Source organism: Papio anubis, chromosome 13 (genome assembly GCF_008728515.1).
Source record: "Papio anubis isolate 15944 chromosome 13, Panubis1.0, whole genome shotgun sequence".
Classification (NCBI taxonomy): Eukaryota; Metazoa; Chordata; class Mammalia; order Primates; family Cercopithecidae; genus Papio; species Papio anubis.
In genome coordinates this window covers 7,742,348-7,814,436 of record NC_044988.1, presented here as the reverse complement: position 1 = coordinate 7,814,436, position 72,089 = coordinate 7,742,348, and the positions used below count along the sequence as shown (strand labels likewise).

The 72,089-nt window shown below is 43.2% G+C and overlaps 1 pseudogene; it reads right to left on the bottom strand.

Moving 5' to 3' along the window:
• Window positions 1-20,590: 20,590 nt before the first annotated feature.
• Window positions 20,591-39,904, bottom strand: LOC100999043 (annotated as a pseudogene).
• Window positions 39,905-72,089: the final 32,185 nt, after the last annotated feature.

Sequence of the window (72,089 nt, the reverse complement as noted above, 5' to 3'; positions counted from 1 at the left end):
TATCTGAGACTGGGTAATGTATAAGAAAAGAGGTTTAATTGGCTCATGGTTCTGCAGGCTGTACAGGAAGCATAGCACAGGTATCGCTTCTGGGGAGACCTCAGGGAGCTTTTACCCCTGGCAGAAGGCAAAGCGAGAGCTTGCACATCACATCAGGAAGGCAGGAACAAGAGGGAGTGGGGAGATGCCACACACTTTTAAATGATCAGATCTTTCGAGAACTCACTATCGGGAACTCAGTATCGAGCCATAAGAGATCCAACCCCATGACTCACCCACCTCCCACCAGGCCCCACTTCCAGCACTGGGGATTACAATTCAACATCAGATTTGGGTGGGACATCCAAACTGTATCAGATGGTGTGAGGCTCCTCTAAGAGTGGCTTCCAACGTCATGGATGTGGAGGATCACGAGAAGAAATGCCAACATAAACAGCACCCGGCTCCTTCTGGGAGGTTATGCGTCATGACATCCTGTTCTGTTTGTTTGCTTGTTTGTTTCTTTGAGTCCCACAGTGAATTTTTATTATCTGAAAGTTTGGGAGAAACCGCTCCAGGGCTGAGGGTCTAGACAGACCATGATGGTGGTCATGATGAGGGCCGGCTCCCATCCTGGAATCTGCACTTTGTCCCTAGAGTGAAGGTGGCAGACAGCGGCTGCGGGGACCACGGCTGTGATCTACCCAGGGGTGGGGTTCAGGCCCATGACCAGCCTGGATTTCCAGTCGCAGCTATCTGGGGTTCCACATTGGGTTCTGGGAGCCGAGTGACATGAGGGCAGGCCGGGTTAGCCCAGAGAGGTCATCCCGCCCTCCATCTCCTCCCATTCCTCCCTCTAAAATAATAAAAACAGTGAGTGGAATGAAATCAACAACAACAACAAAGAGCAGTGACAAAATCTGTCCCATCCACATGGCTCCTCCTGATTCGTTGGCGGAGAGGGCTGCATGGATCTCTGATGCTCTAGCAGATGGCTTTATGTAGCAAACAGTGGTTCCAGCTCCCTAGGCCGTGCCAGCGGCACGTAGCCTGCAGTGGGCTGAGCTGAGTTCCTCAAAAAGGCGAGTTCAAGTCCTAACTCCTAGTACCTGTGAATGTGACTTGACTTAGAAACGAGATTTTCACGGATGTGACCAAGTTAAGATGAAGTCATACTGGATTACAGCAGGCTCTGCCCCCAATGATGCGTGTCTTTACCAGGAGAGACTTGAAGACTCAGACGCACAAGAGAAGATGGCCATGTGAAGATAGGAAGAGAGGGGAGTGATGCTGACACAGCGAGCATGGAGGGGCTTGGAGAGGCAGGGAAGGGTCCTCCCCAGAGCCTTCAGGGGAGCATGGTCCTGCTGACACCTTGACTGCAGACGTCTGGCCTCCAGAGTATGACAGAGTGCATTTCGGTGAAGTCACCCAGTTTGTGGTAAGGTGCTACAGCAGTCACAGGAAACAAATACATGGCCCGTTGAAGCCAAGCAGTAATAACCAACTGGTAAATGAGGTCCGTCATCCGGCTGACCCAGAAAACGTAGGGCTAAAATGGGCAAATCTGATAGCGGGCACCTGGGAACTAAGCTTTGATTTAGACACATTATATCAGGCAGGATCTGACCCACTAGCCAGGCAGGAGGCTGCAACGACCAGCTGGGTCTTCCGGCAGAACACTCCTCTGGGTTCAGGAAAACAGAGTGCTCTATGGTACTGGTCCCGTGTGGCTTTGCCGGAGCCAGGTATCGGGCAACGTCCTGGGTTGCTTAAGGCTGGAGCCACTGGTGGATCATTGGAGCCCACTAGGAGAGGGTCTTGAGTGGGGAGGGGGATTTTTTTCCGTCAAGTGCTATGGAAGCCTTCAAGCAATGCGCCGGAGTGGGGAGGAGCAGAGGTTCCCTGGGGCAGCTCTGGGAATGAGGACATTGCACAATTAGAAACAAGGCAGAATGAGGCTAGCCACCTTGAAAAGCTGCTTGGAGGGTGATATTTTAAAAATCAATATTCAGAGCCATCTGTTTTATATTCTGAAGGACACGCACTGATTTAACATGGTTCATCTAGAAAAGGGCCTTTGAATCATCTTTTCTTATAAAAAGGTGTTCTGTCTTTTGTTCACTCAGGGTTTCGTGCCCTGTATTTCAGTGGGTAGATATTGGTGGTCAGTGGCCCATGCTTGAAGAATGTGGATCACGGGACTCCATTGGATGCCTTCTCCTTGGTGTTTTACCAGGACCCATACCTGAGCAAGGATCATATATGATGCACAGTGAAGACAGAGTCCTTTCCTGCCCAGGCAGGAGATCCCTCACACCACCAGAAAGGAGCAAAGAGGATGAGCTGGTCTTGCCCAGCATGACACGATGCTTACCTTGAACAGAGCTTCAGGAGGTGGCCAATCTAGATGAAGTGAGTGACAGTCCCTGGTCCCATCCAGGCATGGATCCACGTGGAGAAAACCCTCAGTGCTGTGTGCCAGGGGTGGGGTCAGGGCTGTTTGTCAGTGTCACTAACCTGACCCCTGTGTGAGTTGGGTTCACATTCCACTCTGGGAGTCTTAAGGCGAGCAACAGCCAATAAATCCACATCCCATACCTCCCTGTCGACAACCATATCGCCACCATTTTTGCAAACTGCCCTTTTCCAACTCTTCTCTGAAATGTAGTATCCTAAATTCATGAGAACTTTTGATCCAGGTCCTGCAGTAAAGATTAAAAAAAAAAAAAAAAAGTGAATCCCTGTGTTTATAGAGATTATCTGTTCTGTTCTATTTTCCAAACTGGTAAAAATTGCCAGATCTGTTTATAAATATTGGAGTAAAATTAGTTGCTGGCTAATTCAGGAGGAGCTTTTAAGATTATTTAAACAGTAGGTGAAGATTTTGAGGCCAGATTACAGAAATAAAAAGACTTTTAGGTTAAAACGCCACCCCACTGCTTGTTCGTCTTTATAGTAAACGTGTTTGTAGCTACCAGCTCTGTCGCTTCCAGTTGTGTGAACACAAGCAAATTGTACTTGAACTTTTTAAGCCTTCATTTCTTCATAATTAAGTTGTGAATAATAATAATAATCAAACATGGTTATGGTAAGAAAAAATATCAGATGGCGTTATCACAGCTCTAGAAACCCAAGTTCCTTACCTCAAAAATATATTTATCCTCAAATCTCGAAAATTGTCTCTTCTTTTTTTTTTTTTTTTTCCATGAGTAAAAGATTTGTTTCATCTGTTATGGCATGTAATATTCAGACTTCTGTCTGTGAACAGCAGCTCGTCAGCTTGCACAAAGACCTGAGTCACGGGCTGCACGTGCTTGCCAGGGTCTGGATGACTCTGTTATGCTTGTTTTATTGACAACTCTCGCTGTAAGTCACCATTACTGTTCTGGTCATGGGAGTTCCAAGTAGCCTACCTTCTCAGTGCTGCGTCCAATGTTGCCAAGTGCAGTGGATATTCTGTTAAAACATTGTTAGACTTCTCTTTTCTTCTTTATTTTCACAATCTGGATGCTCATCCATTCATGAGTTTAGTTACTTTCTATTTGATATTTTTCTTGATTCTATTTCCTCTAGAGTCCATTTTATGCATTGTTACGTATGCAATATATTATTATATATTTTATAAGAATTATTAAATATATGCATATTTTAAATATTATGCAATATCTTACATCATCTCTTTAAAATGTTATGATCATGGCTCTTCCTGTTGCCCTTCAGCTTGGTATTCTGGTAGACGTGGCCAGTCTGGCCAGCCCTCTGCCTTCATTACACCAGCCTTGCATCAGTCTGCAATGCTTTTGGCTCAAGTGTCAGAGAAGCGTGGAACTAACTGCCTTTAGTAAGAGGGCAGCTTGCTATGTCATAGAACTTGGAGTCTGGAATGAGAAGGTACACATTTCTTTTGGGAATTCAACAATGGATGGAAGGTCCTTGGCTCCACCTTCTATCATTGTCTGCCTTAGCTGGCCACCACAAGAGTGGCTGCCCAGCTCTTAGCAAGCAGCTGACAGTTCCTTCCACCCACTGCTTCCCTATCCTGCACTCACTGTCATCTTTCTCAAAGACAGGCCTTTTGTGCTTTTACTTGACATAGAATCATCTCTCTATCTTTCTAGGCCACATACTCCTCCTTCAAGGCCAAATCATTGTCTCTACTAAGCCTTCCTGTATTCATTATAGTCTCTTATTTTCTGTAGTCTTAATGCTCTGGATTCAGGGGTCCTGCTGACTGGGGAGAGAATTTCTAGAGTCAGCTAATTCCTAGAGGTAGCAAACACTTCCCAAGAGTGTGCCTTTCATATGCAAAAGAACCAATCTAGAGCCCAATCTTGCTCATACCCTCTAGCCAATCTTCTTCTGCCTTAGTTACCTGAAGATCAGGGACCAGACAACTCAAAACAGAGCCTATACCTGAAACCTGTTGAAATTATTCAAGCCAGATGATCCTAAATCTGCTTAGCCTGCTTACTTTGCCTTGTCCATTTCTTTCCACAACCACCACAATAAAAGCTCTTACCCACCTTTTCTCCTCACTCTCTCTGCCTCCTGACAGACCCCAGGCTTCCCCATGTGGTCCTGGTGGCATGGCGTGCCCCCACTTGGGATCTGTAAGTACAAAATACTATCTTTTTAATGCAAGTCATCTCTACATCTGTTGGCCTTGCCTTACCTGAATCATAATAAAACCTGTGTTTTAAAACACTTCCCAAGCTAGCTTTAGGATTTCTCTTTACCAGGGAAAGTTCTTGTCTTTATGTCTTGTGCAACCCTCCACCTAAAATAGGAAAGGAAGCTGATGGGCACAGTGGCTGAGGAAGACAGAGAGCTGTGGAAGAAGGCCAGATGGTCAACAAGATGGCAGCATTATCCTGTCATGAGGAGGCCTGAAGAGAGAGAAAGGTGATGAAGAAGCCCCCAGTTTGTTGCTAGGTAGAAGCTAAAATTAATAAGATGAGAAAAATTAATTCAACTTACACTCAAGAAATAAAATGAGAAGCTCCCCAGAAAGTCCATTCATCAGGCTTGAGAGGGAAGAGAGAAATGAGCAAATAACTTACTCTAATCTGATAATGTCAGCATGTGGTACCAGAAAGAGTGGCTCGGCCTTGGGAGTTGGATTTCCAAGATCCAGGCTCCTAGACGAGTGGCTTGTTGACTAACAGGGAATTAGATGTTAAATCTGTTACCCAGATGCTACAGGCGCCAGACTAATGGGGAGACCAGTATAACTTTGTATTTCAAGATTTTTACAAAAGCCAGTCACTCCTCTTTTTCCCCACCAAGAACTTTACCTCTGCTGAGGCACTGGCTCCAGGTTCCTGCCTCTGATAAGCTGTCTTTACCATGCCATGCCTTGTTCCTTCTCATCCTGAGAACCCCGGTGTCCACCGCCCCTTCTATTGGTTGCTATGCACAGATTTGATCCTACCAAGGCTAAAGCAGTTAGGATAGAGCTCAGCTGAGAATCAGAATGGCTGACATTATGGCAGCTTAAACCAGAGCTTCTCAGACTTTAATGTGCACAGGAAACACCCCATGATTGTGATAAATGTAGATTTTATTACTGTGCACCTCAGCAGACTTGAGGAAGAGTGAGATTCTGAAACCTGAAAGGATCTGCTGATTCAAGGAACATACTATAAGGACATCAACAGCACAGACACTCAGTTCTCTTTCCCAGGAAAGGCCTGGTGTGGAGACGCTGCTCAGTGGAGTCCTTGGAGAGTCAGGTGACTTCCATATTATTGCTCCATCATGGGGCCTGCATTCCCAAAGTCACCTCAGAGTACAAAATGGCTGCTGGGGATCCCACCATTGTGTCCACATCCAGCCTGCAGAGAGGAAGAGGGATGAAGAGGCAGAGGCAAGACTGCCACTCAGATGTCTTTTAAGAAAGGCTATAGTCAACTGTTCCTCGACACATAGAGTGTCAAAACTTTGCTCAGATCTGTCAAAGGAAGCAGGGAAGACTGCCCTCGTGATGGGGACTGTGTTCTCAGGTAATAGCTGGGGATTCTGTAACTATGTAGACTCAGTGGATGGATACCGAGAAAGCCAGGCTTTTGTGTGTGTTTGTGAGGGTTTAGGAAGGTGTCAGGCATTTATAAGAGGTGTATGACTATTATGATGTAAATAAATCTAACGATAACAGCATCAATAACAGGTAACACTTACATAGTGGGTACTCTGTGCCAGGTAATGTTCTAAGTGCTTTACAATTTTTGATTGATGTGGTCCTCAAAATAACCATTTGGGAAAAGTGAGGCTGAAGAAGATGAAATGACTTGCTCAGGTCACACAGCCAGCAACTGACTGAGCTGGACCTTCAAGTGGCTGCTTCCAGACACTGTGCCCTTGACCCACTGGCTCACTGGTAGAAGTTTAATGACCTGCTCTCCAAACAAAAACGCCCTGGTTTCAGGCATTTGCCAAATCCTGTGATATAAATCCTTCAAGCTACCAATATGACATCACGGAGTGGAGTCTGGGAGAAATTCAGGTGCATTATGTTACTATATAACACCTTATTATCCTGTTGTACAGTGTTTACCCAGACATACTGAGTTCAGTAACCTCAGAAGCATAGGTTTACAGTGTAGTGAAATTATTAGAAACTGATATGTTTTGAGTATTTATCTTCTTAAAAATGTGGTTTATTTCATTTAAAACTTCCATTATTTAATCTTGAATAATTGCTAGGTTTAACAACTCACCTGTAACATTCCCGACAACTTAAAGTTGGCTCTTGTGACCCAGTACACGCTGGCTCCAGGCCTCACTGCCGCAACCAGGATGCTTTACAGAAAACTTAAAACTAAATCTTACACATATGTGCCCCTTAACAACTAATGACCTGTTGCCTCTTCAGTCAGTTGGAGCTTTGGCTTCCAGAACAATGTCCTATCTTTCTGCTCCAGTTCTGACTTCTGAGTTCCCAACATCTAAGAAGTAACAAATAAAATTGAACATACATGTTTTTTAAAAACCTCATGTTCCTAAGGAGAATAATTCCTCTCTTTGCTTTCCCATTTCTTGTTGACTCGCTCCCTCTCTGACTCACTGGCTGTGCATGTGAGTCAGAGTCACTAGTGGTGGAAATGGAGTCCCTTCCAAAAAGGCATTTTGATCCAGCTCTTAATGTTCCTCCTAGTATTTTGGAGTGGTCCTTTTCAGGATGACTGGCGGTAGGAGTAATTTTCTTTAATTTATGGAGCCGTATCTCAGTCATGTAGACTCACGGTGAAGTGAGTGCATGTCTCATAGCACAAAGGGATGCCCTTGCACTGGGGCTGCCTTGGACAACAGAGGACGTGATGCTGCCAGAGTTAGGAGAAAACTTTGAACTGAGACTGTGAGTTTGACAAGGAGATTATTCCAAAGGGAAGGATGGTGTTCTTCAGCTCCACTCCTCAAATTCCCAGAGCCTCTCCGTTGTACCTACTGGGTCTTCCAAGAAACTTGTGTTTGAAGCAATTGTTTTGCTTCCTTATTTTATGTACTTATTTATTTTGACACAGGTCTCACTCCCCTTGCTCAGGCTGGAGTGCAATGGCTTGATCATGGCTCACTATAGCCTCGACTTCCTTGGACTCAGGTGATTCTCCCACTTAGGCCTCACAAGTAACTGGGACTACAGGTGCGCGCCACCATGCCAGGCTGTTTTTTGTATTTTTTAGTAGAGACGGGTTTTTGTGAAGTTGTCCGGGCTGGTCTTGAACTCTTGGGCTCAAGTGATCCACCCACCTAGGCCTCCCAAAGTGCTGGGATTACAGATGTGAGTCACCAGGCCTGGCCTGTTCTGTTTCTTTAAAAAAATTATGTGAAAATCACTGATCTAGCAGATGAAAGGGTGTATTTCACAAATGCTGCTTTCTCTGCTCGAGACACCTCATCCTTCTGATGAGCAAAGCTCTATTCTTCACCCTTCAGTTCACTTCATCCTGGGAAGCTTCTTTGCTGCTGAAGTCAGGGACCCGCATCCCTCCTGGGCTGTCGCAGTGCTGAACATTCTTCTCTCATGGCCCTTATCTCATGCATCATAATTATCGTTTGTGTGTCTTTCTCACTAGACTATAAACTTTGTGATGGGCTGTGATTATGGACTTTATATCTCCTAAAAGGCCTGGCACCAAATAGGTGATCAGTCACTCATTATTTAACTAACTTGATGAATAGATACAATGCAGTGCATTATTTTATTAGCTATTACACTGGTGCAAAAGTAATTGCAGGTTTTGCCATTTGCCATTAATGGCAAAATCCGCAATTACTTTTGCACCAGCCTGATAATTATTAAAGCACAGGAGGGAAATCTTTCATAAAAACCAGAGTTGTCCAGAAGTCAAAAGTAAGTGGACCCTATTAGATTATAGAATTATGTTTCTTCTAGTCTGCTGTGGAAGGCAAGGTCAGGGTTAGCACATGAAAGATTCCAGAAAGATAGTGCAATGCAACCTATGCAAAAACCTTCCTCATTTTACGGTGTCATAAAATGCACAGCAGTGATTCTGGCGGCTTTGAAGTTTTATACCCTATTTCTCTGTAAAAATACAAAGTGACATGTAATATATTTACAAACCCTTAGTTGGTGAATTGAGGAAAGGAAATCTCTGGATTCTGAGGGCAAGTGTTGAATTCAGGAGAATATGGTTGTGTTCCTCCAGAACCACACCTGACAGCAGATTCAATGCATGTAGTTTATTTGGGTCATGATCCTGGGATTGAAATACATAAACAGAATAAATTGAGAGGAACTCTAAGAATAGAATTGGGGTCATGGTAGACTTTTCCACCTTTTGTTCCTAGAGCCGGTATTTACTCCCAGACTAACGGCAGAATGCCTGCTTAAAGAGACTAGGGCTCCTAAAACAACAGAGGCCCTGAGATAGGGCCCAGTTTGGTATCCGATGCTTCAGTAGGCCTGCCTATTCCCCTTATCATTGTTTAGACCCTCAAAGGAGCCACCAGGTGATGTATCTTACCTGTACTCAGACCTTGCAAGAAGCCCTCAGATCCCCGGGAAAGACTGAAAAATGAGAGTAATGGTAGAAGAAAACCTTGTGAACTCTCTGAATAAATCATCCATATGATTTATTTATAAACTCATATTGCAAGAAAAAAATCAAAGGAAAAAGAAAGAAAAAAACAGGGTCTAGGAGGGAGTGAATAGAATTGACCACAGAAGAAACAAGGATAATCGGATGGGCATGGTGGCTCCTGCCTGTAATCCTGGCACTTTGGGAGGCCGAGGCTGAGGTCAGGAGTTCGAGACTATCCTGGCCAACATGGTGAAATCCCGTCTCTACTAAAAATAAAAAATAAGCCAGGTGTGGTGGTGCACGCCTGTAATCCCGGCTACTCTGGAGGCTGAGAGAGGAGAATCACTTCAACCCAGGAGGCGGAGGTTGCAATGAGCCAAGATCGTGCCATCACTCCAGACTAGGCAGCAAGAGTGAAGCTTCGTCTCTAAAAAAAAGAAAGAAAAAAGGAAAAAAAAAGAAACAAAGATAATTCAGAAAACTAAGAGGTATTTTTTAAACCTCTTTCAGAGTTAGAAGAGAAGAAATTCCATCCACAATTTGAGAATAGACTACTCTTCAGAAGGTATGAAATCAGAACCTAGAATCAGTTCATGGGATTTAAAATATTGTACCTAAAGAAAACAATTCAATAGAACTAATTTAAAAAGTAGGAAATGTCTCAATACAAAGAGATGAGAAACAAGAGAGAGAAAACTAGAGACATGGAACCCAGATTGCTCATTCAGAAATGCTATCTTCTATTAGGAGTCTACAAAAGTAAAAGAGAGAGAAAAAAAGGGGAGTATATTATATTTTTTAAACAATGATAGAAAAAAGGAATATATACATATTCAACTAGATTTTCATTGAGGCACATCCTAAAGCAATTTCAGAAAACTAAGAATAAAACAAAGACACTAAAAGATTCTAAAAGCAACATGCATGTTACCTGCAATGGAAGAAGAAAAAGACTGGTAGAAAAGTTTCCATCAGTAACACTAGTTTTTAAAAGATGATGGAACAGTGTTTGAACGTACTTAGGAAAATGACTGGGAACTTAAAATTCTATTCCCAGTCAAACGTAGATCAAATGTAATTGAAAAATTAAAAGAAAACACACTTTTAGACATTCAGGGAGGGATTAGAAAGTTAACTTTTCATCTGTGTACTTTTCTGAAGGTGCATAAAAATATTTTCTAAGATCTCTTGAAAATATACTGTTGCAAAAACAAACAAAAGGAGTGCAACCAAGAGAATACAAGGCATCTAATAAACAGGGGTCATAACCTAACGGCTCCTGAAAAGCATCCTCAGGAGGTTAGCTGGCACTCAGATCTGGAAAGAAGACAGCAAAAGGAGAAATGGGTTGTTTTTCCTCTTAATGGTCACAAACTAGGTAATTTCCCCAATATGATAATACTTATGCCGAGATTCTACACTCACAAAAGAAAACAAATAAACTTAATGGATATATACACACAGAATAGGTATAAAATTGTGCGTGGAAAGTATGCTCCCATCTTGATAGGGGTTACTTTGGGGAAATGGCATAGGAGGTGAGAGAATAAGGGAAGGTGAGGAGGTTAGGAGAGATGCTTTCGCAATATTTTCATTTCTTTTACGAAAAGATACTATGAGAATGTCCAGCGACATAATCTTGGCTGTGGTATAGACTGTTTTATAGCTTTGTGGAGATATAATTTGCAAACAGTAACCTGCATGTTTTTAAAGTGTACACCTCGAAAAGTTCTGACATTTGTGTACAGCTGTGAAATTGTCACCACAATCAAAGTGAAGAACATGCCAATCTTTCCTAAAGTCTCCTTATGCTTACTCTTAATCCCTCCGCCCAACCCTCCTCCCCACCCCAGGCAGACACTAAGATACTTTCTGTCACTAGACATTAGTTTGCATTTCCTAGAATTTTACATAAATGGAATTGCACCAGATGCATGCTTGTTGTTCCAGTGTAATTATGAATAGCATCCCTTTCCTGTTTGGACAGTAAACTGTACTATAATCAACCTACTACTAGCAAGTAGCTAGTTGAAGCCTGTTCTTGAGTCCTGGTTGCCTTTTTCCAAGGAGAGACCACGCTGACGCTTGCTTTTCCTGTCTTTCCACTTGATGCTTTTACTCCCTTGTAGGTACTCTGGTTCCTGTCTGGTGAGAGTAGTGACTTGGGCTGGTCTAACCTGAACAAAAGGACCAGCATGGAGTGCTTTGAACATTTTGACAGATTCAACTTTCAATGTTGTGATGAGTAAACATAGCCTTGAGTATAACCAAAGTTAGAAGCTCAGAGACACTTGTAGTTAAAGTAAGCAATTTGGAACCTTTTTACCATGAAGAATAAAGTTGGAGGGCTGGGCATAGTGGTTTGTGCCTGTAAACAGCTATTTGGGAGGTCCAGGTAGGAAAATTACTTGAGGTCAGGAGTTCAATACAAGGCTGGGCAACTTAGTGAGAACTTGTAAGCAAACAAACAGAGAGATAAATCAATAAATTTTGAAAAGAATTTTTAAAAATTAGCCCATATGGTGACTTACACCTGTAGTCCCAGCTACTTGGAAGGGTGGGGCAGAAGGATCACTTGAGCCCAGGAATTCGAGGCTGTAGTGAGCTATGATTGCACTGTTGCACTCCAGCCCCAGCGACAGAGCAAGTCCCCATCTCATAATAAAAATAATAAAATGGGGAGAAAGAACACAAATAAGAAACACTGCGAACTCTGTTCTACAGACTTTCATTAGTTCACCCCGGGAGGTTTTCCCTCGCATGTTCATCTCTGCTCTCCCTGCATCTCACAAGTCAGACAGGGTGGAATTGATAGGGTCGGCCAGGCAACAACCACGGAGGAAATTTTCCTGAAAGAAATGTACGTTTCAGTTACCATGGATGCACACACGAAATGCCCCTACTTGATGGCATAAATGACCATTTGACTGTACTTGCAGATTCTGTGGTTGGGAGTTCAGACACGTACTGCAGAGACAGCTCGTCTCTGTTCCACAATGTCTAGGGCTTCAGCTGGGACAATCTGAAACTTTGTGGTTTACTTGGCCAGCTAGAGGCTGGAACCATCTGGAAGCTTTCTCTCTCACATGTCTGGTGCCCAGAATGCAATGATTCAAAGGCTGGAATCAGCTAGGGCTCTGTGCCTGCACATGGCATCTCCATGTGGCTTGAGCTTCTCATAACCTGGAGGCTGAGCTCTGAAAAGGAAGGTTTCAAACAGGATCATCCAGACAGCAAGTGTCCCAAGAGAACCAGGCTGAGGTCTATGCTTTCTGACCAAGTTCCTGAGGCCAGCCCAGCTTCACCAGGGGGCCTTTAGTGGGGACTAGGATGGCCACATTGAAGAAGAGCATGGAGGATGGGATGTGTATGAATCTACTTGGGCTGCCATAACAAAATACTGTTGAGTTGGTAGCTTAAACAACAGAAATTTCTTTTTCACAGTTCTGGAGGTCAGAGGTCCAAGATCAAGGTTCTGGCCAATTTGGTTTCTAGTAAGGGCTCTCTTGTTGGTTTGCAGGTGACTGTTTTTTCACCATATCCTTACATGGGGTGGCAGCGGGGAGGAGAGAGATCTTCCTCTTCTTACAAGAAGGACACCAATTCTATCACATCAGGCCTCCATTTTTATGATCTCATTTCCTCATTTAGCCTTAATTACTTGAGGCCCCACGTCCAAATAAAACCACATTGGAAATTAGGGCTCCAGCATATTAACTTCAGGGGACCCAAATGTTCCATCATAACAGGATATTGTTGGGTCTGTCGTTGATAAGCACAGTCTTCCAAAGCCAGTGACATTAAAAGTAAAAAGGAGAAGAAGGAGAAGACAGGGCCAAAATCTTTTTTTTTTTTTTTTTTTTTTGAGACGGAGTCTCACTCTGTCTTCCAGGCTGGAGTGTAGTGGAGTGATCTTGTATCACTGCAAGCCTGCCTCCTGGGTTCAAGCAATGCTCTGCCTCAGCTTCCCAAGTAGCTGGGTCTACAGGCGCCCACCACAACCCCCGGCTAATTGTTTGTATTTTTACTAGAGATGGGGTTTCACCACCTTGGCCAGGCTGGTCTTGAACTCCTGACCTCATGATCTGCCCGCCTCGTCCTCCCAAAGCCAAAATCTTATAGAATAATGTAGTCGTCCATTTTCTCTTGCTTATAACTGAATACCTGAAACTGGTAGTTGATACAGAAAAGGCATTTGCCTCTTATGGAGGCTGGGAAGTCAAGATCAAGAGGGAGCATCTGGTGAGTGCCTTCTTGCCGGTGGGGTCTCTCTGCAGAGTCCTGAGGCAGTGCAGGGCATCACATGGTGAGGGGGCAGAGTGTGCCAGCTGAGGCCTCTCTTCCTCTTGTTGTAAATCTGCCAGTTCCCCTCCCACCAGAACCCATTGACCTATTAACCCATGAGTGGAATAATTATTTCATGAGGGAAGAGCTCTCATGACTCAGTAATCTCTTGAATGTCCCACCTCTCAGCACTGCCACATTGGGGATAAAGTTTCAACATGAATTTTGGAGGAGGCATTCAAACCACAGCAAATATACAGTGTTGAATTACCTTTGAATTGCAAAAAGAAAAAGGCAGTCAATGAAGAACAGTTCCCTGGGGAAAAGTTAGAGCCTGCTTTGGTGGGGGAAGAAAATCTCTGAATTAAGTCTCATTGGATTCCACCAGCTTCACTGCTAATTGTGAGACATTCTGCAATCATTTGACAGAATTTTCTCATCTACAAAATAAAAGGTGCCTGGGCAATCACCATGAGCCCTCCTGTCTCCAAAATTATAGCTTCCTGCCTCCAACAGCCCGACTTCTTCTCTCATAGCTCATGCTATATTTCCCTATAATTCTCTGCTTCCTTCATCCTCCTGCCACAAAAATTAACCTTTATGCTTTCTTTTGACACCATTCAAATATCATGCTTTCAAGGAAAATGTTGATTTCCTTTATAAAATGTAATACAGCTTGTGCTTATATGTGCAGCACCCTTTATTTTAGGTAGCTGGTATCATTTTTCTCTGGACTCAGGTGATGGCATTTGGGTTAAAGGAAAGAAGCATCCTTTTTTTTTTATTTTTATGTTTTGGTTAATAGTAAAAACAAAAACTTGTTTTTTACCCAAAATTCAAGTCTCTTCCAGTTTAACTAGTCTCTCACCAATAAATAGAAAAATACAATTTTAACTTACTTGTCAAAGTTATTGATTGCTTCTCTCCAAGTTTCCCATCTCTTTCCACCTTCCGAAGTGGCAAGAGAAGATTCCACAGCCCAGAAGGTGAGCGCTGAATGACAGGAGCTTCTGGGTGACACCAGGGCTCTGGTCTGATAGAGCTGATGGTCTGGTCCCTGAGCAGATGGAGCAGACCACTGAGGTGCGATAAGACCATCTGCCCCTCTGGGTGCTGTGCTGGTCCCACTGATCAAGGGTATGGCCCTGGGGAAGCACCCCTCACTGTGAAGCATGAGCCCAAATCTCACCTGATTCTCACGTGCTCTTAGCTCTTTCTGGTCCCCTACCTACCACCCCCAAGAGGTGAAACAAAAACCCCCTCAGGTAACCAGTTTATTGAATGAAGAGGACTCAGTCGGAAAATACCAGAGAAGCTTTATTGTGTCTAATCCCTTCATGCAAAATTCCCTCTGTGAACCTGTTTCTCTTCTGCTTACCTCTCAATTAACATCTTGGACAGGTACTGTGGCTTTCTGGTGCTTTTGGTTATAGGAACAGTCTCATCTCAGTAATTGCATTGGTCAGTCCAATGTAATGATCAAACTCCAATTACTATCACATTAAAATTGTTTTCTGGCTGGGCATGGGGTGGCTCTCGCCTGTAATCCCAGAACTTTGGAAGGCTGAGGCGGGCGGATCACGAGGTCAGCAGATCAAGACCATCCTGGACAACATGGCAAAACCCTGTCTCTACTAAAAATACAAAAATTAGCCGGGGCATGGTGGTGTGCCCCTGTAGTTCCAGCTACTCAGGAGGCTGCAGTGAGCTGAGATCGTGCCACTGCACTCCAGCCTGGGTGACAGAGCGAGACTCCGTCACAAAAAAAAAAAAAAAAAAAAAGTTTTCTTTGCCAGCTTGGGCTTGTTTCAGGGCTAGAAAGTTGCAAGGGAATTGAGACCAGTGTGGGCGGGTCCTTTTTCTCGATGCAATGTCTCCTGCCGGCTAGTGAGGCCCGAAATCAGAAAAGGAGCAGTTTGCTCCAAAAGTTGCAGTCTCTACTCTTGTGAGCTGAGCATCATCAGCCACGGTCTCTGACTGCTGTGCTTTTTCCAGACAAGTCTCCGAAATCAGGTCTCACGGCTCTCAAGTTCCAAGACGGACAGCCAGTGTCTCTCGGTGGTGTCTGGAAGCCCCCTTGCTTGGTGGGAAGGGTGAGCGCCCTCCTCATCCTTACGGAGAGTGCACAGTGGCACAGTGACAGCTTCTGAAGAATTATGCTTTAGCCAGCCTTTTCCATCATTTAGACCCTGCAAGTGGGTGCAAGTCAGGCCGATCCTGACTATCTTCGTTTCAAATTCACAAACCTTAGGGGCTGTCCACAGTGAATGTAACTCTTTGCCTTAGTGTTTGGCATTGATTTCAATGTTCTAGGCTGGTGACGACTGTGGTACCACTAGCCACATGTGGCTTTTCAAAACTTAACATGTGGTTAGTCCTAACTGAGCTGTACCGTCATTTAGAAAATAACCTACCAATTGTGATAATTTGGTGAGATAAAAATGTAAAAAATGTCATCGCCAATACATTTTAGATTGGTTTTGTATTAAAATAACACTTTGCATATATTAGATTAAATAAAATATAGCATTAAAATTACTTTCACCAGTTTCTGCCTATATTTTTAAAATATGACCACTGGGAAATTTGAAACTACCTATGTGGTGTGTTTATACTTCCATCGTGTGGGCAACTGGTTTATCAGATCCAGCCAGAGTCCCACTTAAACAGGAAGTTTTATCATCCAACCACCTTGAGGACGAGGGGACTAGTTCACCCTATCTGTTTAAAATATCCATCAGTAGGCGGGGCATGGTAGTTCATGCCTGTAATCCCAGCACTTTGGGAAGCCGAGGCAGGCAGGTCACGAGGTCCGGAGTTTGAGACCAGCTTGACCAACATGGTGAAACCCTGTCTCTACTAAAAAAAAATACAAAAAATAGCCAGGTGTGGAGGCAGGCGCCTGTCATCCCAGCTACTCAGGAAGCCAAGGCAGGAGAATCGCTTGAATCTGGGAGGCTGAGGTTGCAGTGAGCCGAGATTGCACCATTGCACTCCAGCCTGGCTGACAGAGTGATACAATATCTCAAAAAAAAAAAAAAAAAAATTCAACTGTAGTTTCTAAACTACTCCCTGAGCTGACATCATGATGATGTAGCACCAAGTTGAACTTCTATAGATGCTTACAAGTTTCAGGAACTTGCAACAAGGAAGGACCTTGGTAAACGCCCTAGGTTTTGTGGGAACTCAGAAGTGTCCGCCTTAGGAGTGAGAATGCCCTGGAAACAGCCCTCTCCAAAGGTTCGGGTTCCTCAATTCCTGGTTCTCTAATTGGATGAAGGCGAGGCAGGAGTGCTGATGCTTCTTTTTCTAGCTTCTTGACAGAAGCAACATCTTCCTGCAGAAAGATTTTTATCCTCTAGAGACCAGAATGAGAACTACAATTTTCTATCACCAAGTTTCTCATTCAATCAAAAATAATTGGGCATTCAAGGAGAGAAAACCTGACCTGAACAGAAAAGAAAGTAAACAACAAAAAGAGATCCACAGAACATTCAGATGATGAAGTTATCAAGCAGGGACATTAAAACAAATATAATTAATATGTTGGAGGCATTAAAACACAGGATTGAATGCTTTAGCAGAGGACAAAAATAGAAAAAAATAGAATAGACATACTGGAAATAAAAAATATAGCAGCTGAAACTGAGAGAAATTGGTGGATGAGTTTAACAGCCATTAGAGAGAGTGAAAGTGTGAGTTACTGAAGTAGAAGGGATATATATACATATATTTTTTTCTCTGCCATTTCGTCGGAAAATGAAGCCATTACCAGAGATTTTTTTTTTTAACTGGAAGCTTTATACTAAAATATGCTTTATACCAAAATATACCAAAAGAATATACTTTCTCCTCTCTGTTGTGTCACAAAAATTTTGTTTTTTCTCATAATAGGTCCTTGTACATGTGCTATTGTGTTCTAAGTATTTTTTGCTATTTGCTATCATGAATGGGACATTCTTAGTAAATTATTCTGAGTAAATTATTCTAAGATATATTCAATTGATTCTCTTGAACTGTTAAAGTATAATCTTGGCTGCAAATCAGGGTACGTATGTTCTTTCCAACACACATAACTGTTTCTTAATTTACAGATATGATCCCATTTCTAGATTAAACACTTGTGGTAACTATTTTTAAAAATAATTATTAAATTAGAAGTCTGCTGCAGATTTTGGTATATGTATATTTTATGGGGTCCAGGGGTTTTATTTTATCCTGGACTTCCTTGTTTGATTGTTTCACAGTGAGAATCGATGTCAAATTTTACCCATTGCTCTCTTTTCGGGAAATTTATTAAGATGTTCTAATCTCTTAATATAGTGGATTTTATCAATACAATTTCTAATGATGAACCACTTTCTATTCCCAAGATAGTCCTTTAGGTCATGAGATATGATTGTTTCACTACACTGCCGTTTTTTTCTTGCAGTTGCATCTATGGTAGTATTATTGCATCTATTTTAAGAAGTAGAGTTTGTCTACAGGTTTTGTTTTGTGTGGTATTCTCGTCTACTTTTGATATTCCAATTATGATAGCCTCATAGAATAATGAACTTGAAATCTTTCCTCTCTCTGGAGAAAATCTGGAGGAAACAGAAGCCAACATTAAAATCATGTGTGCTGGATCTCTTTTAAAAAGCAGACCTTCCACATGACTCTCTTCTTCTTTTGCATTTTTCTATTTTAAAAATCCTCTCTAGCTTTCTGTAACTTCTTAAGGCTAATGTTGCCAATTTAGCCATCTTCAGGAAATAACTCATTTCATTTGAGTTTTCAAATATGTTGGCAAACACTTCAATATCCTTCCCCAGATTTGTAAGCATTATATATCTGTAATATAATGTGTGTGTGTGTGTGTTGAAAGATTAGATTTACTGAAATCTAAGTTGTTCTTGATTAAAAGATATATCATTATTTTATGAATTACAAAGAAACAATAAAAGCTGCTGGCTGCCAGTTTACCTATAACAAATGCATTTTTGATCATTTAGAATATTTACTTTAAAATAGTTGATAGAGATCTTTTACTTAGGCTTCTTTAGATGTGTAGAGTTCTGGTGCAATGGCGTGGTCATACACACATAAAAGGGACGATACGCTGGTTAAAATGTCCCTAAAGCACCCTTACAGCAGGGGCTTCTGCTCTGAATTACTTCTGGAGCTGCCTACTCCATTATCTCCCCAGCTCTTCTCTTGGCTCCACCCCTCCCTCCTCTGGAACTTCTCTCCACCACTGGGCTTTTCTCAGAAGGACATCTGGTGCTGGGGTCCAGAGTCCCACAGGCACTGTGTCCCAGGGCAGATGTGCCGAGTACCAGGAGGAAAATGTCAAAGCTCCCTTTTTTATGTTTCCCTCCTATGAGGGCCTGGTTGCCAAAGTCACCAGCCCTACGCAAGCAGGTTGAAGACACAACCTGTTACCTCAAGGGATTCTCACAGTGTCCTTTCAGGTTTGGTGTTTCCCCTGATAGAGGGAACCAGGAGTCAGGCTCCTTCAGAGGCTTTCACAAAGCCTCTCCTATGATAACCTTTGGTTTTATAGAAGCAACTTTGAATTGTAAAATGGTGGAGTTAGAATAACAAGCAACTTTAAAAGGCAATAAAATACCAAGATTATACTCTTAATGGAAGTGGTAGACCTAATTTTGAGGACGACTTTAAAAGAAGGGTTATTTTGTTCTTAACAAATAAGATGGAGACAGTGTAATATTTTCATAATGTGCAATGACTCAAATTTATTGCTGGAGAAAAAGCACCATCTTAAACATTGATCTGAAGCATCTTATCTCACATGCTGGAGGTCTTGGAGTTGTGTGACTTCTGTTGTTCTATGTAATTACTGACATGGCTTGAGGGGAAAGTGGGACTGCTCTAGTGGGGAGAACAGATGCAGCGGCTCTGGAACATTTGAAGAATCTCACATACACTGAAGGTGCTGCTTTAGGAAAGTCCTGGCCAGGCACAGTGGCTCATGCCTGTAATTCCAACATTTTGGGAGGCTGAGGCGGGTGGATCATTTGCGGTCAGAGTTTGAGACCAGCCTGGTTACCATGGTGAAACCCTGTTTCTACTAAAAATATAAAAAATTAGCCAGGTGTGGTGGCAGGCGCCTGTAATCCTAGCTACTCAGGAGGCTGACGCAGGAGAGTTGCTTGAACCCGGGAGGCAGAGGCTGCAGTGAGCTCAGATAGCACTATAGTACTCCAGCCTGAGTGAGAAGAGTGAAATTCCACCTCAAAAATTAAAAAAGAAAAGAAAAGAAAGTCCTGTGCTGAATGCCAGGAAAAGGAGCCAGCACTGAGAAGTGCTAACATGAGCCATAGGAGGGAGTCAATGCCTAATGTTTCACTGCCAGTGAGGATAACAGCAGTACTGATTTTAGAGGATAATTTGGAGCATTAAATTAGGCTCATGTAAAAGTGTCAGCTTGTCTGTTTCAATATTTTCATGCTCTTCTCATGTTTTATCTTGGCTTACGCACTGATCATCCCCACGACGGGGGTGGGAATACACTACTGCCAGGTTATAAAGATGAAGGAAAGCTGAATACCATCTATGCCAATCTTACTAAGCTGAAAGTTTGTAGGATGGGGTGGTTGTGCCCATACAGGAGAGCCTTAGGCATCATAAAACCATAGCCAATCACTTCTCCCCACACTATGAAGTGCTTAGCTATGGGAGAGGCACTGGGTAAAAGTCTAATACATGTTAGCTGCATTGCTGTGTTGTTATTGTCATGAATGTTTGCTAATGTATAACAGCTACATCTCTTTGATATCAGCTTATATTAAACCCACAATTACCCTAACAAGTTCTCACCTCTAGTTTTGGGAAGAGTATTAAACATCTGGTTCCAGGGACCTAAATAATATGATTATCTCCTCATCTTTATAAATGGAGACCAATAGTTTCTAAAGATTTTGTAACCCTCAAAGCAAATTCCTTCAGTTTTCTTAATGCAGATGAGTAAAGAAAACAATCTCTTAGGAGTTTAGAAACAGGGAGCTTATGTTTATTTATGTATTTATTTACTTATTTATTTTTTTGAGACAAGGTCTCACTCTGTTGCCCAGGTTGGAATGTAAGGGCATAATCATGGCTCACTGTAGCCTTGAACTCCTGGGCTCAACTGATTCTCCCATCTCAGCCTCCAGAGTAACTGGGATTACAAGTGCACACTACCATGCCCAGCTAATTTGTAAGCATTTTTCTTTTTGTAGAGATCAGATCTTGCTATATCAGTCGGGCTAGTTTTGAACTCCTGTCCTCAAGTGATCCTCCCACGTCAGCCTCCCAAAGTGCTGGGATGACAGGCGTGAGCCACCTCACCCAGCCAATCTTTATTTTTCATTTAGCTTTAAAAAATCAGCTCATGCTTGCTTGAATTTTGTTAACTTAAGATAAGTTGCCTCAAGCAGCAGCAGAGTGTAAAATGCACAGACAAACCCCGCGATGAAAATCTCTACTTGCGGAAGATTGTAACAGCTTGAACCTGGCAAACAGTAAATAAGACTGGGTCATTTTTATCCTTTTACACCGTCTGGTGGTGGTAGTTGGTTTTCTAAAAAGGTAGAGTACTCCGAAGTTTCTGTGGTCTGGGAAATTTTGGGTCTGTGGTTACACGACTGATTTTAATCACATCTCCACTCTGGGATACCCCAATACCTGAGGGTTAACTGTCTAGGTACCCAGTAATATCACTGCATCTTCAAATCCTGGACAGAAAACTCAGTTGAAGTGGTTAGTCACTGTGTCATGGCTGGACAGTTAATGGGTGCTTCATTCTAGCTGGGCTGAATCCAAGTCGAAGACCTAAACAAAAAGGTGAAGGCATAGTGGTAAGGGCCTTTTTTATTTTTTAATGAACTTCTCCTTTGACAGCAGAGGGCTCACAGCTTTCAGGGTAGGGAATTTCTAGGACCTTGCCTGGTAGAGCGGGGGAGACTTCTCAGCAGTAGGACAGGGAATCGTACTCTCTTCCTTCATAACCACCTTGGGGAGTTCACAATTGCTTTTCCCCTAGAGAAGAGGCGGACTATAATTACAGAATGAAACTAGAATCTTTTCTCTAACAGGGAAAATTATTTTTTCTCCTCCTCCTTTTTCACTTGACTTGCTTTTGGGCTAAACAAGGTTCCTGTGCTTCCCCCACAAAGTTATTTCTATACTGACACAGTGACTACTGGATCGTCCACCTTCCCAAGAGAAAGATGAAGGAAATTGGTGGTCTTTTAAAAAGGCAAATCAAAATGCATTCTTGCCAGGTTCTTTTATTTTTCCACATCATTTTCCCTAATATTAGAATATCCTCCCTAGCTACTCAGGTTCAGTTGAAAACAAAGCTGAAGTACAACAGTTTTGATCTTAGTGCTGGCTGAAGCCCTCCCTACTGCCAGGTCTCCTTTGGGGAAAGTGGGAGACAGAGGACATTGGTTTTCAGAGGCTGGGGTCCCTCTCACCTCCCCTATTACAGGGGGCCATGAAGATCCTGTCCCCCATTCCCCTCCTTCCTCTGCTCTCCTCCTGAAGTCCTGAAACCCAAAGCCAATACATTTGCTTCTGTATTCAGCAAATGCCTAATATTATTTACATTTAGCAAAATGCTAATGAAGACCTAATTATAATTCCCCATTTAAAACCATCAGACCCTGAGATACTGTATTATTCACTCCCCTACTCCCCCAGTTGTTTCTTAAGTGTGGGGAAGAAAGGCAGAAAGAGGTTCTTTCCTAGTCTAGGTGGTTTAAGTAAAAGCCATCCTCAGGCCCAGAAACACAGAATTGCAAAGGCACTTAGGTTTCAGAATTTGAGCTGGAAGATGTAACCGCACAGTGGACCAGGAGCAAGGTGACTGAGGGAGGCGTTGGCTGGAAATCCATCCCACCTGCCCGGTGGTGCAGCTTGTGCAGAAGTGTTGGGGGTAGGCAGCCAGCAGCTTCTTCTTCACACAGAGGCCCCCCTCCCAGCTGCCTGGCTCTGCCCGCCTGAGCGTCCACCAGAGCATTGATATGGCTCTCGTGATTCACGGTGGCCTGAGCTCACTCTAACTGAGCAGGGCATTTGGGAAAGGAGGTTTAAAAACTCAACCGCTTCTTCCTTCTGAATGTCTGCAGCAGCCCAATTTTCATCTGGTCTAGAACATTCTGCCAGGCTCTTCCATAACAGTGAAACCAAAGGCCCCACCCTCTGAGATGAGCTGGCAGGGCAGTGAGAGGCAACTTCTGTCTGTTTGCACTCCGTCATCCACACGGGGCAGCATGCCTGACACCTGTGAAAGGAAAATAAGAGCTCAGGACCCCAGTTCACCGTGCCAAAAGGAGAACATGAGCAGAAACCTGAGGCATGCAAGAAGCTTCCTTTCATCTTGTTCCTAAGCAGACAGCTACAGGTCAAGGTTCAACATCTCCACAGGTAGCTGCTCTGTGTTCACCTTATCTTATGCAAAGTGCTAACTTACTGAGCCCAAGATTAATATGTCATGGACTATTCCTCTGCCGGCTCCTTTTCTCTTGTCACATGTGAATTCTGTTATGTGACCATATCCTCCCTCTTCCCCCTCCAGCCTGATTGTCTCATTTAAATACTCAAAAACCCTCAAAAGCATCTTTGGAAAAAGGCATAGACCAAAGTCTTTCTATGATTCCGTGTTTGTTTCTTCGAGGCGTGTTCTTAACATTGGCAAAACACACTTTTAAAGTGATAGGGAGCTGCCTCAGATACTTTTCTGGTTTACACACCCAACCTGTCAAGTGCCACCTGGCCAGCTATATGGGGAAGAAATAGTCTCTATTGCTGATGTCATAAGGGCTCCACGGGTCCCTGGCATCTGGTCGGCCATGGCTGAGGGTGGCGTCAATTTCGAGGCTGCTAGGGGACACTGATGGGAGATGAGAGGAAGAAGTAATGGGGTGGGTCTAGGTCTCTCTGGGACCAGCCACCCCAAAGAACACAGCCAGTGCATGCTGCAGGCTGATCTTGTCTTCTTTCAGACCCTGCAACTTCCATGTCTTCTTTAACCCAGGAAGCTTGTTACATTTGCAGAATCTCTGGGGAGAATATTATCATCATCTTTATTATTAGCAGGTGTTTGTGTGGAGGTGGTCTCAGCTGGAGGACTCCTGGAGTCTGCCCAAAGGGTGCCCTTGACCTCTGGGCTCCACTCACTTCACAAGCCTTGCCCCAGCTCCTCCCGGGCCTGAAGCTGTGTCTGGTGCCTCATGCCTTTCCAGGTGTTGTGAATGGCACAGTGATGTTGGAGATCCTTGGCCACCCACATTATGAACATCTTTGACTATTTAGCCAGGTATCAAAACTCAAACCATAGTCTACAGAAATACCAGTTCCAGGACTGGGGGTCTTGCCAGGTGACGTTGAGCCAGCAAGGCTTTCTGGCCACAGCAATAACTGTGACGTTGACAGCTGGGTCAGACTGCAGGATTCCATAACCCTCCAACACTTGGGTTTTGCTGAACTTGCTCCCAACACTGTTGGTGACACACAGGGACACTGTATAGAAAGAGTAGTCTCCCTCTGGCACTGCCACTGGCAGAGCTTCTGGGACTCCTGAGAATACTGGCACAGCTCCTGGAAGAGTTCTGCCTGACAGTTCTGAAACTTCCTCACCAATAGAACAGCTTTGACTCAGAACCTTGACTCCGAGGACTCTATTCACAATCAGTGTCACTGAGAGGGCTCTTCCAGAAGCAGGAGAGCTGGGGTTCCCAGGAGAAACATCCACCAGCAAAGCACAGACCTGCTGGGCAGCCAGCCCCCCAGCAAGAGTAGTTTCCAGAGTCACAGAGCTGCACCGACCTCAGAAGCAGCCTCCTTCCCACGCCAGCCCATCTGCTGGGGCGTGAGCCTGCGCCGGGAGTCCTGTGCAACCAGTGGACAGTGGCATGATTTTCAGGTTCTCCCTCTGGGCAGGTGAGGGGAATGCAGTATCCTGGTCAACACATCACTCACTACCTCCAGTGTAGGCTACCCTCCTGGGCCAGCACTGCCCGCAGTGTGGCCAGCAGCACTCAGTGGATGGCCGGAATGCTTCCTCCTTGGCTACTGCCCAGTGGTCCCAGAGAGGTGGATGGACTGGTGGGAACCAGGAGGCAGAAGCGGTGTGACAGGTGGGCAGGCAGGCTTAGGACAGGGGGCAGCCCCCATGCGGCTCCCTCGGGCCCTGCCCAGCCTGGCTCAGTAGGTCTCAGTGCGATTTCCCACTCCCATAACTTGGAGCAGTGGCGGGTACTGACAATGTAGGAAAACATCTTGAAATTCACTTTGTAAGGTGACTTGGCTAGACCAATTTATTTTCCCATCAATAGTGAAAAAGAGGACCTGTTTCTTCCCAGTCTTGGTCTATTAGTGAGATAGGAAATTTTGAATTTTTGCCAGTCTAACAGGTATAATTTTAATTTGCATTCTTTTATAATGATATTCTAGTATTTTCTGAACAATCTAAGTTCTTCATGTAATGAAGCAGACAATTTTAAATTTTTTATGAGTTTGTAAAACTTGAGTCTTGTTTAAAGAGCTTTCTCATCCCCAAGCTGATACAGATAACTTCCATCATCGTCTAATAGTTTATAATTTTGCCTTTTATAATTGCTTACAATAGTTTTATACTTTTTACTTGCTTTTCAGTTAATATTCGAGGCTCCTCTCAATGTTCTCAACTCTTCACACAAGTGTTCTTTCTGGAAAAGGTATTATTCTATTTTAAAGTTTATCGGTTTCCTGCCTGCAGTTGAGAATACCATGCCGGGTGCTCTGCCTGATGACGTCAATGTGTATTATACTCTTTAGCACAGCTATAAGATCATCGCATAGCAAAGACATGCTTTGCCTTCTAATCTCGTAACAAAATGATCTACACTCCACTCTGCCTTGAAAGTGTGACTTTTGGAGTCCGCTTTTCTCATCCTTTCTTGGCGGATGTAAGAAGATGCACTGAAATTAAATGAATAAAATGCCATAGTATGGCATTGCAAGCAGCGCTGGAAGGCCGTCCCTGCAATTTGTAGTGCAGCAGAGTGCAAGGCAAGGAGAACGCACATCTGGTGTTGGCCACAGCTGCTCAGCCCTGTTGTTGCCATTGCCCTGGGAGAGCAGCCATGAACAGTACACAAGTGAATGAACAAGACTCTGTGTGCCAATAAAACTTTACTTACCGACACCAAATTTGAATTCCACGTAATTCTCACATATCATAAAATGCTATTCTCATTTAGATTTTTTTGAAAAAAAAAAAACATTGGAAAATGCACAAACGGTTCTTCGCTGGCGAGGATACAAAAGCAGGCAATGGCGCTATAGTTTGCCAACCTCTGCTGTAGGATATCTTTTCCTACAAGAGATTTGTGTAATTATGCCAGCATCAATTATAAAGTACATTATGCTTTTTATACTAAGTGCAGCTTCATTAATTCATTGGATAAAAATGTGTTCAGTGCCTGGCAAGCGACAAGGGACAGAGCAGGCGTAGGGATATTGCAGGAGTGAGGCACTCAGCATGGCTGCCTTCACAAGGCTTTCAGTCCACGCTCAGTGCCATTTATGCATAAAGTTCTGGAAATAAATGATGTATCGTTGGACTTCCACTGAAATTGGTCGGTAAAATCAACAAATAGCCATTTCCAAAATGATACGATAAGTATTGAGATCGAGGTAAGCACCACACCTTATATAAGCACATGAGAAAAATTCTAACTTAGAATGAGATAGTAGAACCATGACCATTTTTCCTAGAACTGAATATTGAGCTGCCTCTTGAAGTATAAGAAATATGTGTCAAACAATGGAGGAAGGAGCATGGTGGGAAGTAGCATTTGTAAAGTGAGATCAAACAGATAACAACATCAACCTAAATGTGGGATTGTAGCATCCATTTTCTTATGGGATTCTTCAGGATCAAGCTCAAGTTCAATCAGAACCCCAGTCTCTGGTTACATTTCTTTTCCAAGGAGGTGGGGCGGCTTTGAAGACAGATGATTTTAGACTATACAGTAGGACAAATATCTGAGACTTATTAGGAAGACTAGAAATAAAATAATGTGTTTTGGGTGTGGGGTTGGAGGTTCTGATTATCTTTCTTTTTTTTTTTTCTTTTTGAGACAGAGTCTTGCTCTGTTGCCCAGTGCAATGGCAAAACCTCAGCTCACTGCAACCTCTGCCTCCCGGGTTCAAGCGATTCTCCTGCCTCAGTCTCCCAAGTATCTCCCAAGTAGCTGGGATTACAGCGCCACCACACCCGGCTAATTTTTGTATTTTTGTAAAGACAGGGTTTTACCACGTTTGGCAGGCTGGTCTTGAACTCCTGACCTCAAGTGATCCACCCACCTCGGCCTTACAAAGTGCTGGGATTACAGGCGTGGGCCACCGCGCCCGGCCGGTTCAGATTATCTTAAGCACCGTCCTGCCTCCTGCTGCTCTCTAACCTCAACAAGCCACCTCATTGCTGACAGATGGTGACAGAGCAGTTTGGATTATAGAACAAGTGGTAATCGAGGGCAGTTTGTAGCAAGTAGAGTTGTGTATAGCAAGTACAGTGAGTTGTATGGAACTCATTTTCAAAATAGCTCTCAGACTACTGATGAGAAAATGTACATCAATTTTGATACCTAAGAGTCACAAAATAATCAAATTATTTACAAATTTAAGCCACCTTATTATTTTAGTTAATCTGGAATGTCAAATGGTTTGCTGAGGGTAAATATTAGCATTCCTACTGACTGTATGTTTGGAGTTTTTTCACTATGAAATTTGAGACATTCTTCCAAAGTGAATCCATGCATTTGTTATTATTTAGGATTAAAATGATGAAGGGCAGTGATTTCTTGGTGTAATCACTCTGAGTAAATAATTGATAAAATAGCAAATATCTTGAAGGACATTAAGGAAAATGCCCTCCAGATTCTATTTTCATAATGGCTAAAATATTGGTAAATGCAAGGACCTCCCAATAAGTGAGTTGTAAAGTTGAGACTCAAATGTTAAAACATTGCACAATGCTTAAGAATACCACAGATATTTTGAAAGAGATGTATTTGAAGAATGATCTCCAAATCTAGCAATTCTCACAATTGTTTTACATGACTCTCTTTTCAGACTGAAGTTTATTAGCCCCTCCTCTGGTCTAGTTATAAAGGCCATAGGCTGCTAGGAATACAGTGGACACAAATGAGTTGCAGGCATGGTGAGCTGGAAACAGCTGTCCCTTGCATACCGGAAGTACCTTGTGTGCATGCACTGTGCTTCTGAAGGGTCTTCCTGCCCCACAGTGGCCCACGTCCTGGGCTTTCCTTTATCGAATAGGCAATGCACGCTACCTTATGTGGAATTTGCACTGCCATTGGCTGTTCGTGGTGGAGATAAGAGGTTTAACAACAGGGCTGGGTGATCTGACCCTAGCATTTTTGTTTCCAGTGTCTCAAACAGTTTTTGCATGTGCTGTGTTTACTAACTCCAATTTTATTTTGCCCAGATTATTTTCCTCTTAGTCTTTTCAATCCATCTGTGTTTTATGAGCAAGTGGTTTTTGTTTGTTTCTCCTTAACATTTGTCAAAGTGTGGGTTTGGTATCTGTGCAGTGTTTGATGTTTGAGAGCACCCTGGAACCCTTCGCTAACACTAAGAATTCACATGTTGATGAGGGTAAGCCAGGTCACTAAGGAAGTGTTTTTGCATTTTGTGCTGATTTCAGCCAAGCTTCCTCTTGCCTTGCCGCTTTGCACACACAGCAAGCACACTATTGCTCAACGGCCCAGCAGGACCCAGTCATGCATTCTGTGATGGGCTCCTGTGCTTCATCTCTCTTTACCCCATAAGTCATTCTAGCCCATATGGTACTGGGGTGGCAGCCTGGCCCAGCGGGGTGTGCCTCCTCATCCTGTCCCTAGAGTCCTCAGTCAGGCTGGGAAGGGTGGTCTTTAGAGAGCAAAGCCTTTCATTAGCTGTCCTGGGTAAAGAAAAGTAATTAATTTTCAACTAAATTAATTAGGCTGATTTTCTTATTGTGGTATGCTATAATTAGAGGGCTGTCTCTTGTCTTAGAAAAGAAAGGAGACCAAAATTAATCATTCAGATTTAGAATTATGTTCTTTGAACCTAGAGGATTCAACATTGCTTATGTAAGAGTCAGTTCTAGGAGGTTGTCAGAGAGCAATAAACTGACCTACTTGATTAACACATTCACACACACACACACACCCCACATATATTTCCTTGTTATGAAAGGCAAGACTGGCTGGGCACGATGGACACCTGTAATCCCAGCACTTTGGGAGATGGAGGCAAGTAGATCACATGAAGCCAGGAGATCGAGACCAGCCTGGGCCAATTTTTAGTAGAAACCTTGTTTCTACTAAAAATACAAAAATTAGTGGGACATGGTGAGGCAAGCCTGTAATCCTAGCTACTTGGGAGGCTAGGGCAACAGAATTGTTTGAACTCAGGAGGCAGAGGTTGCAGTGAGGTAAGATTGAGCTACTGCCCTCCAGCCTGGGCAACAGAGCAAGACTGCATCTCAGAAAAGGAAGAGAGAAAGAGAGAAAGAGAGAGAGAGGGAGGAAGGAAGGAGGAAGGAAGGAAGGAAGGAAGGGAGGGAGGGAGGGAGGAAGGAAGGAAGGAGAGACAAACAAAGAAAAGGAGGGAAGGAAGAAAGGAAGGAAAGAAAGAAGGAAGAAAGGAAGGAAGGAAGGAAGGGAAGGAGGGAGGGAGGGAGGGAGGAAAAAAGGAAGGAAGGAATGTAGGAAGGTAGGAAGGAAAGGAGGGAGGGAGGGCTCTTGGCATCATATGGAAAGATTTTATAAATGTTCTGCCAACTTTCATCTTGGGCTTACTGAGAAATTCTAAAGAGAGTACTTGCATTAACTCACCTCTATTTTTGTGCATACTGTGCAGTGTGTGTGAACAAGTTGAGATACCATGGGCTAGATGGAGTCTGTAATACTCATTAATTTTCTACTTAAAACTTCACTGAGTCCTATCACTGGTTCCTAAAATTATACCTGAGATACCAGGAGAAAAGCCCCAGAAGTTACCATTGTTCAACCCCACTGGCTAATAGGTGAGAAAATGAGACCTAGAAAAGTTGAGGTCTTTATCCAGAGACACAGTTTGCAGTAAAGCTCAAACCAGAGCCAGGTCTCCTGTGTTCCTGCATCTTTTCCATTACAGATATGATGTCAATGACTGTTTACACTTTGTATGGGCTCAACTCATACAACTATTCATTCCGTATTCTTTTGGGAGGAAGAGGAAAGAGGGACTGGAGGGAATCTAGATAAATCCTAGAATCACCACTGAATTTTTTTTTTTCTTTTTTGAGACAGAGTCTGGCTCTGTTGCTCAGGCTGGAGTGCAGCGGTGCGATCTTGGCTCACTGTGACCTCTGCCTCCTGGGTTCAAGCTATTCTGCTGCCTCAGCATCCTGAGTAGCTGGGACTACAGGCGGGTGCCACCACACCCAGTTAATTTTTTGTATTTTTGGTAGAGACGGGGTTTCACCATGTTAGCCAAGATGGTCTCAATCTCCTGACCTTGGGATCCACCTGCCTCGACCTCCAAAAGTGTTGGGATTACAGATGTGATCCACCACGCCCGGCCTACCAGTGGATCTTTTTTCAGGTCATCAGAGCTGTCTCTTCCCTTCCCCAACCCTGACTGCCCTCCTGTGCCCCTGTAGACTTCTACAAGGTTATTTCTACATGAAATTCATGTAGATGAAACTGATGGTCAAACTTAAAACAATGCTTATGTCAAGATGGCAGCCGTCCTCTCCTGCAGTTTGGTTTTTGTCTTGATGAGTAAGGGCGTCTCTCTACTAGCCAGCAGGGTGCATCTGCTACTTGCTGGGGATGGATTGCTTGGCCTGAGATGTGAAGATGAAATCAGAAGGAAAAAAACATGAAGACACCAAGACTAAACTGAAGACCCCAACAGCAGTTTCAGGAGTCCACAACCATCCCGTTTTGATCTGTATCCAGCTCAAGTTGACAGATGCCTCCAGTCGGACCTGATTCTTTTCCAGCCAAGAAAATGTCTACAGATCACATTTGTCCTATTGAAACTCACTACTGTGGAGGGGGCCGTGGTCCAGCCCTGATTCAGCTTTGTGGTGGAAAGAAACTTGTCCCTCTGCCCTCATTTTCTCTCACCCATCACCAGAGGGACAGTTGTCAGCCTTTGTCACGGAGCCACAGAGAAGGGGTCAGGCCGGCCTGGTCTCACAGAGGAGCATCTGGAACCAGTCTTCGGGCTTTCTCGTGCGGAAGTCCGGCTACATGCAAGCAATTACTTTTTATTACTTGTCAAAACCTCTGTAAGGCCAGTGGTTCCTTCTCTTTTTAGGTAGCTTTTTTGTTTTGAAATAATTTCAAATTTACAAAAGGGTTACAAGGTAGTGCCGAGAATTTCTGGTCCTTCCCCAGGCTCCCTCTAATGTCAATATCTCAGAAAACCATGGTGCACTCATCATTGGTACAACACAATTCACTAAACTACAGACTATTCAGATTTCACCAGATTTTCACTCTGGCCTTTTCCTCTTCCAGGTTCCCATCCAGAATATTACACCATATTTAGTCGTCATGTCTCTTTAGTCACTTGGAATTGGTGACAGTCCCTCAGGGTTTGTTATGACCTTGATACTTTTGAATAATACTCATCAAGTATTTTGTAGAATTTCCCTCATATTGGGGTTGTCTGTTGTTTTCTCCTGGTGCCACAGAAGTTGTGAATCTTGAGGGAGAATTCCATAGGGGGGCTGTGTCTGCCTCATTTCATCACAGATGAGGGGGGGAGTGATATCAACCATCTGTGATGTTAATATCATGTTCACCCCTTCACTTGTTTGCCTGTTCACCCTCATAACTTGGTTAAGGTGGTGTCAGTCAGTTTTCTCCACTGAAAAGTCACTATTTTTCCCATACCATGCTTTGTTGCTCAGGAGAGGGCAACTAAGTTTCAGTTCCAGGAAAGAAGAATGCTAAAGTATTTGTGGAAATAGTTTTAAACTACCACAGTAATTAGGAAATATTTGGGGGTAAATGCTTTGAGACTATGGAAATATCAAGCATTTATCAGTGGGTCTTGCCTGCAGCAGTTATTGCTGTGGGATTCTCACGGTGATTTCCATTTCTCTCAGTCCTCTTGCATTTATTAATTGGAATCATTCAACAGGAAAAATGTGTTTCTTCTCTCCTATCTTATTTATGTAGTCATTTATTTATATCAACATGAACTCATGGCTATTTATTTTATTCTTTAGGTTACAATCAAATACAATAGTCATTTCTTTTTTTGTTTTTTTTATTATTATTATACTTTAAGTTCTAGGGTACATGTGCATAACGTGCAGGTTTGTTACATATGTATACTTGTGCCATGTTGCTGTGCTGCACCCATCAACTCGTCAGCTCTTGCTAAAGTTGTTGCAGCTATGACCATTGGTAGCTCCTTCAGTTTTGTTCCTTTTGAAATACTCTTATGACCACCTCCAACCTCCAATTGTTTTTAAATCACTTTCTCACTTTCTGGCACAATAAGAGGCTCCAAGCTCACCTTCTGTTTTCCCTTCCCCAGCCCTAGCATCAGACATTGTCTGTGGAGTCCTGGTTCTTTTTATTGGAGAATGATTTTAGACACCAAATTCTAGGTGCTGGTGTGTGTGCTTATTGCTACTAGGATGTCACAGTTTCTAGGTCCTCTCAGCAGGCAGAAATAGAAAAAAAAAAGTGTATGTGTATTAACCCATGTGTAAACATACATATGTGTTTATTTCTGCATATTCCTTTGTGCACACATTAAAATAAATAGAATTCATATTGATATCTCCAACTACAAACCAGAAGAATAGAGTCTATTCTAGCATTTTTTTCCCCTCTTGCTTACTTGTAACTTCTTTCTCTGTGAGTGAGAATCCTGGGTCTCATCATCTATCATTTATTTGCTGATCTGTTTAATTCTAGTACACAGGTAAAGTTGTTTCAGAATTGCTAATCTCTACTCCCGTGAGAAACAAATGTATTCACTAGAGTACAGTCCTTATGTAATTAAAACCTCTTGTCTTTAGCCTCACAGTATCCAGTCAAAATAGACCATTTAAAAATAATAACCTCCAAATAACCGCCTCATTCTACCACCCTATCTTCCCATTCTTAATTCCCTTCAACTTCCTCAATGTTTTTCATTAACATTACCACCTTTTGGTGTACTGTGTACATTTTGCATAGATATTAAACTCTATCTCCCTGACTAGGATGCAGACAGGGATATTTGTGGGAACATCATGGTTCTCAACACACATTCATTAAATCAAGTGACCATGGGTAACTGAGGGTGAATATCCATGTAAATTCAGAAGTGGATTCCCAAAGGAGACATTAATACTTCCACGAGTAATCTGGAGAACCGGTCGGAATTTCTCTGTTTTACTTATTTGCAGCATATCAGTTTCTTCAAGGCAAGCCTCCTCAACTCCACTGAAGCCCCAATGGAAACCCGCTGACCTCTCATGGCTGTGAAATCACCTGAGGCACTAGCTCCCCATCTGGGCTGTACAGCGGAGCCTGGTACCTGGGATCTGTTTCCAGGAATCCAATTAATCTGGGGTAGGGACTAAACATTAGGTTTTCAAAAATTGTGGTAAAATAAACATAACATAAAATTTGCCATTTTAACTATTTTTAGGTGCACAGTTCAGTGACTTTAAGTGCGTTCACATTGTTGTGAAACTGTCAGCACAATCCGTCTCTGGAACAATTTTTATCTTGCAAAACTAAACTCTATACCCATTGGACAGTCTATACCCATTAAACCACAAATGCTGATCTTCCTCTCCCCCTAGACCCTGGCAGCCTCCATTATACCTTCTGTCTCTGTAGATTTGATTGCTTTAGGTAGCTCATGAGTAAAATCACACAGTATTTGTCTCTTTGTGACTGGTTTATTTCATTTAGCACCATGTCCTCAAGGATCATCCATGTTGTAGGATGTGTCAGCATTTCCTTCCTTTTTAAGGTTGACTAACTTTTGATCGTATGGACAGAGCACGTTTTGTTTATCCATTCATTGATCTATGGACACCTGAGTCGTATTCACCTTTTGTTCATTGTAAATAATGCTGCTATGAACATGGGTGTACAAATATTTGTTCAAGTCCCTGCTTTCAATTATTTAGGGCAGGCTGAGCACAGTGGCTCACGCCTGTAATCCCAGCACTTTGGGAGGCCAAGGCAGGCAGATCACCTGAGTTCAGGAGTTTGAGACCAGCCTGACCAATGGTGGTGAAACCCCGTCTCTACCAAAACTACGAAAATTAGCCAGGCGTGGTGGTGGGTGCCTATAACCCCAGCTACTCGGGAGGCTGAGGCAGGAGAATCACTAGAACCTGGGAAGCAGAGGTTGCAGTGGGCCGAGATAGTGACATTGTGCTCCAGCCTGGGTGACATGTGCAAAACTCCATCTCAAAAAAAAATTATTTAGGACAATACCCAGAGGTAAGATTACCTAAACATTGGGAATTTTAGGTGGCTTTCTAGGTGGTTCTGATGTACCACCAAGACTGTAAGCCCATGTCCTAATGTTTTCATCACACTGCTAAAGAGGGAGGTTGCTGGAATTACAAGGCTTAACACCACTCCATTCATATTTTTGGAATGGATGAATTCACAATGAAGTGTTCGTGGGTGCCATACAAAAAAATTAAGATTTTTTTTTTTTTTTTTGAGATGGAGCCTCACTCTGTCGCCCAGGCTGGAGTGCAGTGGTGAGATCTCGGCTCACCACAAGCTCCGCCTCCCAGGTTCACTCCGTTCTCCTGCCTCAACTTCCCAAGCAGCTGGGACTACAGGTGCTCGCCATGGTGCCTGGCTAGTTTTTTGTATTTTTGGTAGAGACAGGGTTTCACCGTGTTAGCCAGGATGGTCTCCATCTCCTGACCTCATGATCTGCCTGCCTTGGCCTCCCAAAGTGCTGGGATTACAGGTGTGAGCCACCACGCCTGGCCAGATTCATTTTTAAAGATAAAAGTGGAGTTGAATGTTTAAACTGAAGGAATTTTGACAATGGGGTGTCAGAAAGTAGTCATAATATCAGTGTGTCACCTGCAGCCCCGAAAGCAAAGTTTGGTTTTAGCTTAACTCCCATCTCAAAGTCTAAGTCAATTGCTAGTTCAGCTAACATATACTCTGATGGGATGAGAAAAGGAAAATGCAAGTTGTAAGATGTGACTCTAACTTATTCAGACCATTTTTTAAATGCTTAATGTAAGTTCATCACAGTTTAGCAAGTTTCTTCCCAAAATATTTCTAAGAATGCCTTTGCAATGAAAATGTATTGGGTAAGATCTTTCGTCTTCAGATAAACATCAGTTTATTTCTTTTGAACTCCAACTGCCAAAAGAAAAAAACAGAATAAAAGGAAAAGGAAAGCGAGATATGTATTTCCCCCTCTGTCCAGACATCCTGCTTCCCCCAGGCTTCTGGTAGAAGGGAGAAACCCCAAGCGTCTGAAAAGCATCGCCCTGGAGGGCAGAGGAACATCTTAGCAGGTCTCCTGCCACCATCTTCAAGGTGCTAGGTTTCCACAGCAGTCGTAAAACACAGCTTGCCCTGAGCTGCGAGCAAGGGGCTACAGAAGCAGCTGCTTAGCTGCTCACCTGGATGCTGTCTTGCCTGGCAGCCCAGCCCAGGGGAGCTGGCCAAAGTCAGGCACCAGCTGCATTCTCTGGAAAGCAGGCTTCCCTTCCAGCATCTCAGGCCAGATAGATGGTCCTAGTTCTCAGGAGTAAGGCCTGGGAAGTTGCAGCATGGACCAGCAGCGGAGGAGCAGGGAGGGAGCTTCTGCTTAAATGACCATGGTCTGTTCATGGCTCCAAGCCCAACTGACTCCACCGTACCACCGGGAGAGGGATGACTTCCCGGGAAGTGAAGAGGAGGGAGTGGCAGCTCCTGCAGTATGTCCGTGCTGGACGGCTGCCGGCCCACCAAGAGGAGGGTGGGACATGTATTAAATCTTTGTGGCTCCTGCTCCCAGGAGTCAAGGTCATTGTTCAGTGGAATGAGGGCCAGTGTGCTGTGACAGCTGGGCCTGCGTCCCCAGCTGTGCGGGGCTGGGGTGGGGGAGGGACTGAAGCCACCACCCGGGGCAGTCACTATTTCTGACAGTGTTGGCAACAGAGGGTCTTCAGTTAATTAGATGGGCTCTTGTCCCTGCAGCCCAGTGACCCTTCATCTCAGGCTATCACCCAGCCATTCATTCCCATTTTGGTCTGTTCAGGTCACTCATATTCGCTTTTTCTTCAAATATTAAGACAGGTGATGCAGCACTAGTTGACAATTCCCCATGCAGTCCTAGCTAAGAATTCCCTGGCCTCCTTCATACACTCACACCTCTCACATGTCTCTCTCTCTCTCTCACACACACACACACACACACACACACTCACACAGCACTACTTCCTGATGTCTTCTGAGTTTTAGACTCTTTTCTAACTACCTGCATGATAGAACATTATGGCAAGAAAGTAAGTAAGGCGGGTACCCCAGTCCCTCTTCTTTATCCATGAGTAGTCCACTAGCACTCCCAGTTCCTCGCTCTGGGGCCTCCTGTGGTCCCACTGGCCCTTCAGGGGCTGGTTGAGTACATGTGGTGTGCTGGCCCACCACTTCCCTTCCATAGAGCTGAGAAGCAGCCACGCCACATGCTAAGGTAATGATCTACACCCTGACCCAACGAAGATGACTCCTCCTTCTATTTCACTGTATCCACCATTAACACTGATGCCAGAAGGACAGAGGTGGTCGCCCTGACTTTCTAAGGGACAGATGAAAGGACAAAGAAGGAAGGAGGAAAGAGACAGATATTTATTGTCCACCTAATACAATATTTTTCCATTTTTTGGGTCTACAACCCCAAGTAAGAAATACATTTGTGTCTGAGATACAACAGAAACAAAAGTGTCGTGAAAAGCGTACCCTCACTATGTATGATAAAGAAAAACTATAACAAAGTTAACATCAAATATGACTCAGAAGATTTAAATACAAACCTCCAGTAAATCATTTAGAATCAACAACAACAAGTCAATTCGAACCATCACTTACTGGATTGATTTTCCTTTCCACTAATGGGTGGCAACCCACATTCTCAAAACTGCAGCATCAGCCTGGGCCAGATGCTACCTGCAGCACGTCTCATTTAACACCTGCAAAATGTATTTGAAAGCGGTATTAATAGCTCCATTTTACAGATGAAGAAACTAAAAGCTCAGTCAGTGTAAGTGACTTGGAGAAACACTTCACCTAATAAAAGCCAATTTGGCATATAGCGCCATGTCATTCTTGTCCCCCTCTCGACTTCCAAGGCAGTGGGCATGTCCCCTGCTTGGGGTGGGGTCGTGCGGCAGGGGGGCGGGTAGCACGAGCTTCCTGATGCTGGGTTGGCTCAGGGTCTCCACTAGACCCTGACATAAGTAAGGGAAAAGGCCAGGTTCACTTGGAAGCAGCCAAGAAGCATTGCAGAACAAGGCAGCCCCTCTTTCAAGCCTTGGTTTTCTGTCCAGCTAATGGGGACATGCTGCATTCCCAGAGCTAAACCAAAGCCTGTGCCTGAGAATGGCCTGCAGCCTCTGCAACAGCCTCTGCAGGACTCCGATGCTGCAGGGTTGGTGATGAAAGTCTCACCAATCCAACCTGGAGCACTGATTCTGCAACGATTTCTTCAGTAACTATTTGGGTTTTTTGGTTTGTTTTCTGTCTCTGTGTGTGTGTGTGTGTGTGTTTTCCTTTGCTCCCCTTTTCTAATTAGCAAAATCCATAGCACTGTAGGTTTAATCTTGTTTTATTAATAAAAGGAATATTCCCAAATTCAAGACTGAGCTGAAGTTAGTCCTTTATTTCTCTCCAGAATCTGCTCTTCCAGGAGTCTTGCAGGGGCAGGTGCTGGTCCTGCTCCTGAGTGTGGAAAATAACCTTCATCACCAGATGTTCTCTTTCTGGAATTTAGTACAATGTTTCAATCTGAAACAAGGTTGAGGAGTGAAGCTGAAATGACTTGCAGAGTCCCTTTCCTCCCACAGCCCCTCCAAAAATTCCACTTGGATCACTTTTTGTGTCCAGCAATACACTGGGCCTAAGAAATCACGGTGGAAAGGAGGAAATCACACACTTCTGGTCCTTATGTGGATAATGAGCTTGTTCGGTGTTTCTGAAACCTCAGCTCGTCTGGGAATCCTCTGAGAGGTTTGCTCCAACACAGATTGAGGGACCTACCCGAGTTGCCCACCCACCAGGCATGGAGTGGCTAGAATTCACATATCTGACCAGTTTCCTGGGGCTGCTCCCCATCTGGGGACCCACTTGGAGAACCATCGATCTAGTGGAGAGTTTTCCCCTCATGAAATGACTTGAGACTGATCTGAAGCCGAGCCTGGGGCTCCAGGAGCTCCTGCAAGGTTAGGGGATCACTGTGGGCCATGGCCAACCTGTGTGGAACTGTGCCTCTGCAGCTAACCTTGCCTTCTCCCGGGCTTGTTCCCTCCCAGAAGCTGGAAGTCAGTGATTGACAAGTCCAAGTGCACCCCCACCCTTGCCGAGGCCAGCCCATCTGTTGGAGCATATGCTCTGAAACCCACAGGCTTCTACCAGGAGCTCATTATCTACAAATTACTAAGCTAGCAAGCCGTGAACAGCTCCTCTCTGCCCGCGACAGTAAACCGCGCCGGCTGCCGCTCTGTCGCCGCTGAGACACAAGTCTGACAGGTGCTACCCAGCACCTGCCCCGAGGTCTTCCTCCCCAGCTCTGTCCCACTGCCTGTGGACACTCGCAGAGAAGTGTTGCACAAAGACAATTCTGATCTTAGTAAACTCTCAGGAAATGTGGCACTGACACCTCTCTCTGTTTTGGTAGCAATTATTACTGACAGTGAGGACTACATTCTGCACACCGTTGGTTTTCTTATGTGGAGCCTGTTTAACATTGAACAGGGATGTCTCCGAAAAAGTCAAACCTGCAGATGCCCTCCAAACCTTGGATAGGTGCGAGCTCCCCAGGGCGGCTGTGACTCAGGACGCTGCCGCCTCGCTGAGTCAGAGGACGTCCTGGAGCAGCCCTGGGGAAGGCAGCAGTTGCTCGGCCGGTGAGCTTGGGGTACACCTGTCCACCTTTCTGCCCTTTGCTTGAGTTTGTTTGCTGGAGTTAGGTCACACAAACACCATTACTATTAATATATTATTATTGTTTGAATGTGTAGGAAAAAAACTGAACAAGAGGGGAAGAAAACTATCTTTTTCTGTTCAACATGCAAACAAGTTCAGTGTGATTAGTTCCAAAGAGCTCACACGGTTTACAAACTGGCCTGTGTGTGCACTGGGGCCACACAGTTACCTACACCCCAGGAAAGACACCTCAGAGGAGAGAAACTCTCCTGCACCTCATTTTATATCAACCATGGCTCCAAACAGGTGCAGTGCCTTCCAGACGATTGCTTTTCCCTGGTCGAGCAGGGAAGACGGCATGGTCTGCGCCGGAGAGTTGTATGGTTGAAGATAGCACTTAGAGGAGATGCGAATCCCTCCAGCGATGCAAACCCAGGTAGTTTTTCCAGAAGTCTAGATGCCTTGTTGGTCTCCTGAACTTGAAGTTATGGGAACTGTTCTTTGGCTCCTGACGGGGTGGAGAAGTTGAGTAACCACAGTTCTGTAGACAGGTGTCTGTCTTGAAAAGAAACCCTGGCGGCACACCCGAATGTCTTGGCATGCCTGGCAGCCCCTCAGAGGGCGACGAGAAGTCAAGAGCTGCCTTTCTGGGAGAACAAGTTATCTTTAGTGATAAATAGTGTCTAGAGTCTAACAAACGCATTCAGTGTATCTATACGTGTTCAAGCCAAGGCATCTCACCTGCAGCCTGACCCTGGAGTAAGAGGAAACCAGATATGTATAGATTGTGACACAAATAAGTAAGGAAAAAGGTCAGGTTCACTAGGGAGCAGCCAAGAAGCATTGCAGAGTAAGGCGGTTCCCTCTTTCAAGCCTTGGTTTTGTGTCCAGCTAATGGGGACGTGCTGCGTCCCCAGGGCTAAACCAAAGGAACACTGGCACCAGCAGGCTTGTTCCGAGGTGAAGGGTAACATTGGTACAATGTGCCCAGGCCCAGAATGTGGGTGAACGAGCTCAGCGCTTGCTGTCTCCCAGGCTCCAAAATAAACAAATGCACACCAGGGATGGAACCGAGAGGCCACCCAGGGCAAATTTCTCAGTGTTCCTATTAGAATAGTTAAGTGTTGACACCCCAGCTCTGCAGAGCCGCCACGGCTTATGCTGTCTCACTTTCCACAAGGCCAAGGGGCCAAGCCAGCAGCCAGGAGCCTGCAGAATAACTCCTGCAAGACGGGGCGATGGAGTAGGGGGCCGCTGGCATAGGGCGCTGGCGGGGGGTGGGCGCTCATGCACTGTGCCTTCCAACTGGCAGAAATGCCAGATTCCCTGCGTTGCAGGCTGAGCTCTGAGGGGCTGTTGGAAGGCGAGGAGGAAAGAGCAGGCTTCAGCCCAGATGAGGGGATGCTGGAGCAGCGGTGGTTCCCAGAGAACACTGTCCATGCCAGCAGCATCAGCAGACACCACACCCACGGCTTTAGCTTACAAAGTCTTCCCAGACACATGATCTCACTTAATTCTCCTAACGCTCTTGGGATATGTAAGGCAATGTGGCCATTTTATAGAGGAGGAAGTGGGGCTCCCAGAAACCCATACAGCAGTAAGCAAAGTGCTCTGGGGCACTGTAACCCCTCCAGGCCACAAGGGCACCTAGGCGTTTGTGGGTGTGTCCTTCCTTTCTTCCAACACCTTGTTTGTTCGTAAACTGTAAACCGCATTTCTATCTGGAAGAACTTCATTATCAACCTCTCCCAGAACCTTCTTATCAGATGCCCCAGGCTAAAGGATTGGGGCCAGATTTTTCCATTGCCCTTTCCAAAGAAGTGATACCAGCACAGTAATAATTACCCCCCACCACCAGCAGAGAGGTTACATCAGGGCCGCTGGCAGTGGAGCCCTGAAAGAGTGCGGCTGCACGCTCACCTGTCCACAGGTGAGAGGGGAGAGCGGTGCCACTTACTCAGCTGGCTTCCCCCAATCAATGGGAGTTCATAAAAACAGACTTAAAAGGCAATGCACATTGCTTTCTCGCTGGCCAGTGACAATGACAGAAAGCACAGGAGTTTAGAGGAGAAAGGCCCTACAGCCCCGCGAGGAGCTTCCATAGAAACACGCTCCGGCCCAGCTCCTCTTCATTTGATGGTGACCCAGATGGGAAGTTTGGAAGTGAAAGGCTGGGCGGCGATGATGCCAGGCAACTGTTGCTGCCGAGGGTTCGGGCCTCTGTGTGCTGTTGCTGAGAAGCATGCGCCCTGGTCTCCAGGGGCCGGACTCACTGAGGGCTGAGCCTGCTATTGTCACTTGAGTGCCCAGGCCGGGCAGGCACTGCTTCCTAAGCCAGCAGCTCCTCTCCTCCCAGTGGCGTCTGGGGGGCAAGCGCTCCCCAGAACACCTGTGCTTCATGCCACACACACATACCACATCACACACAGCACACACTACATTACACCGCATATCACACACACTCCACATACCCCACATCACAACACACACCGCATACCCCACATCACACCATACACCACACCCCCCACATCACACCACACGCCACACTCACACACCACATCACACCACACACCCCACATACATGCACCACACATACCACAGCACACCACACACTCCACATACATGAACCACACACACCACATCACACATATCATATCACACCACACACCCCCCCGTACGTGCACAAAAAATTCACACACACATCACACCACCCACCACACACACACCACATCACAGCACACACCACATACACACTCTATACCCCACACACCACATACACATCACATACCATCATACACCACACCATACCACACACACAAACCACATCCTACACACACACACACCACACATAACACACCACACTGTTGTATGCAAGTCTGTATGTGTATGTACACCACATACATACTTGGCATACACACATACACTTGTATGTGGTGTATACATACTTGCACACAACACAAATCAAACACATGACGTCACACACATGCACCACAGACATACACCACATACATGCACCATATACCACACAAACAACACACACCACACACATCAAACACATCATACCATACATATAGGTACCACACACACCAAAACACACAGCACACACACACACACACGACATACTGCACTACACACACTACACACATACACACACAACACACCACACACCACAAACCACTCATTTAAAGAGAAGCATTTCAACCGTGAGTTTCCACTGCCACCTATGGGCTTCAATGTGGGAGAGCCAGTTCAAAGGAAAACAACCTCAGACCCAGATTGTCTGACTTTGAATGTGGCCCAACACAAATTCATAAACTTCCTTTAAACTTTACCAAATTCTTTTGCGATTTTTTTGTGTAACTCATCAGCTGTCATTAGTGTTAGTGTATTTTATGTGTGACCCAAGAAAATTCTTCAAATGTGGTCCAGGGAAGCCAAAAGATTGTACACCCCTGCTTTAGATCTTAAAATAAATATAATCTGGGTCATGAACAACTGCGATTTTTTCTTTCTTTCTTTTTTTTACGGAGTCTCGCCTGTTGCCCAGGCTGGATGCAGTGGCCGGATCTCGCTCACTGCAAGCTCCGCCTCCCGGTTTACGCCATTCTCCTGCCTCAGCCTCCCCGGTAGCTGGGACTACAGGCGCCAAGCACTACTGGCTAGTTTTTTGTATTTTAGTAGAGATGGGGGTTTCACCGTGTTAGCCAGGATGGTCTCATCTCCTGACCTCGCGGATCCGCCCATCTCGCCTCCCAAAGTGCTGGATTACAGGCTTGAGCCATCAGCTGCCTCGGGCCTAACTGGCCACTGCATATTTTTCAAGCTCAAGGGCCCACGAGGATTCAATGAGGGGAAGGAGATGTGTGTAATTTGGATAAGAAACTCATCGTCTTAACTTAATAGAATCCTCTTTCCACTTTGTTGAGCTCCAGAGATCACACAAGCGGTGTGTGTGTAAATATATGTGCATGCGTGTTTATATGTGCACATGTGTGTATGTGTGCACATGTGCATGTTTGAGAGACGGTGTGTGTTTTGAGTGTGCACATCTTTGCACATCTTTCGGAGCAAGGTGGGCAGCAACGGGTGTTCCCTGAGAAGGCACTGTTGTAGTAAGAATCCCACAAAGGAAATATTCAGAAGTCAAGGGTGGAGGGAAGAGGGCCGAGGCGAGGGCTGGGCAACTTGAAGCTACACTTACTCATCTGGTTCTCCAGACAAATGGCCTGTTCTGCTGGGGCTGCTTAGATCCATCTGCAGGCCAGTGCTGCCCTCCACAGGGCAACCGATCAACTTTCATGGGCTTCCAGATCAAAACTGACCAATTAGTATAAAACTCTCTGAAAGGCCTGCCCATCAGTTCTTTTAAATACTCTCAGAATGATTGCATTGTCCAGCCAGGGTTGAGGCCCAAGGTCTATAACAGGGGTCATCCAATGTTTTTCCATAAAAGCTCTGATAGCAAATATCTTCAGGTTTGTAGGCCATATGGTCTCTGTCACAACTATGCTACTGTGCCCTTATAGTCTGAAACAGCCATAGATAATCTGCAAAGAAATAAACATGGCTGAGTCCCAACAAAACTTTAAGGATACTGAAATTTGAATGTCATTTATTTTTCATTCGTCATAAAGTATACTTGTTCTTTCCATGTGTTTTCATTCACTGAAAATCCAGAGAGCATCTTGGCTCACAGGCTGTACACAAGTAGACTGTGTTGGATTTGGATGTGGGGGCTAGAGCTTGCCTCCCTTGACCTTGATCACTGACTGGCATGTAGCTCAATGTCTACTGTAAGGTCAGGCTGGATTTGTAACCACCATTGGACATGAGTGTCCTGTAATATTATCAATAAGGTTATTGATATCTTATCATAGATATTTTACATGTATGCAGGATCCATTCTTATTCTTGATAGCATATCTAATGGGTAACTATTTACGTATTTATTTTTTCACCACGGAGCATAGGGAAGCTAGCAATCTGAAGTTTGATTTTAAGCTTTTTTGATGATCTCATCCCTAATCTGAAGCCATAGACCTCTAGACAGCAGCAACCTTTAATCTGACAGTCAGAGAAGGGATTAGAGTGACAGTTTGAAGATGGGTTACTTGTGGTCTTGGTTTTTTTTCTTTTTGTAGTAGAGCATTGTTGCTTTGAAGATTTATAGGTCAAGAATGTAGTAGAGACAGTCCTACGCTGCTATCTGCCTATAGGTAAAGTGAGAATCAAATTTAGTGGTGTTTAGACATGGTTGATATGCCCGGCTGCCAGAGACAAATATGTGAGTGCTTGCTTAAGTTTGGGGCTTAAGAACCATGCTAGTTTCATTTTTTTCTCTAGGTATTTTAGGATTTTCAGTTTTGAGTATCTTAGTCAACTTTTTATGATGATAGTTAATTGCACATTTCATACATCCAACTCAAAAGTGTGGAAATAAGCAGATGATCTTTAAAATATAGTTTTCCCTGTTTATCTCGGTGAATTCTTTTTTTTTTTTTTTTTTTTTTTTTTTTTGAGGCGGAGTCTTCCTCTGTCGCCCAGGCTGGAGTGCAGTGGCCAGATCTCAGCTCACTGCAAGCTCCGCCTCCCGGGTTTACGCCATTCTCCTGCCTCAGCCTCCCGAGTAGGTGGGACTACAGGTGCCCGCCACGTCGCCTGACTAGTTTTTTGTATTTTTTTAGTAGAGACGGGGTTTCACCGGGTTAGCCAGGATGGTCTCGATCTCCTGACCTTGTGATCCGCTAACTTTTTAAATGACAGACACATTGTTTGCCCTTTGCTTGTAATATTCTGAATGGTTAATTTGTATATCCCTCATTGGTCTTCACTACACCTCAATATGAGTACACTGGAGAAGGAGCCAGGTTTCCATTTTCAGATAGAATAAGCGAAGTTTGAGAAGCTACTATGTAGCTTTATGAGGCAGGTTACCTGTTTTACAAGATGTCTTCAGAGTTTTTTCTATCTCTAATTTTTAAGTTTTACAATTTTTTCTACTGTGATTCTGAATTTTAAAAATGGAACTAACTTCACATTTTAAATTTGCATTTTTGTCATGCTTAGATATATTCCCCTTCATGTGACTTTTCCTTTAATAGCACAAATTACAGCAACACTAGCTGGTATTCTTTTGAAATCGTTTAGAGAGGATCTTTGCGATTCTTCGACAGTTCAGTCCTGCAGACACATCTCCATCTTTGGAGGCTCCCTATCTTTTCCCAAGGGTCAAGTACATGGTGACCTTTTCAAACTGTTCCCTGCTAGGTGTCTGAGTTTGGCTCTGAAAGAAATAATTTCCTTTAAGAGCTCGCTCCAAAGCAAAGCCTTTACACACGTACCATCTCCCTGGCCACGTGCATCACTCTGCATATAAACAGCCTGGTCAGCGGGGGCTGCTTGGATCCATCTGTAGGCCAGTGCTGCCCTCAAAGGGACAACTGGTCAACCTTCATGGGCATCAGAATTACCTGAGAAGTTTTGCCAAAAAGACATGCCTGAAGGAGCAGGTGCAGGTCGGTCTGGAACCCTGGCCTCTGAATGTCACCAAGTGTCCAGGGATTCTTGAAACTTATCAGGGGACTTTTCTCTGTGGTGCGTTGGGCTGTACGGACTGCTGATGCCTCCTCTGAGAGGGTTTACAACCCCAGGCACATAAGAATCATGTGGGAGAACTTTAAACAGTGACAATCCCAGACTACACCCACAAAGATCCTGATTCTGGAAGTCTGGAGTGGGTGTGGGTCCGGCTTATGAAGCTCCTGGAGGCTTGAAGGCTCTGTTAGGTGTGAGCATCCCAGGCTCTGCCTGGGTCGTTCTAAACCCTGGTTGCACTTCAGTATTGCATAGGGAGACCTGTGGTGAGCTGAATAAAGTCCCCAAAGATGTCCACTTCCTCATGCCTGGAGCCTATGAATATGTTACTGCTGTGGTCTAAATATCTGTGTCCCCCCAAAAACTGTAGTTTGAAAACCTAATCACCAGTGTCACGGTATCAGGAGGTGGGGTCTTTGGGAGGTAATTCAGGCAGACTCTTTCCTCATGAATGGGATGCGTACCATTGTCAGAGAGGCCCCAGAGAGGCGCCTTGCTCCTTCCACCCTGTGAGAGGCCCCAGAGAGGCGCCTTGCTCCTTCCACCCTGTGAAGCTGCAGGAAGAAGGCACACAAGTGAACCAGGAAGTGGTTCCTGTGAACCAGGAAGCGGGTCCTGAGCAGACACCAAATCTCCAGGTACCTTGATTTTGGACTTCCTAGCTTCAAGAACTGTGAGAAATAATTGTGTGTGTGTGTGTGTGTGTGTGTGTGTGTGTGTGTGTAAGACAAAGTCTCGCTCTGTCGCCCAGGCTGGAAAGCAGTGGCGTCATCTCAGGGTACTGCAACCTCCGCCCACACCCCACCCCAATACCCCCCTTCCCCGCCCCCACCCCAGGTTCAGGCAATTCTCCTGCCTCAGCCTCCTGAGTAGCTGGGACTACAGGCATGTGCCACCTAATGCCTGGCTAATTTTCATATTTTTCATAGAAACGGGCTTTCGCCATGATAGCCAGGCTGGTCTTGAAATCCTGGCCTCAAATGATCCGCCCACCTCGGCCTCCCAAAGTGCTGGGATTACAGGCATGAGCCACCGCGCCTGGCTGAAATTTTGTTTTTTATAAGCACTCAGCTTATGATCGTTTGTTGTAACAGCCCAAATGGATTAAGACAATTACATGGTTAAAAGGACTTTGCAGATGTGATTCGTTTAAGGATCTTGTGAAGGGGCGGTTATCCTGATCACCTGGTGGGTACTAAATAAAATCACAAGGATCCTTATAAGAGGGAGGCAGGCAGTTAAGAGCCTGTGAAGATGGAAGCAGAGATCAGAGTCATGTGAGGTCTGAGTCAAGGAATGTAGACGACCTCTAAAAACTGAGAAAAGCAAAGACATTGATTCTTCTCTAGATCCTCCAGAAGTAATGCAGCCTGCTAACACTTTGATTTTAGTTCCCTGAAACTATTTTGAACTTCTGACCTTCAGAACTGCAAGATCATAAATCTGTTATTTTAAACCACTAAGTTTATGGTAATTTGTTACAGTGGCAACAGGAAATGAATACAACTGAGACCTCAGCACAGACCATGCAGACCAGAATCTCTGGTGCGCTTTCCTCCCTGCTGCTCCCGTTAAGAAACATCTTAGTTTGTGACAGTCTAGTTTGAGTAAACACCAAATAAATTTCACGGGCATACAAAAACTTTGCTTCTATGATCTTTAGTCCTCCCTCCCACCTTCATGCTGCTATTGTTACAGATTACATCTTTATACATTGTGTGCCCATCACTCAAGATTTATAATTAACGTTTTATGTAGTGGTCTTTTAAATCAGATAGAAAAAAAGAAAGAAGTGGCTGGACGCGGTGGCTCACGCCTATAATCCCAGCACTCTCAGAGGCTAAGGCAGGTGGATCACCTGCAGTCAGGAGTTCAAGGCCAGCCTGGCTAACATGGCCAAACCCTGTCTCTACTAAAAATACAAAAACTAGCTGGGCACACTGGTGTGTGCCTGTAATCCCAGCTACTCAGGAGGCTGAGGCACAAGAATCACTTGAACCCAGGAGGCAGAGGTTGCAGTGAGCCAAGATTGCACCACTGCACTCCAACCTGGGCAACAGAGCGCGATTCCATCTCAAAAAAAAAAGGAAAAAGAAATTATGAACAAAAAGTACATTTATACTGTTTTTTACTTTTACCTATGTTGTTACATTAACAGGGTCTTTTATTTCTTAGTGTGGATTTGAGTTACTACCTAGTTTCCTTCCATTTCAACATGACATGTTCCCTTCAGCATTTCTTGGGGGAAGGTCAGCTAGTGACAAATTCTCTCAGGTCACCTTTTCTTTTTAAAATTATAGCATGTCTTAATGTCTCCTTTGAAGGATGGATTTGCTGGATGTAGAATTCGCCATTGACAGTTTTTTCTTTCTTTCCACACTTTGAGTATGCCAGCTCGCCGCCACAGTTAGGAGTAGTCAGCCATTAGGCTTATTGAGGCTCCTTTGTGTGTGGGGACTCATCTCTCAGTGAGGCGTGAAATCGCCAGCATTTCTTTATTTCTCACCCCTGAGTTTGCAGGTGGGCTGTGGCAGGTCTACTGCAGGCCACAGGTGGGAAGGGCAGAGATCTGATTCTCCTGCATTTCCAGGCGGAAGACACAACCACTCTCTGGGACGCATGGCTCTGACGCGATAAGAGCGCACAGAGTGAGCCCAAAGCAGCATGTGTGTTTGGCTCTTAGCTTGGACAGGGAAATCCGCATCCACTCACATTCCAACAAGCCAAAGCAAGTCAGCCAGCCTGTTGCTTCTGGGACAAGGATGTACATTCCTCCTGGGCAGGGGGTGCGGGTATGGCAAGGGGAATAAATTTTTCCTGAGCTACGATACAGTCTCCCACCAAAAGTCATATAGCCATTTAGTTAACAACTTTTCTTCAATAGTTCAGTTATCATCAATGATCCACATATTGATAAACATGACTCGACAATAATAACCATGTTAGTATTTTACACTACTTTCTAGAAGCTTCACTAAGCTCCATTTATTCTCAGAAATTCTCTCTAGGGTGAGCTTCATGGGCAGAAAAAAGAATGAGTGAAAGCAGCAGTCTTACAGGAAAAAGGGCTGGAATAAATGGGACAAATCATCATCCTTTTCTATATCCTTATTTCATCTGTGTGAACAAATTTGCTCTCTGATTTGTAACCAGAACATGTGGCCAAAGTAAAAACTGTCTATCGTCTTAGCTCCAGAAAGCTACTGTCATCTTACTGCATCCCAGGTGGCTTCTTTTGCAGGATTACTGGAAGGATGATGTTAGCTCTGCTGTTTTCACTGGGAGAGTGACTTCATTGGGCCAGCCGTGTGTCCTTCCCACAAATGTGGTTTAGGATTTCATCCAACATAGTTCTTTACTGTGGTGCTGCCCCTAATTTGGGTTTACCATTACCCCATTGGAAGGGAAGAAATACTTACTGTATTTATATTTAGCACTTGAATCAGAGTGTGATGATATCAAAGTCCATGTAAACTGTTGAAAAGAACTTTAAAACAGCATCCTGAATCAGAATGCATGCCCTATTTTGTTGTTGTATGAGTTGCTTTTCATTTATGAAAAGGTAATTTGAAAAAGGACCGCAACTTCCTCCTTCTCTTCTAGGCCATGCCACTGCAGCATCTCTGTTTTCACTGTCTAGATTTTGTGTCTAAACATTCCTTTGTAATTTATCAGATTGTTGAGCTCAGATCTTCACTTCTGTGACCTTAGTCCCAGAAACTGCTGTCATCCATAAAGGTGTTATAAGACCCCCTTACATCACTCTTTTAAGACAGACACTTTCAACTGAAATGCACTGCATGTGATTTCCTCATTTCAATGACTAATTGAATGGTGAATATATTTATGTAGAATAAAGTGAAAGGTTCTTAATGTAGTTCTATTTAATATGTTACTTCTTCATTAAAGAGCTTCCTCTGAGGAAGTTACCTGCTTTTGGTAAAATGGGTGTTTTGAGTGGCAGAACTGGCATAAGCAGCATATCAGTGCAAATGCACTAACACTATGAATTAAAAGGGAAAGGAAAAAGGTCCTGCATTTGATCAAATCTTTATCTATTAAGGCAGAAATTCTCCTTGGAAGCCCGGATGGTGCTATTGCTTTTAACAGTAATGAAAAGAAAGAAGCAAACCTATCAGAGAATCTCCAAATTCCAAGCAACTGTGATCCCAGAAGCCGGGTTCTCTTCCCAGCTTGCTTTAATTCCGTTAAGTGCCTTTGTGGCCAAGTCACAGTCCTGGCAGCTAATGGCATGACTCATGCAATGAACACACCTGCTCCGGCTGGATTCGAATCAGGAAATGTTGGACACTCTCCTTGGAACTATATTTATAGCAAATGGAAGCTGTCAAAACAAAGCTGTTTATTAGCAACATAGCATGGGTCTCCCAGTAAACAAATGTAAAAGCAGTGCTCCTCAGGCCTCTGTTTCTCTTGAGGTAAGAATAACTTCATTCTCAACCAACATGACAAAGATTTCCATGATAGCACTGGCTCGTCTGATACACCATGCTTATTTTTTCCAGTTAACATGTTATTTTTTCCAGTTAACATGTACATCTCTGTACTCAGCCAAGGAGCTGTAATAACAGAGTTACATTTGACAACAGAGCTGTCAGTGTGAATACCTTTTGCTTTCTTCTTCTGTCATTTCAGACTCTGGGACTTTGTACATAGCCAGGATTTCAGTTACCACGGGCTATTTCCAAATTTAATCTCCAGCCGAAGTGTGGATATTTATGAATATTTCATAAATCAGATAGCTTACTAGACGTAACTATTTGGTTTTAACACAGATACCTATGTCTAAAACTTAATTTGTTTTTAAATTTCTTTAAACTTGCTTCTTTATCCGTAGTCTCTAGTTTGGTTAGAAATAGCACTACCTAATTAAGCAAGACTTTTAATAATCACCCTTTCTTCCTCCTTGTCATTCTCATTTCCACATGCCCACTAGTTGCACTCTTCCATGCAGACACCTCCTAAACCCTTTGGCACTGGTTTCCCTGCCTCCCTTTCCCAGGCCTGCCATCCCACTAGAGGCTACGCTGTCTCTCACTGGACAGTTACAACAACCTACTGCAGTGACTCAGCCCTCGGAACATGGACTCTGGGATGGCTGGTTTGTGTATAAAAAACCCACTCCCAGGAGAGTCTTTGCTTGTCCTTTTTCCAGCTGATCTTGTACTCAGGAAAACTGTTATGTGTGTATGACCACTTGGCTGATTTTTGTTGTTGTTGTTGATGATGACCCATTTTTGCTCAGGCAGGAAGTCCATCTAGGGAAGCCACTGTCTTTGTGAAAACTTCCCACTGCAGCATATGGGACCAGGATCCTGGACACAGCAAATGTCAGCCCCAACCCCCGTATCCCCCAGATCTGTATTTCCGGCATAAACACAGGCTGGTTGGAGGAAACAGGCTGCATTTAGACACATCAAAGGAACTTGAATGCCAGAAAGAAAATAGAGTCCTATGGCTATTAGAGAGGGAAGACATCCAAGGAAATTGTCATCAGAGACTGCATCCAGTTGAGCAAACTTGTCTTTCAACTTAGTAAGGGTAATTACTGTGCAAGTGTGTGTACTTACCAATAATAAAATCTCCAAGGACACAGAGGAGACATTCTGGGTCTCTTGCCCTGGCCCCCTATGGCTCTTTGCACTGTGTCTTCTGTGTTAAAATGTACCTGAAGTTTGTCTTAAGCAGGTTTCGTAGGGCAAACAACACAGAAATAATTGATATGGAGGAAGAAGTTTTTGCTCACAGTTCCCTAGAAACAGGAAGCACTCTATGCTGGGCCGCATGGGGAGGCACCAGCCTTGGCCAGGAGGCAGAGAGGGGCAGAGGGAAAAACATGGGAAAGTGCTTTTATTGTGGTTTTCACAGGAAGAAATGGGCAAGGCAGAGTAAGCAGCTTGGAATTTTCTAGTTAAATTCCCATGAACTCTGAGCATAAGGGATGTCTCTACTTGTCTCCTGCTGGCCCTGGGATGACTAGGGCAGAGGAACATTGCCTCCTATAATGTAAGAGTCAGACAGAGGAGATGGTATAGGTTGGTTCGACAGAGTCTGCTGTCTGTGAGAACTGATTGGCCCTGGGAGCAGCAATCTCTCCCTAGTCATGAGCCCCTATCTTAGTCTGTTTTGTGTTGCTATAACAGAATGCCACACACAGTGTAATTTATAAGGAATAGAGGTTCACTTAGCTCATAATTCTGGAGGCTGGGAAGTCCAAGAACGGGCAGCTGCATCTGCTAAGGGCCTTCTTGCTGCATTATCCCATGGTATCCCATGGTGGAAGGGTGGATGGGCAAATGAGCACTTGCAAAAGAGAACCAGGCTGAACTCATTTGATAACAACCCACTCTTGACTAACTCACCACTCCTAAGATTAACCATTCATGAGAGCAGAGCCCTCATAACCCAGTCACCTCTAATTAGGCCCCACCTCCAACACTGTTGCACTGTGGATTAAATTTCTGACACATGAGCTTTTGGGGAACACATTCAAACCATAGCAGTCCCCACCCGTCAAAGTACGATAAAGAAGAAAATAAACAACAGCATTTCCAGGCTTATCTTGGGCTGCTCTGACCAGCCCCAGAGAATGCTCTGTGAATACACTTGCCTTGTTTGCATGTCAGTGGCTCACATTTTGTAGCAGAATCTGCTCTTGCCCTTCCCAAATTTTTCAGGCCTTATTATTTAGAATGCTCCACTGACTTCTGACTGCCAGTATCTGTGTATTTGGACCTTTAGTAATTCTCCAAAGCCAAGTTAAAAACTATACTGCCCTTCTAATAAAAGGCCAGGTATGAGCAATGCCAGTGGGCTATAGTATATGACTGTATAAATACCCCAGCTCCCTCACCTCTAGAGGTGTGCTCTTCACCATTTCCCAGTTTCCCCGTGAAATTAGGCTCCAGCTGCTCACTTTGCTTGCTAACTTTATGCTATGTATTTTCTGGGTGAGCACAAACTGAGTCATGCCCTCCTTTCCCTCTTCCTAGAATGTTGCTGCTTTCTTCTTGGCCTGAGGAACTGCTAGAGAGCTTTCAAATTGTATCTGAAAGTGTGAAATCTTTAGGAAGTCTCACCTGTCACTTGATGCTGGCTTTCCCACTCCTTTGTCTGTATTCTTACAGCATTTTCTGTATATTACCACTTAGTAAGTTGTGATTTTGTACATACATTTTTTCTCCCTTCTAGGACCAGAAGTTCCATGAAGGACAGAGATTGTCTAATTCTTTTCCTTTGCGCCCAGAAGAGCCTGGCACATGGTAAGTGACATAGAAACTCTGGGTAAATGACAGAATCTCTAAAATCAAGTATCCATTTTTGCACTTTTCAGAGATTTAATTCTGTCTTAATATCTGCCATAATTTGCCTCTCCCTGTACCTTACTCTGATTATTTTTATTGTAAAAAGATATGTTTGGGCACCAAGAGACAAAAATCACCATTATATATTTTTAAATGTTGTCTCCTTATTGCCTGCTAACACATTGCCAAATGGTATGCAAATACTGCCTGGTTTTTGGTTACAACCCTTGCCAAAAGGTGACAATCTTCAATTGTCCAGTGGTCCCGGGCCCTTGATCTGGCTGTCTTTACTACTTTGGGGATGTGCTGTGGCTTAAATGCATGTGTCACTCCAAAATTCATATGTTGGAACTTAATTCACAAGGCGATAATATTAATAGGTGGGGTCCTTGGAGGTGGTAAGACCCTGAGGGCTCCATCCTTGTGGATGGAATTAGTGCACTTATAAAAGGGCTTGAGAGAGTATTTGTCCCTTTTCTTGATCTGTCCCTCCACCAGGGGAGGACACAGCAACTAGGCACCATCTTGAAGTAGTATCCCTCAGCAGACATCAAACTGCTGGTATCTTGACGTTGGACCCCCCAGCCTCCAGAACTGAGAAATCAATCTATCGTTTATAAATTATCCCATCTAAGGTGTTTTTACTGTAACAGCAAGAAGGGACCAAGGGTAGATGAAAGAGCCTATGCTAAAAGTCTTAACACTCCAACTTCATTGAGGACTCTAAGAATTGGTTTTATGAAAACATATAAAAGCAAGCAAGTATCATTTCAAGAGAAAGCAGAACCTCTAGCAAAGGATTTGCAAATATTCCATGTCTTATCATCTGTTGTTTATATAAGAACCAGACTTTTGATGTTCCTTTTTCATTCCCAGCAGCTGGTCAATGTGCTGAGGAGAGGGAAAGATAGTCTTTCAGGCCTATACAGAGAATTTCCTCAAGGGTCTTCCAGGAGTGAAAGGCTCCCAGCTTCAGGAAAGAATTTTCTATGGTAGTTTCATGACACACTTTTTACTACCAAATCCTCAGATACTCATAAACAATAAAAATTAAAGCTCATTCTAAGTTTTTTATTTTTCTAAAATTAAAAACACTATGCAGTGCCCTTAACTCTCTCCTTGTGTCTGGAGGAACCATTGGTTTACTAGGACTTGAGACTGGGCCACATGTGATGCAATGGCCGCAAGCCTGAGACGGGGGTGGGAGAACAGGGATGGGGCCAGGCTCTGAGGATGTGGCCTCCTCTCTGCTGAAGCTGAAGCCACACATCGGGCAGGGGATTCTTTATTTGGGGCCAGGAGCAGGGGTCCCAACGATGCCTAGAAGAGCTCAATGAGAATCTGAATGGCCACCCCAGAACTACACAGGGCTGCTGTGTGGACACACAGGTGTTTCCAGGTGCCTTTTACAAGGCTGGTGCAGACTTGCCTTAGAATGTCAATATTTTAATCCATCCGTTTAAAAAGTATAACACATGTCCCATGTTTTTGCCCTTGTTTCATGAGTAACATCTTTTAAAATGCTTGTATCTTAGCTATTTCGAGAAGTCGATCCTGACAGCTCTTTTGCTTCCACAAACAGTGCTTCTTTCCTTATCTTGGTTGTGTTTGTTGGGCAGGCTGTTAGTATCACAGTCTTGACAAAATCCAGATTTGTGTTTTTCAAAGCGTGTCTCAGGGAACCTTATTCCCTTCTAGATATTTCATTTAAAAACCTAATAAAAGGTCTCCATAGCTAAGTGAATTTGGATAATTTTGTATGTACCATGTCAATCTATTGGAGATTCACAAAGTTCTCAATGAAGTAATCTATTTTAATTTCATGGAATCTGACATTTCTCAACCTGTTTAACCATTGCACACTTTTCTTGGTAACATCTACTGACATCACTCAGGGTAGAGGAACCTACTTTGAGAATTGCTCCTATTGATAGTGCCAGAAGGACACTCCCAAGGTCTCCATCTTCTCCCCATTCTCTGGCAGGAAACACAGTAAAGCTGCCTTAGGGGAATAAATGACCTGAGAGAATGTTCCCCATCTCTTCACTGTGCCTCCAGACCTGGGTGCTGCTAGGACATTTTTTGTCTTCAGTAGCTTTTGCTGTTTTGATTCAAAGTGAGATCTAAATGTATTGACAACAAATGCTTTTTTTTTTTTTTTTTTTTTTGGCAGAAAATAAAAACAACAAGCAAACAAGTAAAACTCCTATGTATATATCATCCATTAAATTTAATGCAAATTTCTTCTAGGAATTGCATATTTGTTTAGTTACAAAGAGAGACATTACTTTCAGGGTCTTCTCCTCAGGTTTGGACTAATTTCCAAGTGCGGAAGAGGTGGCTTTCCAGACACTATATTTCTCTGTAAAGCTGAGGTAGAGCTTCGGCATACGCTCAGTGTTTCTCCAATCATTGTAAAGTGTACGGCGCTCCAAGTCTTAGTCATCATGGAAATAACATAAGTGATGAAACCCTGAGTGTGTGTGGGATAGCATCCGGATGAGATGCCTTTGTGCTAAGCAATACAGTTAGAAACAAGAGAATGCTATGTTGGAGATATCATTTCTATCTTGAGTTTGGACATCACAGATGCTTGACCAATAAATTAACACCCTTAGTTGGCTATCAGGACTTTTATGCTGTCAAGACATCTTGTTATTACTAACAGATCCAACCTCCTGAGTATGGCAAAAGGAGTTGGGAATTCTCTTTTCTTAACTTGCTGTTGCAGATAAGAGTGATCCCGTGTATTATCTCATCTGAATGCCCCAGTCCAGCATAGTTTTGAAGCCATATCAGAGTAATACAGCAAGTAACTAACCAATCTTACAGAACACCATCCCTGAGCAGAGAAACACGTGTCAAACGTCCCCTCTGTCACTGTAGAACCTTTTCCACTCTCTGAGTACCAGGGTCTCCTCCGTCTTCTGGCTGCAGTCAGCTGTGGCCATGGGGAGTTGCTCTGAGAAACTCCAGTGGCTGGAGCTGAGTTTCTCACTTCTGGGTTGCTGCAGGCTGGCAAATCCCCCTCCTGGAGGCCACAAGCCCTGTCTGACAGTCTTCTCCAAACAGCCACCATCATTGGGGTACCAGTTGATGGTAGGTGCTCCCTCCTGTTGCCTCTTCAGGCTGGGGCTGACAGCCCAAGGGTGCTCCACTCTTCTGTGCTGATTTTTCAAAACCATGCCCGCATATTTGTTGAAAGCACTTTATCAAATTTTACAAAATTACTCCTTGAGAATGCCACCTCTTTTCAGCCTAGATCCTAACAGATACAGACAGCAACACCCCTTTCTCTGACACATTCTCAATTGTTTCCTTTGTCACCTGGTGCCAAAAGAGGCTTGCGTAGTTTCTGGTATAACCGTCGATCACCAAGAATACACCCATGCTTATGTGAGTCCACATGCATGACGTATGCATGCATGTGTGTATGTTAAAAGAAAGAAAGAGAGAGGGAGAGAGAAATTTCTGTATACATATTCCACTGAAGCTGACATCAAGATCGGAGACACTGATGCTAACAGATTAAAGAGAAATTTTAACACCTCATGAATCTGCATCATCCAAGATAATTAGTAGCATTTTCACTAAATAAATGACACCTCCCTAAATCCAGTGAAAGCATTAGACAAGAAAGCATAAACACTGTAAGATGTTTGTGGGAGAACAAAGAATAAGAAGGCTGACATACATCTTTCTAAATAAAGATGCCAACTGTAAGCAAGATAAATCCAGCAAATGTTCAGCAACCCCATTGATTTGTTATGCATTTGCAGTATTTTCAGGGAATAAGCAAAATAATAGCTAAAAATCACGGGGCATAAGTTTTGCTTGGCATCCCGCAGTTAAGAGAATCATGAGCACTTCCACTAGGCCAGCAGACGTGCCTGGAGCCCTCTCAATGGTTGGATCTGCTCTCTGTATGTGCAGGTCTCAGAAAGGACAGCTTCCAAGTGACCTTTTACATCATTAATAAGCACAGAGAAAGTAGAAAATAGTAGAGATGTTCCCTGTTAGCTGACTCAACTGGAAATGGGGAATGAGGCCTTTAAAATGGACAATTAACATTGATGTATTGTCTTTGGCCAAGCAGTCTTGGAACAATTAGCACTTTGTTTTCAGAGATCACTGCAAGGCCCTGATTTCTTTTCCCCCCAAGTGGAAAAGAGATTGGACGACTAGTCCTCCCTTGCCCATGGTTTTGCTTTCTGTGGTTTCAGTTACCAACAGTCAACCAAAGTCCAGAAACATGAAATAGAAAATTCCAGAAATGAACAATTTATAAGTTTTAAATTGCATGCTATTCTAAGCAGCATGATGAATTTCACGTCAACCTGCTCTATCCTGCCTGGGACATGAATCATCCCTTTGTGTAGTGTTTCAATGCTGTCTATATAAGCCACCCATTAGTCACTTTGTAGCTATCTCAGTTATCAGATCAAAGAAACATTACACACACACACACACACACACACACACACACACACACACACGGGCCAGCACCACCCTAGGTTTCAGTGTCTTGGAACAATCCCTCATGTATAAAGGGGGACTACTGTGTTATATTTTTTGACTTACCAGTTTCCTGGAACAGAAAATATATGTTTAGAGAAGGCTGAATTGATAAATGTGTGCATGATTTCTTGTGCATAAGTAGTTTAGATCAGTGGTTCAAAATGTAGTCTGAAGTACAACACTGGTCCTGAGTGTTCCACCAGCAAGTGTCCCTTAGCTTGGCTATTTGAAACTTGGCCAAACCTACCCTCTATTCATTCCATGAATTGTTCATTTGTTGGCCTTGAGTTTAATAAACCCAGACATTTCAGACATTGCATGCCTATGGGTTCAGCCAGGATTATCTTGGGGTTCCCATTAATTCTGGTCATCCATCATGTCCTAAGAGTGATTGACAGGGGTCTCGGCTTGAGAGAGAGCCACTGTCATTAAGATGATTATTTTGGGGGTGGAGCATGATTCATGGCTCTGATACACTTTAAAGGAGAGCTGAGGACAGAAGACCTCAGGGCTAGCTGTGTCCCCCAGGGGGAAGAAAGATTGCCCCATTGCAAATTCCAAACATTCGACACTCAGAGACTTTACATTAGACTCTGAGGAAGATGTGTCATAGAGAATGCACCAAGCAAATGCATACTTTGTATCACAAGCTGGGCATTTCTGCTCACTGAGTCAGCTGAACTGGAGTTTCTGTGGACCCCAGACCATCCTTGGTCCCTTTAGCTTAGGACTCAGTCTAGAGGCATAGGACCCAGTTTAGAAACATTGCAGAATGTTCTCTCTTTACCTCCCCAACATAGCCTCCACCTTGGTTGTCATTCATTCCCAGTTCCTCCTCTGGCCACAGTACTGCCCACCATATGGTCTAATTTCACAAAAGAAGCCACAATTGGAACTGCTGATCCACATACACCCAACAGATTAGTCTTATTAGTTCTGTGATGCTCTGTAGCCCTGGACACCTCAGCCACCATCCCTAGACCAACATTGCAATGGTCAGGGGCCTCGCTCATTCCCCAGACTCTTCCATGCCTGCAGAAACCACAGACATGAAGCCTCAACCTCTTCTCTAAGTGGGTCTCTCACTAACTAACTAACTGAAAACTGTTTCTTCCTTAAGGGCTTTGCTTTTCCTGTGGTCATCTCAAGTGGTGGTTATTTCCCTCACACTTCATTTTCCCTGGGCCCAGAAGTGGAAAATGTGTCTATTCTTCTTCAGTAAGACTTCATGACTATCATCACTCCTCCCTCACTACCCACCTTCTGACTTTGAAGCCCATGCCATAGGACTCCAGAGCCTTCTGGCCCTTATTTTGGTAATTATTAGCATATTGCTCCCTGTTATTCCTTAAAGAGCTCAGCTGGCTTTCTGTCTTCTCTCTATCATGCTGTCATTTTAACTGGTGACTTCAGCATTCATGTAAACAAAAGCATCTTACACTCACACCCCTTCATTTCTGCAACTTCTCCCTTGTGATGCTCTTTCCTGCCACCTCATCTCAGAAACACAGTCCCATGGTTAAAGTTTAGACCGGATTATTGTCAATAGCAGCATTTCCTCCAAACTATTAAATGTGAGCTTCTTACCTTTGACTACAACCTCTCAGTTTTCCAGACCACTTTCTCTAGTTCAACCACTGCAAACAATTTTTCTCCATGGAACCCACCAAGCAATTGACCATTATTGATCTATTATCCTGCTCATGTATACACTTTCCTGGCTCAATGTTCTGGGGCCACACAATAATCCTTCCTTTTAAAATAATCTGAATGCTCTTGCCTCTTTCTGCCTGTGGTATACTTGTCCATGAAATCCCCAGCACTGGTTAAACTGTGACAGGATCCCATGAGATGAACATGGTAGAAGCAAGCACACAGCCATGACATTTAGCCACATTTTAACTTCGTGTTCACCTACATCAAGTGGATTTCTCAGCACTGCCTGGCTAGGCTGCCTGAAATTCTTTATCTGTCTTCTCTCTCTCTCAGATAACTCATCCTTCTTACTCCCCAAATCCGCAAAACTCCCTGGTATGGTTTGAATGTGTCTCCTCCAAAACTCAGGTATTGACAATGTGATAGTGTTAAGACAAAGGGCCTTTAAGAGATGATTACACCATGAGGGCTCCTCTCTTATAATGGATTAGGTGCCCTTATAAAAGGGCTTCTGTGAGGGATTTTGTCTGCTCTTGGGCCTTGCCACCTTCTACTATGTAAGAATGCAGCAAGAAGGGCCACACAAGACGCCAGCACCTTGATTGTGGACTTCTCACCCTCCAGAACTGTGAGAAAATAGATTTCTGTTCTTTTTCAATTATTCAGTCTTAGGTATTTTGTTAAAGAACACAAAACAGATGAGAACACTCCGCTTCCCGCTCTCTAAGTTTCCTTATTTTATCTCTCTAAAAAAAAGAAGTAAAATCATACCTACTTTTGGACACAGAAACATGTTATAATATATCCTATCAAATTAATTAATAAATATAGACCCCCAGAAAGCCCAATTTCCTTTCTACTCTCCTAGCTACTTCTCCAGTTACCACCTCTTGATTATAAAAATGAAGTAGAAAAAGTTGTTCTTTTTTTAACCCTGTACAGTCAGATTTGTTTGTTAAATCACCATCCCATAAGAATTGCTCTTGTTAAGTTCAAAATCTAGTTCCCATATTATGAATTCCAAAGGTTATTGTTCAGTCATCACCTGATGATCTCTTAGCAACATTTGGCTCATCTGGTCAACCCCTCCTTTATGAAATGCTGCAGTCTGAGGTCCTCACCCTTCTGGATTTGCTCCTGCATTCCTGAAAAAGCCTTTCCAGTCTCTTGTTACTAATTTTTCCTTTTGGAATCTTCCAAATTTTGGAGTTCCCTGGGCTTGGATTTTAGCCTTTTTCTTATCTCTATTTTCACTCATTCTCTAGAATATTTGTTTTCCAACTTTTTGTAACACAGTACTTCCATTAAGTAATGGTACATTTATGACACACTGAAAAAATGGTCAAAGATGCATTTAGTGGAGGCAACTGGCCAAGGGTCTCGTGCAGTCATAGGCTTCATCTAGCAGCCACAGAGGTTAAAGTCATCAATATTTCTCAAACCTATTGCGCAGGCAATTGTAGGAATGTATCATTTAATATGGGGACATTTTTGACATTGAAAGAGATGAGTTCAATGCTAAACAAGAAGAGAGATGTGGTCACCCTAGCTATCATCCTTTTGTGGTTCTTGATATCTTGTCCTCTACCCAGCTCTTCCCAAATTTATATCTTGAGTCCTAACTTTACCTGGAACTCTTTTGTGAGTTCCAGACACACACATAGATCTGCCTATTTGACAAATCCACCTGGATGTCTGTTAGACACTAAGAGAATATGTCAAACTTAACATGTTAAAAGCAGATTCCTTGCCCCTTCCCACTCTTAATTCACCCTTTCTGCATCTGAGTAAATGGCTCCACCATTCATTGCATTGACCAGACCAAAATGTAGGATTAATTTTGATTCTTCTCTTTTCCTCACCTTAAAATCTACTGTCAGAATATTCTACTGACTTTACTTTCAGAATCTATGAAAAAAATCTATCCATTTCTTACCATCTTTTGCACCCATCCTAGTTGATATCATTTCTCAGCTAGATAGTTATTTTGTTACTTTCTAACAGGTTCCAGCTCTGATTATTGCTCTAGTATAATCTATTTTCTACCTAGTAGAGTGATCTTTGAAAATACACATTACCTACAATGACATGGTTGTAGGTCATAAGGTAGGCATACGTTTTGCTTGACAGCTATTGACAGTGTCTCAGAGTGTTTATAACAATTTCCTCTCCCACCAGCAGTTCTTGAGATTTCCAGTTGTTGGACAGTTTTTTTTTCTGTTTAAAAATTTTGGCCATTCTGCTGAGTGGATAATAGTATCTTATTGAGGTTTTAATTTGCATTTGTCTAATAACTATGGTGTTAAGTATGTTTTCCTTTGCTTAACTTTTTTTTTTTTTTTTTTTTTAAGACAGAGTCTTGCTCTGTCGCCCAGGCTGGAGTGCAGTGGCATGATCTCGGCTCACTGTAAGCTCTGCCTCCTGGGTTCACGCCATTCTCCTGCCTCAGCCTCCCGAGTAGCTGGGACTACAGGTAACCGCCACCACGCCTGGCCAATTTTTTTGTATTTTTAGTAGAGACAGGGTTTCACTGTGTTAGCCAGGATGGTCTCGATCTCCTGACCTCGTGATCTGCCCGACTCGGCCTCCCAAAGTGCTGGGATTACAGGCGTGGGCCACCGCACCCGGCCAACTATTTAAATATTCTCTTTTAAAAGTGTCTTTTTAGGCTTTTGCCAATTTTGGGGGATTGCTTGTCTTTTGTGTATTGATTTGGGAGAGTTTAAAAATATATTCTATATAAATTATTTGTCAGATACATGTATCCTTAATATCCTCTCCCACTCTGTAGCTTGCCTTTTTCACTCTCTTAATTTCTCTTAATTCCAGCAATGCTACTTCTAGGTAATCAAGAGAAATTAGTGCATATCTTCATACACACAAAATGTCCAAGTCTGTTCATAGCAGTTTTATTTATGATAGCTGAAAACCAGAAAAAACATGAATGTCTATTTATATTAGAATGGATCAATTAGTTGTGGCATATTACAATGTAATACGACCGAGTAATAAAAAGATTGGACTGTTGATATGTACAATAGCATGAATGATCCTCACAGACATAATGAGGAGTGGGAAATCAAAGTCACATACTTATGGCTCCATTTCTATGAAGTTCCAGAACAAGCAGAATTCATTGATGGTGACAAAGGTCTAAATTGTAGTTGCCTCCCTGAGTTGTAGTTGCTCAGGGACTCGCAGAGATGTTAGGGACATCTTATATGTTGACTTGAGATGTGTGCATAGGTAAAAATCCATTGAAATATCATCCACACTTCTTCCAGAGCCTGCAACGCTCCACATCTAGCCTCTGCCTCCCTGTCTGACCTCATTTACTATCAATTTCTGGCTTACCTTGCTGGGGTGCTGGTGACTAATTGCTGTTGTATGAACATTGCAAACCTGCTTCTTCCTCAAAGCCAATATCCTTGCTGTTTTCTGCACCCAAACTGTTCTTCTCCTAGACACCCACTTGGTTTATAGCTTTGTGTCAATTATGCCTGTTCAAGTGTCACCTCCAAAGCTTCCCCTAACTGCCTTGTCCAAAATTTGCGCATCCTTCACCCACCATCCTCTCACTCTGCTTCCCTCACCATGTAACATTTATTACCATTAGAGATTATAATAAATATTTACTTATTTATCATTTATCAGCTGACTTTCAAATATGTGAGAATATAAACTCCATGGAAACAACCTTTGATTTACACCAGTATGCACTGTGCCTAGTTGACAGTAGATACTCAATAAATATTTTTTGAGAAAATAAATGAACAAGTATAGGAAGCTCAATTTTGATATCATTTATTTCTAAATACTCTATTATTTCTATTGCAGTTTCCTTTTTATTTCCTGATTTCCTTAAATACTTATTATCTAAGTATAGAATTTTTAAAAGGCTATTTTTGTATTGTTAATTTCTGATTTTATTGCATTATAATCTGCAAGATAGCAATTCTTTGAAATTTAGTGCAATTTCCTTTGTAAACTAGTTCATGGCCACTTTTGGCAAATATTTCATGTTGAAAAGATAAGTATTCTCCATGAGATAAGGGCAGATTTCTACATGTTTATATATTCTCCATGAATACATATCAGATTTATTATTTGTGTTGATATAGCTTACCTCTTTATAAAATATAATGTATTTGATCTATCAGCTTATGATTTATTTGAACTAACCTCTCCTTTGATGACTGTGGATTTATTAAATTCTCCTTGCAGTTCTGTTTTTCTTTTTGTATTCTGAAACTTTGTTTGATGAATACCAGTTATTCTTTGTATATTTTGATGAATTTATTTTTGTTTGCTTTTGTGTACTGTCCCTTTTAAATAATTTGGGCCTTTAATTTTATATTGTGTGATATAAATATATGCACAACAACTTTATTTCTATAAAAATTTGCTGACATTTTGCTTTTTTTAAAATATTCAATTATCTGGGCTAGGTGCGATGGCTCACGCCTGTAATCCCAGCCCTTTGGGAGGCCAAGGCGGGCAGATCACGAGGTCAAGAGATGAGACCATGCTGGCTAACACAGTGAAACCCCGTCTCTACTACAAAAACACAAAAAATTAGTTGGGCATGGTGGCACGCGCCTGTAGTCCCAGCTACTCAGGAGGCTGAGGCAGGAGAATGTCTTGAACCCGTGGCTTGCAATGAGCCAAGATCACGCCACTGTGCTCCCTCCTGGGTGACAGAGCAAGACTCCATCTCAAAAAAAAATAAAAATAATTTTAAAAATTCAATTATCTGTGTCACTATATCCAGTCTAAGAGTAACTGTCCTGTCTTAAAGTGGATTAATCTAATCTTCTTAGCTTTATTGTGATCACTGATAATATTTTTATATTTAAAACATTTTTCACTTTCGTTTTGCTTTTCTTCATTTTCTTCCTTGCCTTCCATTGGATATATAAAGTCTTCTTTTTTCTGTTTTTTATTTTTATTTTTATTTTGGTTTGGAAGTTATCAAATATAATTCTTGTGTATGTGTGATTATCTTTAAAATTTTAACTTGCACTCCAGCACCCAGACTGGAGTTCAGTGGTGCGACCTCAGCTCACTGGAGCTTCCTCCTCCCAGGTTCAAGGGATTCTCATGGCTCAGCCTCCCACGTAGCTGCGACTACTTTGTATGGACATCTCCCACTCATATTAGTAAGACAAAACCAAATGTACTTCATGAAACTGCTGACTATGAACCTAGTTCCATTATTTTTCTGAACATTGACACATTATACTAGTTTTCTGTTTGCTTTTGTAACAGATTATTACAAACTTGGTGGTTTAAATAATATAAATTTACCATCTTACAGTCTGGAATGCAGCAGTATAAACCGAGTTTCAGTGGGTTAAATCCAGGGTGTTGACAGGACTGTGTTTCCTTCTAGAGTCCCTGGAAGAGAACATTTTCTTGACTTTTCCAGCTTCTGGAGGCCACCCACGTGGCTTGGCTCATGGCTTCGTCTTCCTTCATTTCCTGCACTACTGTCTTCTTTTGTGTTTAGCTACATTTTTTCTTGTAGTGAATTAAATTTACTTCTCGTTTGCTTTTGTGTATGTTCTTTAAACAATTTTTCGGTTATCGTGTGACTACATTTAACATCCTAAAGTTATAATACTCTAATTTGATCTAATTTGAACTTATACTATCTTAAGTTCAATAATGTACAAAAATATGTTCTTTTAACAGCTTTGTCGACACTCTTTTCAGTTGTTGATGTCACAAAATTACTACTTTATACATTGTCCAAAATCATAAATTAATAATTTTTATGCATTAGTTTCTGAAATTATTTAGAGAACAATGTGAAGTTACAAATCAAGGCGGCTATGATACTATCTTTTAGGCTAATAATTATTTTTTAATATATTAGTCTTCTAAATCATGTAGAAAGCAAAAAGTGGAGTTAAACAATTAGCTTTTGTAATTGCCCTTGCACTTACCTTTACTGAGAGCTTTATTTATTTATTTATTTTGAGGCGGAGTCTCACTCTGTCGCCCAGGCTGGAGTGCAGTGGCGTGATCTGGTCTCACTGCAAGCTCTGCCTCCCTGGTTCACGCCATTGTCCTGCCTCAGCCTCCTGAGTAGCTTGGACTATAGGTGCCTGCCACCATGCCCGGCTAATTTTTTGTATTTTTAGTACAGACAGGGTTTCATCGTGTTGGCCAGGATGGTCTCAATCTCCTGACTGTGTGATCTGCCTGCCTCAGCCGCCCAAAGTGCTGGGATTAGAGGCATGAGCCACCGCACCCGACCAAGAACTTTGCTTCTTTATATGGCTTTAAGCTACTCTTCAGTGTCCTTTCATTTCAGCCTCTGGGACTCCCTCTATCATTTCTTTTAGAGCTGATATAGTCATATCAAACTCTCAGCTTTTGGTTTTTTTGCAACTTCTTGGTTTTTCCATTATTCTTATTCTTATTGTTTTATTTTATTTTTATTTTTTGTGTAAGAGTCTCGCTATGTCACCCAGGCTGGAGTTCAGTGGTGCAATCTCGGCTCACCACAACTTCCACCTCCCAGGTTCAAGTGATGCTCACACCTCAGCCTCCCGAGTAGCTGAGACTACAGGTGCACACAACCACACCTGGCTAATTTTTGTATTTTTAGTAGAGACAGAGTTTCACCATGTTGGCCAGACTGATCTCGAACTCTTGGCCTCAGGTGACCCACTTGCCTCTGCCTTCCCAAATTCTGGAATTACAGGCACGAGCCACTGCACCTGACCAGTTTTTCCTTTGTTTTTGAAGGACAGTTTTGCCGGATATACAATTCCTAGTTGACAGCTTTTTTGGGGTTTTGTTGCTGTTGTTCATTTCAGCACTTTAAATATACTAGTCCATTGTTTACTGTCTAGCAAAGCTTCTGATGTACAATATGATGGTGTTATTGGGGGCCGCTTATGTATAATGAGTCACCTTTCTTGCCACTTTCAAAATTCTCTTTGTCTTTGTGTTTTGGTGATTTGATTACAATGTGTCCAGGTGTGGGTTCTTTGAGTTCATGCAGTTTGTGTTTTCTGAGCTTCTTAGATATTTATATAAATGTCTTTCATCAAATTTGGAAAGATATGGACCATTATTTTTTCAAATATTCTCTCTGACACTTTCTCTCTCTTTTCCCCTTCTAGGCTTCCCACTATGCATATGGGGTCCACTTGATGGTATCCTACAGGTTCTTTAGGCTTCATTCATTTTTCTTGAATATTTTCTTTCTGTTTCTCAGACTGGATAATTTCCCTTGTTCTGTCTTTATGTCAATTCTGCCCTCTAGTAAATTTTTTATCTGAGTTATTACACTTTTCAGCTCTGAATTTCTTTTTGGCTTCTTTATAGGTTTTCAATCTCTGTATTAATATTTCCATTTTGCTCATACATTGTTTTCTTAACCATCATATGTCCTACTTTAGTTCTTTGAGACTCTCTAGTACAAATGTTTTGAAGTCTTTCTTGTAGCTCTGCCATCAAGTCTTTTTCAGGGACAATTTCTGTTGGCTCACTTTTTTAAAAAAAATCTTTGACTGGACGATATTATCCTGCTTCTTTGTATACTTTGTGATTTTTTTTTGTCAAAAATTGCATATTTGAATCTAATAATGTGTTAACTTTGAAAATCAGATTCTTACCCTTCCCCAGGCTTTACTACTTTAAAAAATTGATGTAGCTTGTGTCTTTGCTAAGGATTATCCTGACATATAAACTTAAGGTCTTCTTGGGTCTTTTCTGAGCCTTCATCTTCCTCTGGAGATTTATGGTGATTCCTTAATTTCCCTCATATAAGTGGAGACTTTTGAATTTCCTAATCTTCAGTATCTGTCTTCCAAAAGAGGGAATAAAGAAGTACAAGGGGACTTGGCCTTTTAAATTCCCAGAAAGTCACTTCAGCCATAGGAAAAAATGACCCAAACCATGAAGGTGCAACAACCATGGCCACTGGACTCTTTGTCTGCACTTTGGTAATCAGAAGCAGCAACTAGTGATCAGACCATAGATTCTTAATATTAATATTTGGAGGACAGGGTCCTTTTTGATCATACTGGCTTCTGCAAGCTGTGTGCAAATTGGTAGAGAAACACTTGGACAGCTGTTGGGTGGAGGATGGGTAGCTGCTACAGTGCTAAGAGCTACAGTCGACATAAATTAACTGCAAGTTACCATCCAAGCCTTCCCCTGGAAGCTGCAAGCCTTTAATAGATTCCAGAGTTGCAAGATAGTTACATCAGACAGATTCTGCCAGTGAAATTGTTGTCTAGTGAGAAGACAGATTTCTGGCACTTCCTACTCTTTCATCGCCTCCAAATTTTCCTTTTCATTGTTTCTATTCGGTAAAAGTATAAGATGCTACACATCAATTAAAACCACTAGTGAATGTCCTAAAGCAAAGTGCACACACAAACACACACACACACATCCAATAAATAATGAAGTTGGCGTCAAGATGCAAAATTGTTAAAGTATTGCTTTTGGATTACTAATTAATATGATGATTAGCAAACAGCTGCTTCGAATTCAGTATTATGTCTTTGTTTGGCATTTGCAACATCTCTAGTGCACATTGAAGAGTTTTGTAAATGGCTTAAGGTGACTATCATGTTAGACCAATTGTATTTGGAAGGGAACACAAAGCTTTTGTTATATATCATTTTGGTTAATATACTGTGTTGAATTTAGGGAATCTAAATACAAATTTTATTCATATAAACATTAACCAAAGTATGAGATATATATCTATATAAATATAGATAGATATTCATTCTATGAAATTTAAATGTTCTACCTAGAAAACAGTCACCAATGAGATTTTAAGGCGTGCCTAAATGGGGAAACATATTTTGATTTTAGATCCTTGATCCTTCTTCTGAACAAACAAGGAACTTTATGTGCTTCTACTATCCACTAAATCTTCTGTTCCCATCTTTCTTATTACTTCACAAAATTTTAATTTTACTGTTTCTTCGAAACAAAATCGCTGTTACTACTATTTTTAAAACTATGATGAGCTCATTCGATGTCATAAAAAGGTTTACAAAATCTTTTCTCTCTTGTGTTACCTATATTTCCACTCATTTCTCTGGAACTCTCTACCCTCTCTTTAGGAAGGTTTTCTGGATGTTAATCTACTTTGTATCTTTCAATGTTTGAAAATGTTTATACTTCATCCTCATTCTTGAAAGATCGTTTACATAGGTATAGGGTTAACAATGACACTCTCTACTTCCGTATTTCTTGACAAACCCTGACCCTAGGATATAATTCAAACAACAGGCTACTTGCCTTGCTCTAAATCCCCCACAAAGCCCCAGGAGAGAAGCAGCTGAATTTTCCTGTCGTTGAGCCCTGAAGTTTCTTTCTAAACCTGACGCAAGTGAGCAAGCACTGAGAATCAATTACCCCTTTTGCCACATACATTATACAATTTCCTTATGATCTCCTTCTGGGTCTACGATATGAACGTCTTCCAAATTTAACTCCAGACCTTTTTCCAGAGTGCTGCTTCATTCCCAAGTATTGTTTGGTTCATTTTCATGTGGATATGCTTATTATAATGCTTTTATAATAAGGTGCAGGGTCAAGTTACAAGGTCAGAAAGAGCATGAATATGTAATAAAGCTTCATGAGATGCTGTATGTTGTTGGGGACCATCACTATAGTGATTAACAGAATGAGAGGCACTCTTCAGTTTCGCCTATTTTCTCTCCTTGCTTTTTCTCTCCCTTTCCAAAATTAGCTTACCTTGAATTTATGTATTTTAATTCTCAGTTTCTCTTCTCTAATCCTGATGCATTTCCCTTCTCCTGTTCAACAGATTTTTCTCTGGTTAATGCTTTCTATTCAACATACAGAATTCTAGATTGGAAGTGGTGATTTTAAGATTGAAATGATTTTATTGTCTTCTAGTATCTATTGCTACTAACGACAAATCTGCTAATTGTCAGTCCTTTGTGGGTCTTTTCTCTCTGGTAGTTTTAACAACTTTTTTTTTTTTTCTTTAATAGTCTTTTGCTTTACCCCAATATGACTAGGCTAATTTTTCTTTATCTTGTTATTCATTTCTTCCTCTAGTCTGAAAAATTCTCAGTGAGTTTTTCAAACATGAGTTTATATCTTCAACTGTTTTCTCTTTCTGTGCTGTGTTCTAGGTAGAAATTATTTAGTTTATCTTCTTATTTACTGAATTTTCTTTCCTTCCTTCCTCCCTCCCTCCCTCCTTTCTCTTTCTTTCTTTCTCTCTTTCTCTTTCTCTTTCTTTCTTTCTTTCTTTCTTTTCTTTTCTTTCTCCTTCCTTCCTTCCTTCCTTCCTTCCTTCCTTCCTTCCTTCCCTCCTTTCTTTCTTTCTTTCTTTCTTTCTTTCTTTCTTTCTTTCTTTCTTTCTTTCCTTTTCTTTCTTTCTCTTTCTCTCTTTCTCTCTTTCTCTCTCTCTCTCCCTCCCTCCCTCCCTCTCTCCCTTCCTTCCTTCCTTCCTTCCTTCCCTTTCCTTCCTTTCCTTCCTTTCCTGCTCTGTTGCCCAGGCTGGAGGGCAGTAGTGCAATCTCAGCTCACTGTAAGCTCCGCTTCCTGGGTTCATGCCATTCTCCTGCCTCAGCCTCCCGAGTAGCTGGGACTACAGGCGCCCGCTAATTTTTTGAATTTTTAGTGGAGACGGGGTTTCACCATGTTAGCAAGGATGGTCTCGATCTCCTGACCTTGTGATCCACCCGCCTTGGATTCTTTCTTTTAAAGAGAAAAATGATAGGATAATGTTTATACTATATTTCAAGAGTTTTTAAAATTTCAATAACTGTATTTGCCATTTCTAACATTTCTAACTGATTACTTTTTAGGTACACATGTTCCCCGTGCTTTCCTTCATAATGTTTTTCAATGCAGATATATCTTTCATTTGTCTTTCAGAAGATATGAAAAAATTATATTACAGCTGTGTTGGGCTACTTCATTAGTCTTGAGTGAATACTCTGCTGTATTAGCTGCTTGGTTAGTATCAGTTTCTGCTGTGTGGTCAGAATTTTATTTTGCAAATGCATCTTGCAGAAGAAGTTTTAGTTTTTTCTCTATAATCATCCCACATGTTTTAATAGCTTCATTATTGCTCTCATCATCTTATCCTTACGGCTTCATAAAGGCCACAGTTCCTGTATGGACAGCCTGGGCTTCCTGTCCTGGAGTGACACTCAGTACATCTGATATCAAGTTCTTGGGGCAACAGTGGTTTGGCCAGGTCCTGGCACCATGCATGTGTCTGCTGAGCAGCCTGTGCCCTCCATCCCCTGCGTATGGCCTGTGTCACAGGCGCTAGCTTCGGCAGCCTTATGCAGTACTCCTGGTTTCCATCCTCCACACAAACGGTGTGCTTTCAGTGTGGCTGTCTTGGGAGTGTAAGAGATCACACCTCTGTCTCTTTCCACTTCTGAAGGCTATGAGGCTGCGGCTTGAGTCTCAGGCCCCAAGCTTCCCTTTGTGTTTCTGACCCATTTCTGATCCATGAAACTGTGTGTGCCTGTTTTTACCTTATTTTTTGTGTTACCGATTATTTCTATGTGGGGGAGGGAGGTAGGATTAAAAGCCGGATCTCACAGTGCCACTCTGAGGTTATCGGCCCCTCTATTCTGAATGAGTTTAGCAGCCTCCCCACCCCGCAACACACATGAAAGGAGGGGGCTCGGAGGGTCCCTTGGGTCCTCAATGCCAAGGGTTCGGGTGTGAAGAAGTACATGATTCCAGTCAGTGCCTCAGTCATAAACAGGGCAGGGCAAGAGGGTGCACAAAGTTTGGTGTGACCTGTACCCATAAATGGAGAAGCAACTCAAATCCCACAATCCTGCCCCAAGGCATGAAGAGAGGTGGGAGGGCAGCCCTTCTCTCCTGGAGGAGGCTCCTCAGTGCCAGCCACTGGTATTGATGCTCCGTCCCTGGTATTGACTGCTGTTCCCGCTGCCCATGTACATAGTAAGACGTGTCCTATAAAAAGCAACCTGTATAAACAGTCACTGAGTCGCTTGTTGAATCGGGAACATTCCTGCTGATGAACCTGAAAGCTTTTTCCTATTGAAGATTGGCATAGGGATTGAAAAATAGAATGTATTCAGTTTTACATCATTTAGAGTACTCTAAAAAAGTTCCCTTTAAAAATGTCTTCAGGCGTGCGTTTTTGGAGCACACAATAAACAGCAGATTTAAAAGGACAGTATTTCCCAGGAAATCAAAATTGACATATTTGTTTTCAGTTGCTATTTATGACAGGTTAGGAATCGTTCCTCTTTATTTGTGGTTGTATAACAACCCACAATCTAGTTCTCTCCCTCTGACCTAATTCCAGAGGTCTGCATGTCCTTCCCCAAGAAGGGCTGGGCTCCTCCTGTCTGACCACTACCTGGCCTTGATTAGTGTGACCTTCTTTCATAGCTAGGGGCCAACCATGTGGGGTTGACCCTTATTAGCAGCCATCTCAGGCCATAGAGGGCATGTATTTGTTCATTCCTCAGGTCTGGTTGTCTGGGAATATGAAGGTCTTTCAAAGTTATGCTCCAGATGGAACAGAACCTGGACCAAGTTCTTTCTGCAGGAATAACTAGTAATGGAGTGGTAAACTGTGTGCACATGGATGGAATCTAGCATCATGGAGGTCCTTGTGCATGACCAGCTTGATAACACAGATTAGCGAACACAGAGACCACCCGTCTTATGGTCAGCATTAAAGTGGACATTGAAAGGAAGGGAGCACTTTGGCTGGTGCCAGTGGAAGTGATCTGGCTTCCATATCTGAAGGACAGATGGCTCAGCTCTGGAAACAGAAGAGCAGAGGGCATGTTTGCGGAGAGAAAAGAGGCTGGCATTGCTGGGGAGTGACCCACTCAATGCAGGGTAGATTCATGGAGGGGAGAGTGTGTGAGCTGGTGGCACGCTGGCACATCCAGATATTAAACCAACGGGAAAGTTCTGGCTGGGTGCTCAGGGGTGAAATCCAGGGAAAGGCAGGGATTTCGCAGGATTCCATTAGAGAATATAATGGATAAATGAGGGAAAGAGGCTTTGGGGACCATGTAATAAGAAGACCAAAAGAGGCAGCGGGTCAAGAAAGGCGGCGGAAAGAATGGAGGAGAACCCATAACAGATCCATGGGGGCTGCGCATGTGTCCAGTCACCACAGGAGGGAAGGAGCAGCAGGGCTGGGGAAGGTTCTGCCCTTGTTGAGGTTTCTGCCCAATTCTGGAAGAAGAATTTAAACCAAACTGCAGAGCTGGAGGACAGATTGGGAGGAAGCTGAAATGAATGAGATGACTACTTTACTACTTGGACAGGAAGGAGAGGCCAGGAAGCTGTCAGGAGATAGACATCAGGAAGTGAAAAATATTCACTTTAGAACTGCTTTTGTGGCCTTTTAGAACAGTCCTGAGCATAATTCACACAGGAGATACCATGCACAATGTGGAAGGAGAAACCCAAGATGAAGATAACATATGAAGGAGGAGAGGGAAGGGAGGCAACCTGGCCTAACTGACACATTAGCACCTGGGATTGAGAGGCCAGAA